The sequence below is a fragment of the Rosa chinensis genome, chromosome 6, assembly GCF_002994745.2.
Source record: "Rosa chinensis cultivar Old Blush chromosome 6, RchiOBHm-V2, whole genome shotgun sequence".
Lineage (NCBI taxonomy): Eukaryota > Viridiplantae > Streptophyta > Magnoliopsida > Rosales > Rosaceae > Rosa > Rosa chinensis.
This window is the reverse complement of record NC_037093.1, coordinates 8693025-8763453: the sequence shown is the minus strand read 5'-3', so window position 1 is coordinate 8763453 and position 70429 is coordinate 8693025. Positions and strand designations below refer to the sequence as shown.

Genomic DNA, 70429 nt, shown 5'->3' with positions numbered 1-70429 from the left:
TGTTTATAGCTTTTTCCGGCCAATTAAATACTTTCTTTACCATTCTTTCTTCTGATATCTGTTGATTAGGAGGTACCCTTTGTCTGGTTTTCAGCAGTTTGATTGTAGTATGAGTATTGAGGTTCAATTTGTAGATTTTAGATTCTTTGGGGGCCACCCATTTATAGTTTTGAGTATTTATTGGCTACTATGAGTTTTCAAAGTTTGTTGTCTGTTATGGTTATTTCAGGTAGCCTTTTTAGTTCTGAGTAGTGTTGAATGCTTTTGTTGAGGATGAATTAATGTGTTTAGTTCATTTTGGGGATAATTTTTTTTAGTTCTGGGATTTTTGCTTTTCTGTATTTTGAGCTTCAATTTTGTTCATTGTGGCCTGATTATGGAGACATTAGGTTAATATGCCTACTTTAGGTCTTCTTTGGCTGATTGTACAGACAGTCAATGCATTAAATAAGTCTGGTTCTTGTTAGGATATTGAAGCTTACATAGTATCTTCGTCCACTGTGGAGATGCACTTCTGATATATATTTTTAGCTTTTTCGAGCTAATTAAAAACTTTCTCTACCAAAGCAAGACTAGAATTTCTTCAGATCGTCTATCTTTTCATCCGTTCTTTTGTTTACAGAAATAGAAAGTTCTATTTCTCTTTCCAAACCTGTCTACTTTTGTCGCAAAAATAAAATTGGGCTAGGAGGAAAGGTTTTCAGAGGCAAAAAATAAAATTATTTGTCTTCGGTTTCCAGTTTTTATTAACAGGAAAGGTTTTCAGAGGTGCTCTCCATCTCATCCTATTCCCCCTTATTTTTTTAATTCAAACATTCTGTAAATGCTAGTCTGTTAGTGTTCTCAATAGGTTTGGTATTAAGTTTTCTTAGTTTGGTACAAATAAGACATTTTAAAAGAAATGGTACAAATAAGACATTTAAAAGAAATGGCATGAAGCGCTATGCTTGTCTTATATAATATTACTTTCTAACACATACTAAAGATTGAAGGGGTGAATATCAGCATTTGTAAATTGTAGTTTTGACAATTGCTTTATCTTTGTTTGTTAATCTTATTTGGTGATAACTGATTTGCATTCTTACTAGTTGCCCTTAATTTGGTGCATGTTTTTATTTATTTATTTTATATTTTATTTAATTTAAATTTTTCCTGCTTTTTAGTGGCGTATGTGCTTTCATAGTTTGATTCAAAGTTTTTAGGTTTAATGAGCATTACCTTTTCTTAACAGATTCCTAGAATATAAGTTTTAGTAATGCTTATTTGTCTTTGTTTTGACCAATGCTTATGTTGAAACTGCTATTGGTGTTCCAGATTGCTTCTTTGCCTTGAAGGTTTGGAATGCCCAGAAGGCTGGAGCTTCTGCAGTCCTTGTCGCTGATGATATTGAGGAGGCGTTAATAACTATGGACACACCAGAAGAAGATATTTCAACTGCCAAATACATTGAAAACATAACTATACCATCTGCACTCATTGAAAAAAGTTTTGGTCAAACATTGAAGAAGGCCATCAGTTCTGGTGATATGGTGAATGTGTACCTTGACTGGAGAGAATCTGTTCCTCACCCAGATGATCGTGTGGAATATGAACTATGGACCAACAGTAATGATGAATGTGGGGTTAAGTGTGACATGTTGATGGAATTTACAAAGGAGTTTAGGGGTGCAGCCCAGATACTTGAAAAAGGGGGTTACACTCAGTTCACACCGCATTATATAACTTGGTACTGTCCCAAGGCATTCACCTTGAGCAAACAGTGCAAATCTCAGTGTATCAATCATGGAAGATATTGTGCTCCTGACCCTGAACAAGACTTCAGCACTGGTTACGAAGGGAAAGATGTGGTTCTTGAAAATTTAAGGCAGCTGTGTGTTTTTAAAGTAGCTAATGAGACTCGAAAGCCTTGGGTATGGTGGGACTATGTGACTGATTTTCAAATCAGATGTCCAATGAAAGAGAAAAAATACAACAAGGAATGTGCTGAGGCTGTCATTAAGTCTCTTGGTAAATGATTAACTTTTCATCTACCGTTCATTAGATCTACATGAATGCAATCAAATTTTAAATATGCATGGGTCTTATTGTCAGGGCTTGATAGTAAGAAGATCGACAAGTGTATGGGAAACTCAGATGCAGACTCTGAAAATCCTGTTCTGAAAGAGGAGCAAGATGCTCAGGTATCTTTCTCTGATGAATGACATTTTCTTTCTTAGCTTTTATCTGCTTCATTTACAATGGTTTCCTTGTATTTTAGCAGTAGCTGCATCTAATGCAATTCTTTGAATTTTTTTATATTAGGTAGTTATGCATACTTTCTTAACAAATTTCATGTTTTTGTAGGTTGGGAAGGGAACAAGAGGTGATGTGACCATATTGCCTACACTTGTTGTCAATAATCGACAATACCGAGGTTTGTTTCTATGCTTATATTTCTTGGATAACAATCTGGAAGCTTTCCTCACATACATACTTTCGTTTGCAGGAAAGTTGGCAAAAAGTGCAGTTCTGAAGGCCATCTGTTCTGGTTTTGAAGAAACTACTGAGCCAGCTGTTTGCTTGAGTACTGGTATGTCCTTTTTACTTGCTAGCGTGGTGTGTTGTTGTGCCTATCTGATTTGTTGGTTCTGAACTTGAGTGTTGGTTCAATGTTTGATGGTAGATGTTGAGACAAATGAGTGTTTGGACAATAATGGTGGTTGCTGGCAAAATAAAGCTGCCAACATTACAGCCTGCAAGGTATAAATTGAACTTACTGGCCGATCAGATGTCCTTTGATAAATGAGAAGATTCAGTATCTTAACCCCACCTTTTCTTTTCCTTTTACTTTCGTTGGAATACTCAGGATACCTTTCGTGGGAGGGTATGTGAGTGCCCTCTTGTTGATGGTGTGCAGTTCAAAGGAGATGGTTACACTACCTGTGAAGGTAAAAATACTTCGGCCTTTTGTTGACTTCAAACCTTGTTAGGGAAACTAAAGTAAGGGAATAAATTATGGATGCTGATTTTCGAGTCGCTCAAAAAGTTCCATCAACATTTAGTTCGAATTGATCCTGATTATGTACATATTTACTCATTACTGACTAAAATTTTGCTCAAGATAAATGCATCTGTTATGGTTTACCAATGAATGAAAAGCTGCACTCAAGTTTAATATGTGTGTGTGTGTGTGTGTGTTAATAAGAGGATAGCTGGGTTTCTTCCTTTTGTGCAAAATTTTTCTCTGTATGCATTATACTTTTATTGAGGAATATTACCTTTGGCTGCCAGCAAGTGGGCCTGGGAGGTGCAAGGTAAACAATGGAGGTTGTTGGCATGAAGCTCGAGATGGGCATGCATTCTCTGCTTGTACAGTAAGTGATCTTTTTGTATACTTCTTTGTTTGAAGGAAAGTTCTTTTATTATTTTTTTATTGTTATTTTTGTTTATCAGAAAATAAACTAATTTCAAGTCATGTTTCTCTGAATAGGATGATGGAGGGGTGCAATGCAAGTGTCCTCCTGGATTTAAAGGTGACGGTGTGAAAACTTGCGAAGGTAAGAGAAGCTAAACATCCTGGAATGCACTCTTTAGTTAATTTTTAAGTTTCATTGTGATACAACGAAACATACAAATGGACTGATGTCTAGAGTCCAATTTCAGACAGGTTTTATCACAGTGGTGCATCAAGACATAGACCACAATGAATGCTTGACCTTGCATATGTCATACGTAGAGTGCATGTAATTAATAGGTTCTGCTGTAGCTTCGTCTGTAACTGGAAAATATGGCATTTGCATGAATAGAAAGGAATGGAATTCAGTACTTACTCAAACTGCGCCTCTCTTTAGAAGCAAAATTTTTGTTAATCACAGTAGTTCAGCTCCCTAGCATGTGTGTACATACCTCTCTGCCGATGCATTTGTTAAAATTGTTAATTATCAAGTCATGAAGATCAAACACTACAAGTCTGCAAGCTTTGTTCAGAACCTCTCATAGTTACCAATTGTACCCAGACCTGGTGCAAATGCTTATTTGCTTCAGAACTTTATAGCTTTTGTCAAGGTAGTCAGTACTTTATCCAGATTATTGTAGATACGGCAGTTGTTGGTACAATATCCCACTCATATGTGAATGATCCTTGCTTTCATTAAATCACCCAATGTGAAGTTTCTAGCAGACGATCACTTTACCTTCATGACTGCCTGACTTTGTTTGTTTGCTTGCTTGATATTTCTATTTTTTATTTTTTCAATTGTTTTAGATTGGTTTGGCACTTAAAATGACTTCTCAGAACTATAATTAACAAAAAGTAACTCATTCAAATAGAATTAGACAAGCATCTTTGAAGTGAAGTACCTTGGACAAGTATAGCTAACATAAATTTTTCTTCAGATATTGATGAATGCAAAGAGAAGAAAGTCTGTCAGTGCCCTGAATGCTCCTGTAAAGATACCTGGGGAAGTTATGACTGCTCATGTAGTGGAAATCTTTTGTATATCAAAGATCATGACACCTGCATAAGTGAGTCCAGCAATTCAAGCTTTTAATTCATGCATGTGTTCTAAATATGTATACTGCAAGTACTTGTTTTGATGTGCTGTACATCGTATCTGCAGGCAAGACTTCTGGAGGATCAAAATCATCTGCATGGGCTGCTGTGTGGGTTATTTTAATTGGCTTGGCTATGGCTTCTGGTGGGGCATATCTTGTGTACAAATATCGATTACGGGTAAGTTCTTTCTATTTCATTTCTGTTTATAAACTTGGACATAATTCTTAATCATGGAGTTTCCAATATAAGGTGGTAGTATCTGATTATCTTTGGCCTGCATTTATTTGCAATTTAGTGTAACAAATATGATAACTCTTTCAATAATGGTGAGCAAAGAGATGATGTGCTACAATTAGTAAATAGGAGTAGCAGTACTTTTTGAAAAGATATCTGAACTCATAACAGGGTGTTTGGTTGGAAGTTTATAAAGTCAATAGGGTCTTGTCAAATATTTCCATTTGTAGAGGCTTTATGAAAACGAGATTTGATAACATCTTCATCATGATAAGAAGAATAGTGTATAGGCAAGTTTCTTGTATCTGGGAACCTTTGATGTCAGATTGACAAAGTATTTGCCGTATGAGTTTACTTTTGGTATTTTGTTTGGGTGAGATCCATATGTGCGAGATTCATGTATTAGAACTGTAGTTATTTGTTTGGTCGGAGGACAGGAGCAGTTATTTAAGTCCAACAGAACCTGGGTCATGCTGTTTACCAGGGGTACTTTTCTATGAATTTATGAGTCTTTGAAATCAGCACTTTGCTTTTAACTTATGGCAAACTGCTAGTGTTACAGGATGATTACTAAGATTGTGTAGTTAAATTTATCTTTTCGACGTCTTTGTTTTAATATTCCAGAAATTAGAGCTATAGTGACACTTTCTATGTTGCTTTTGCAGTCATACATGGATTCAGAAATTAGAGCTATAATGGCACAGTATATGCCTCTGGACAGCCAAGCCGAAGTTCCCAATCATGTGAATGATGAGCATGCGTGAGACAGTAAAACCCATCATTAGGCCTTTCTTTGGACCTCATGAGGTGCAGCTTGAATATGATTGTGATACGTCTTTCTTATTGAAGTTCTGGAATTTTGACCTAATCATATTCCCCTACGGTCATGTTCCCCTACGTCATGTTGGATTGTAAATGCATGCAGAATAGAAATTATCATGTTTTTTTTAGGACTGTAACATGCCAATCCCTTGAGAGTAAGGAGGATTGCAAGGAGTTTAGCTGTAGTATCATACAATTCTCTTCACATCCTTGAATACTGAAATCTTTCCCCTAATTAAATTGTGATTCTGTATTTTACTATTGTCTTGTAATATGGAACTGACTTGATGTCATAGTTTAATCTTATGAATCAAATATTTGCACAAAACAATTTTGTTTTAAGTAGCCGAGTTTGAGAGTGCCTCTTTTGTGGTCATTGCTTGCGGGATGTGAAGTTCACTTGGATAAATAAACTGTTTGTTGAAGACAAGTTTTCATTGTGAGATTGTCACTATGAAACTATGCAATAGCAGCATAGCTATACACGGTCAAGGAAGATGATATAGAAAACATTTATATTTCAATCATCTCACTCCAGGTTAATCTTGTATGGATCTTACATTCTCATGGTTCTATGCCACATGTGAGAGACAGTGGAGAAAAAGACTTCGGAAAAAAAAAAATATATAGTTCGGTTCTAAAGACGGGGATTGATCTCTGGTTCGATTTCTTGCTCCTCAACAACGTTCTTTAGTAGTAGAGGTTCAAGCTCCAAGTTTCGCGACTTCTCTGGTTCAAGTTCTTCCTACTGGTCCCATAATTATGAATCAGAATCTTTCCCTCTAATATACGCCTTCGCTTAGCCCTCTTTTTAGCTGGTTTGGACCAGCAGGCTTGCTCACCAAGCTGCAAGTAGCTTGGTTAGCTAGTTGGAGGATGTCCCCGGCTACTTGGATTCAGCTGCCCTCTTCCTCCCTGTAATAATGCGTCGCCTCCTCTTGATTAGTTTTCTCTGCTTCTGATCTGTTTACCTTTATTTGGTTCTTGTTTCTTAATAATGTTTATTGCCAAGTAAAAAAAAAGAAAAAAAAAGAATTGGAGTCTCGGTTTGTCTTTCTAAGGTTGGCTTGGTGTAGGGAGTTTCCGATCAAGTCCGAGGTCCATTCCATTGTAACAGATGGGAGCATACATCCACATGTCATCAGAACTTAACAGCTACACAAGCACAAACAAGTAAACAAAGATGTCAGTATATCTGAAACACATAGGCTTATCAGATGGGAACAACTAACAAACGTCATGGCATTCGATTCATTCTAACGAACAAATTAGTTCTGTATGTAGCTGAAAAGATTCGACGGGTAGGAAGAATTTATTACCTTAATTTGGAGTTGTAAGAACTTCACATAATGGACAGCTTCCTCAAGCATGGTGCTAATATCAACCTGCAATTCCACACAGATAGAGATTTAGTTTGAGAATATTGAATGAAAAACTTGCCCAAAATTTGGCCGTCTCAAGAGCATATTGCCTACCTTTGTTCCATTGGGGACAAGGTTCTGCAGAACTCTCAGCCTCTCATTTATTTTCTCTCTTCTTTTCTGCAAGATACAAAGAAAGGACACAAACTTTCTTTATTAAAAAAAAAAGAAAAAAAAGACACAAAACTTTAATTGATAACACAGGCAACAAATTTTTCTTGAGATCAGATATAAGCTTATACCCTTGCATAGAGGCTTTGTGGATCACTGGCTGACCCCCTTCGTGCTCTCGATTTTCCATTCAAGTCAGGAACTGCAGCATCCTTTGGACTCAAGCTTGAAGTTGGACTAAACCCTCCACTCACCTCACAAACAATGGAGTCATCTTCTGAGCAGCAACTACTCGAACTCTGTCTATTGGGGCCTGCATTACCATCTTCATTGTTGCTAGTTGTAATCCGCAGGCTCTTCTTTGCCTTCATGCTCCGCTTATTCATTTGAACCTGCAACATTGAATTCATGATAAGAGAGTGCTCACACTACCAAGTAAAATAACTTGATCTGATGGAAAGACAACTATGCTTATATTTATTTATTTATTTTTATGTACTCACATTGCCTGAACTTTGAGATCTTTTCATGGAGTTAATCTTGGAGAGGCTACTTTGAGATCTCCTCTTCTCAAGATTGACAGCTTCAGGCCTGCTCCCACCGGACTCTTCGATGTTGCCTTTACTTGTTTCTCGGTTTGAGCATTGATCACGTTCATCTCTTTCAATGAGATAGGTATTGATGGTTTTCACATCCCCGATACCAAAATCAATCGACATAGAGCTAGTGCTATTGTTGTTTATTGCCAACATTTGGTTAGAATCACTCAAGTAGTAGCTTTCGTTGCTTGAAGCGATGAAATTAGAATTAGTCGTTTCTAAAGAACAATGTGAACCTTCATAGTAGCCTGACATGTGCAATGTTGATTCTTCATTGCCTTGCCAGAAAGCATCTGGGACTTCCATGCCTGGCATGCTTGAAAGTGGAGAGTTTTCAAGCAACTGGGCCATGAAATCCGCTTCCTCAGCAGCGTACATCCCACTCAATGAGCTCCATTCTCCTTCCGAAACAGCTCCAACATACTCCATATTGATTCTTTTTATCCTATGGATGGATCGACAAAAGGGTTTATTTTCTTTGAAACTAATCAATTAATAGATCAATGCTCGATGTGCTCGATGCATGGAGGGGTATGAAATGAAGTGACATATTTATACCCAAGTATATATGAAGAATGTCACCAGAAACTTAACATTTTTTTAATAAGATATTTCTAGCTAATCATTTCTAAATACCAGTTGCATCGTAAATCCTAACAAGTCTCTCAGTTCTCTGTAACCAAATTCCAGGAGTACCCTTGCTGATATCAGGGACAGCTCAGATTGGACCGAGTTTAAGCAATTATGGACTAAACTAGCACAACCCTATAATCCAGAAAATAAATAAAAAAAGTTCAGAAGTGAAGGAGTACTAGTACTAGATGATTAATCATTTGTACCAAAACAAGGTCAAAGAAAGATGCTTGAGAAGTTGGAGGGGAATCACATCTGGCAACCGCATCAAAAAAAAAATCACATCTGGCAACCAAGACAACGTGAGGGTGTGAAACTATGAGCATACATAATTTAAACAGATCGATGAAGAAATAGGCTGCGAGATCCTCGATCTAAATGGAAAATGAGAATATTCGTGGAACCAGACAGTGTTATGTGCAGATTGGATTACTGTCCCCTCTCTCAACATGATCTTATTATCCAATTACAATGATCCACATAATGTTAGAGACATTCCATACGATCCATCTCTTTGGCGAAGAATACAAAAGTCCAATAGAGTAGTTGAGAAACAAAGTAAACCCCCTATTGGTTCACAACTGTAGAACCTCATTTGACTACATTCCTTTTAGGGGTTGGATCTCAATTCTGATTTGACTAATTGACTGCTTCTACATTCCCTTCAGGGGTTGGATCACATTGGGGCTAATCAGTGGAATCTGTCATATACAGTCTACTAACTATAATTGGCTAAGAGTGCACTTTTGACTCTTTACATTACTAGAATGGTCATCAATTTGAATATGTCAAGTAGCTATTGCGACTCTTTTTGTGGTTGAAGGACAACACAATCAGTGGTATTAAAATATGGTAACATGGTTTCTTTAGCTAGTGGTTGTTTTTCCAAGGATCTTGGTCTTGATCTTGCATCACATTAGTGATGTTCGGTCCGGTTCATATATATATATATATATATATATATATGTATGTATGTATGTATTCAAGTTGAGACTTGAGACATTTCGCTGCAACTTGAGTCCCCCAAGTAATAGCATCAAACTGATCAGAGTCGATGATATAATCAAGGCGAATGGCACATGCATGATATCATTCTAGGACTGTTCCAAGGTTAGGCTATAGAGAATTTTAGCTATAAACTATGAAAAGGGAATATTGGGTCGGAGAGGGGAGTGTTCAAACTAACTAGAACTCAAATTAAGTACAATGGATCAACATCTGGCCTAAACACAATTATATATAAACACAAATCATGAGCATATATATAATTGTATACACTTATAGACGAGTAAGTGAAGATGGAGAACCAGTCATGCATGTATATGAAGTATAGCCAATTCTCAACTCCCACGTCAAGTCCCAGCTCATTTTACGCGTAAAAGTGAGCTTTATTATTGCATGCTCTGCCGCCCATTGCACGATCGACTTGCTAGCTACCTAATTAAGCTTGACACTGATCGATCAGACACTATTGAAATTTAAGGAACAAAATCTTCGATATATTTAAAACCTTCTTGATATTGATAGATCTTCTTTCTATTGTTATTGATACCCTAATTCTGAAATCTGATTTTCTTCTTTGCATGAAGAAACATCTCCCTCTTATTTTTAGCATCAGACTCTGGCCGGCTACACAATTAATGGAGTCATTTTTCTTTTACTGAAATAGCTGGAAATTTGGTAAAGCCAGGCATGCATGCCCATGTCCATTCACACTTCGAAGAGGCCAAGAGTACTACACTTGTGCACTTGTTTACGTCTTTTGAAACTCAATAATATTATTGAATAATTAGTATCATACTACAATCTAATTATATGTTTAGATTAAGGAAGCTCAGTAGCTCGCCACCTAGTTATTCGTCTAAAGTTGTAGTGATATTTCTTCTGTGGATGGATTTCCAGTTGTTCCAGTCTCTTCTCGATCTCTAAGGTAATCGAAAAGACAACTAAAAGAATGAGAAACTAAGCTCATTTTTTCCGCGTAGTCCTCATATCGTGCACTCATACGTAAGGCCGTAAGGGCGTTCATTTAATTTTCCTTTTCAAAAGGAAAATCTACCACTTGATCATAATCTGATATAAGATCCCTATTTGGAAACAGAATATTTTTTAAGACCATTCATAAGGGAAAGGCATGATAGATGGTAAGATTGTCTTGCATTCAGGATACTGATGAATACTAATTATACTATCGAGCTTAATTAAAAATATGTATGGTATGTAAAGCCTAGGTTTTTTACGATTTTGTTAGGGTTTCGATTTTAGCACCATATTTGGATCTTTCACAGATCTAATTGAAGATATGACTGTCAGCCTAGCTTTTAAGTTGTGGTTAATTGGTTGACGACTAATTGCACCAAGGCGTTACGGATAAAACTCACAATATGGATGTAGTGTAAGTTAGTAGTAACAAGGCCTTGTGATTCCAGGTGAATATTTGTTTTCTGAGGCAAGGCATCAGTTTTGATGATGATTATATTGGTATATATCGATGAGGCATATTTGACGTTCAATCGTCAACTAGTCAAGGCTTGCGTTTTCATGAAGACTGAGGGGCATCTATGAGGCTCCACTGGTGGTGGATAGATCGAGAAGGCGTGCCTGGGGCGGTTTTCTATTGTTTCTGTTGTAAAAAATGTGATAGAATTTCTTAGAAAACATGATACATGAAAATAAGAGTAATAATAGAGATAGGAAAAGAAAGAACTGTAAGAAAAATAATATGATATATAGGTTTTTGTATAGAAAAAACTTATCAAGTCGATGCATGCAAATCATTGTCTATAGAGGAGATTCGTCCCCTATTGCATAAGATTGAATAACAAACTTCTCCCAAGATACAATATTTCTGCTTTGAGCTCCATCATACCGTTAAAGTCCCAATGAACTCACCTTGCACTCAAAATGGAGTGCGTATACTTAAGATAGATATATTGTATAACTTGTAATTAAGTAGAATGAATAGGTAATACGTTTGGCTGTTCTTCATGATTTAAGACTCATCTCTGCAATGAAGGACTCACGCCTGTGGAAGTGGAAAAGACTTGGCTAATGACCGATATATCGGCTTTGAGTAAGACTCAGTTGGATCTAAGTGTGGAAAGAGGCATTTTTTGATGAATGCTGCAGCTCAGGCAGGCTTTTATTGCCAGAGTCCAAGTTTTGGAAGGAGACAGATCTACCTTGGCTCGAAGAGAACTTGTTAGCTGATTGTATTGCGTGATGTAGGGGATGGCTAATACTCTTTTTTACTTGCTTTGATTAAGTAAGATTTTTACAGAGGCCTTAACCCCTACACGGTTGTATTGACCAATTAAGGTTTATAATTTTCCATTTGATCAAACAAAAAATTATGTTTAATCTCCACTATTAATAGTTATATTATTTAATGGGCTAAATTTAGAGTATAATTTAGATTTATTGATCCGTAACCTTCTGTCTTAAAAGATAGAAAGAAGTACAAAGTCTTTTTGTTCTTGTTGCATGGGGCCTAATGCCCTGGAAACAAGTTTAGGGCTTACAGTGTTGGTAATTTGTTGCATACATAGCCTTTTGCCACTGGGCTTATACAAATAGCCTTTTTAAAGATAGCTGTATAACTCAGAAAACAAGCATATTAGCCAAATCAATTGTACGTGAATGTTGAGCGAGCTTAATATAGGACTGAGTACATAATATTTGATTTCACCATGTACCAAGTATCTTAAAAAAAAGAACTATACAAAATATAGGAAATTGAATCTTGGTCCTTGGCCTAAATGGACTCTGGATGCTTTCTACAAAGTTTAGGTATATGCTTCTTTCCTTAGTTGCTAATACTAATCAACATTTTCCTTGGTCTTTATTTCCAACAACTGGCCTCTGTTATCTGCAATTTTAATATTCACTAATTCTCTTATAGTCTTATAGGTGCTAGCTAGCAGCTTAACTCCAAGTACACTCTAATGTCTCCTCCAGAACGATTAGCCTCAAGAGTTGAGCAAGTCATGAATTCCAATGCCTATTCCGTTGTTAACGACAGGAGCGTACATCCACAGCTCATCAGAGCTTAAAAGCTGTAGATCAATCCAAAACCAAATATTATCATTAGATTTTAACATTAAGCTAGTAGTAGTGTTATGCTGACTATGAAATGTCAGACAATTTTTTCCTCTCTTTTGTCTGTTATTACCTTGATCTGAAGCTCTAAGAACTTCACATACTCAACAGCATCCTCGAGCATTGTGCTGATATCAACCTGCAGTATCCAAAATACCAATTAGTATGAGAACTTGGAATCAGCCCTTCGAATTAAAAGTTACCTCATCATATATCCTCTGCAATTTACCTTTGTTCCATTAGGTACAAGATTCTGCAGAATTCTCAGCCTTGCGTTTATTTTATCTCTTCTTTTCTGTAAGATTCATATCGTAACTTAGATCAGTTTTGTATTGCTGGAAAGCATATAGTTCTGAAATACGAAAGAATTGGTAAAATATATGTGCCAGCACTTTTATGGACTTACCTTTGCATATGTGCTTTGTGCATCAGTTGCTAATCCCCTACTGATTCTTGCTTTTGGACTCAAATCCTGGTTAGAATTAGCATTCATGGGTTCATCATCCCCTGAGCTGCAACTATCTGCAATGTTTCTAGTTAAGACTGGCTTTTGATCAGTCTGCTTTGACTTCACATTCCTCTTGTTCTTCTGGACCTATATATACAGCATTAAGTGAGATAATTAGAAATGCTCGATTACTTAAAAACAAAAGCCATCACCATTATATTCAACATATGCTTGCTTATTATTCTGTAATCTGTACTTACATGATCTACAGAAGTACTGCAAGACCTTTTCTTAGAATTCTCAGACACGACTTCATGATCTTCCACGTTGCAATTTCTCATCACTTGGTCCATGCCTACATTTTCTTCAATTTGACTGAAAAAAAAGTTGGTGCTACTGCTGGCATCCCAGGGATGAAAAGGTTCAGGGTTATGGCAATTTGTTGCCATAATTCTGCGAGAATAAAGATTAGCAATGCCTTCCATGTTCTTCGCTGCTGAACATTCATGGCTGCTGGGACAATTTGCAAATGGGATTTGAGAGATTGAAGCCTGATGATTCAGGTCATTTGTGACAGAACAGTAATTAGCAAGCAAATGGGAAATGATCAAATCTTCGTCCTCGAACTCTGGAATAAATGCTAGAGCTTCCATTTATGATCAAATCTTCTACTTTGGTGCTGAAAGGCTAAGATTTGCTTGATGCTATGGAGCAAAGGAGGTTAGCTAGGACATATTTATAGCCAGCGGGGATTCCATATAGTATATATTTTTCTTATGATCTCAATCATTCTGAAGTCTAAACAATACCAGTACTCCATATGAAATGGTCACAAATCTTTAAACAATCTGCAGAGACCTTGATGGGGTCTAGTACAGCTAAGTTCATTGACAATTTTGGATTAAAATAGTACCGTTCAGCTAATCAAGGCATTTAGGCAGCTCTGATTTTCTGCAGGGTATTGGGTAATTCGGTAATCACGTTGACATTAGTTATACATGAGAACTGAGAACATTTCCAATAATGCTCAAACTCGAATAAGCTAGTGACCCTGAATTCCTTGATCATTAAAAGAACACTATCCATCCTTATCCAAAAAAGAAAAAGAAAAAAACAAACACTAACCGTAACTACAATTTTTTTTTTCTTTTTTTTTGTGTGTGGTCTGATCTGTAATTACACCTTATGAATCAATGATCCAACAAATAAGCTCATGTTCTAGGGTAAAAGATAGACAATTTATATCTATTTGATCTCAAGAAATTCTTAAGTGCGGCGGCCTTATCACTATGCCAAAAAATGTATCAGACGACAGACCGAAACTGTTGTCTGATTTGGAGTGCCACCGTTGTAGAGCGAGCCGTTGTCTGTTGAAAATTCAGACAACGGTGGAACACAGTTGTCTGATAAACAAACAGGCAACGGGTATGTGGTATAACTGTTGTGTGATTGCTCGACAGATGGCTCGGCAGGTGTCATGCGCAGCTGCGCAGCAGTTGAAGTGCTGCCTTCAGACAACAGTGTTTGGTTTCAAGCTGTTGTATGTTAAGCATATCAGACAACATACTTTTATTTTTTGTGTTGTCTGATTGATCCTCAAACTTCAGTGCTTGGACTAGATCTGTTGTATGATCAACATTTGGGACAACGGAGTTCAATTGCAACTGTTGTATGATTTAGTTTTTGGACAACAGAGTTCAATTGCTTCTGTTGTGTGAGTATAAATTAGAACACACTACTTTGTTATAAACTGATGTGTGATATGAATGATTACAGTGTGGCTGTTCCATTTTTGGCTATTCAGACAACGTTGAGTCGTCATTATATCTATTATGTTGTCTGATCATTTGAACATCCATTCCTGAATTAAATTGGTCCATTTACCAAATGAACAGTAGTTCATCAAATGTAAACATTGCAAACCATCAAATGAGTAATCTATCCAATACTTTAAAACTTCAAAAGCAAAAATGGTGCGCATTTCCCAATCATCTAAGCCAACATTTAAACTAAAAAAGCATTCTAGTGCATGCCCATCTACTTGGGACATCAAAAGCTGATACACATTTATGTTGTTCCAAAACATCGCACATATATGGTGCATGAAAATGTACCATCTACTTGGGTCTCTTTGGGTTTTGTGGTTCTTCTTCACAATCTGCAAATGTTGCAATAAAGAAGCTTGCTTTTTGAAAATGGAGGACTTGAGTTGTTAAAGACTTGAGCTTTGAGGCGGTTTTGCTCATCTAGGGAAGTGTTCCATACCTTGCCACCACAAATGAAAAAAGAACAAAAAATTTATGTAGATAGAAAAAATAAAAATTGCAAAGCACTATAGTCTCCAATGTAACAGAAAAGCAAAAACAAAAATTGAAACAAAAAAATAAAGTTACATTTGCTGGAAAAATAGCATACCTTGCCACCATAAACCCATTCCATGAATTATATGTTCTTTCAAGTCCAGTAGAGCAACTGATATCAAAGACTTACGAACATATATACCTGTGGACCGGGGGTATTGTGAGAATTCCAACATATATGAGTTGGAATACCTGCGTTGAAGAAGATATGGCTCCAGTAGGCCTTTGAAATCTGCAACCATTGAAAATCTAAGTTTCTTCTTCATTAGTGTCGATCATGAAAGTGAAATGGCTACTGATAAAAATTGAGAGAGAGAAAATTAATAAAAATGAAGATGCAAAAGGCTGTTTTCCTGCAGCTAATATTAAGAAACTTGGTAACTTTGTGCAAGCTGCCTAGATGGATGTTCACAAAAATCTAATATTTTGAATACAAGACGTTACTCTAGTCAGACTCATTCCATATTTCCATTCAATCAGGATGTGGTACACATGGTGTGGCAAACAAGTCAGCCGCCCCATTAATATGGCTTAATTGGGTTGTTATTACAAGAGTACTTGATAGTTTTATTTTGTTCTGGAGAGAATAGCTCACATATCACACAAAATTGTTAGAATCAGTCAATTGTAGAGACACCCCATAAATCTACATTTATGTCTGCAACTCTATGCTAAATTAAAATAACATCAAGCTATTGCAGCCTAGCATAGGTATAAACCTAGCAAGGTACCAGAGGCATATGTTCAAAAACTTCAATAAGAGAACTCACCAAATCAGTAACCAAATTATAAGTCATTAAATATAAGTATTATTACCAAACACAAAAATCACTTGAGTTGCATATGGCTCCAAAAGACTTTTTCTTCACTTTATTCTCCTAAAAACGTATAAACTAAATTTTATGTTTTCTTCAAATTCCATTCAACCAATTTATGTACAAAGTATTTACAACACACACAGATCAGAGGTCTTCCATTCCAAGTAAGAAACCAAAATATTTATATGTTTCTGCATTATTAATCATATATGATCTCACAAGTATATTCGATCAACAGTACCGCTAAACCCGAATTAGTACCTCTGGAAAATATCCCAAAGCCAACAGTGCCTGGCATCCACAGTCAGACTTGCAAATCAAAAGAAAAGTCATTAAGACCATTAATATTGCATTGAGTCGTCATATGTTCACAATCAGCAAAATGCATTCAGTTCCACCTTGCAAGAGCACATAGTTCCCACAACACCCATAAAAATTCTTCAGTGTTTGGAGAATCAAAGAAAGTCAAAATTACCATTTTACAAGGGTGATCATTGCTTTGACTTTAGCATCCATATCTGTATATATAACACCAGAGGCAGCAGAGAGTCCAACGAATTGCCAAAGACCAGAAGAGGCTTCCACAGCTTTGGCTATAGACCAAATATAGACATCACCTTCGGCAGATCCAAAATCAACCTAATTGTCATTTGATTAGACATTGTTTGGTTACACGGTTACAACCTTAATTCTGAAGTAATTTCTTGGCTGAAATCAGTGCCAACCTGATAGGCAGGAATCAAGGCCTAAGATGAAGGCATTTCGAAGCACTCCTAGCTTCCAATCCGAATGTTAAATGCCAAAAAGATACAAGAAACTGTAGTTACAATTTGCAATTACATGACAATTTAATTCAAGATAAACCTGCACATCTCAGACTCTAACTACAACAGAAATTGCATTTACATAACAGTTAGTACTACTTTATGACCGTGATTTCAACCTACTTAAAATTTCAAATCATGCCTACGGATGAATGTAACTCATAAATTAGAAATATATTAACAGAACTTATCATCACAACACTGATCATGACTTTTCCAAAAGAAAAAATAAAGAGTAAAACTTCATAGTTCACATAGCAATTAGAAGGCCAATAATCATATGCACCTGGAATCAGATTCATTAAACTAATGCAGAATGGAGTGCTTACTTCAAATTCTATGTATCCAAATAGTTGGAACAGAGAGTACAATCCCACCTGCAATGTGCAAATAAATAACATGAGCCCATTTTCGTTACACAAACAAATATATAACATGGAGGAAATTAAGAATATCTGCAAAAGATGAAGAGTATGGTCATTTTTAGCCAAAGAGCTTCCTTTAAGCACATTGGCATATGAAAACAGAATAAAAGACTAGAATAGATAAACATAGAGATACAAAAAGGACATAAGCTAAAGTATCAGATTTCCAACAATTAAATGAATGTTAAATTCATCCACCTGCCATTCTAATGGATCAACTGATATACCAATTATGAATCAAATACGTATCAACAGTGCAAATTATTAAACTTACAAACTATTACTCCAAAACACTACATTCAAAATCCACCAGGATTTCGAATCCAAATCAACCTCCTTTAGATCGTCTAATTCACAGCCACAAACCTTGGTGGCTAGCTACTTCCTTGAATCCTTTCCTCAAGTTTACTTACAACCAGTTTGCTTAGTACAGGCCATCTGAAACACATAATCAAAATTGTTTTAACATAGATCATCAACAAATTACAAGTCCAAGCCATATCAAGAACAGATCCGAATCATACCACAATAAACAATTACCTAAACGCACAATTACCAAAATTTGAAAACATTATTTTGAAGTCCTAGCATCCAGGCGGTTCTAAAATCATGAGAAATTCATAACATAAATTAAAACCGAAAACGAACTTACTTGGCTCTGATTGAATCCATAGTACAGATGAATGGCTTGTCTTAATCTCCCAATCCAACAATCACAGGTTGAATGAAGCATGGACCAAACCTAAATCACAAAAACGAAAACACGATTGGGATTCATATGCTATTAACATTCAACACTAGCAAAAAATTACACCAATCAAAATCAACACTAACAAACCCTAACCCTAAGAGAAGAACAAGAAGTTCTAACTTACAAAATCTAAGCATCAGTGGCAAGCCCGGAGAGGCCGAGGAAGAGCCTATTGCTGACTCTATAAATCTTCTTGAAGTAGGTGGCAATTGACTGGAGCTGAACGGGAAGGCGGCGATCGGAGGCGACGGCTAAATCGGACTACCCATCGTCATCGCTTCTTCCTAGTCTTGGCTGGTGTGAAATCGGAATCTGAAGTCGGGAAATTTTGGAGCCGGCAATGTCGATTCAAGCTGCGACTGAGCCGTCATCATTGAGACTCTGTTCGGTTCCTCCGTGAAAAGAGACAGTCGAGGGAGTGAGCGGAAGAGAAGGAGGTGGTGGTGACCGTGTAAAGAGAGCGGGAGAGGAAGGAGGAGAGGGATAGGGTTTCGAGGAAGAGCGAGAGAGAAAATGGGTCGCCAGTTTGCTATGTATTGTCGAAGAGTCGAAGACAACGTGAACAAGACAAAAGTGAGAAATCTGACTAAGTGACCGCGTATGTGAAAATTTTCAACTTTGTGTTTTCCGCGTTTTTTAAAATTTTGTATTCAAACTATAGACAGTAAAAACTGATGTTTTGACTTTGTATAATCAATTCAGACAACAGATAAATGAATTTTCGTTGTCTGATAGTCTACACTGAAACTTCATTTTAGGGTCCCAACAAGCAAATCTCCCGCTTGGTGCAAATCACAAATTCATTTCTTCCGCCTAAGATTACTATCGAACATTTACACAACAAAAATAAGCAATTCCGTTGTAGGAGCTTACAATCGTGTACCATCATTTCACCCAAAAATTGGCCTTCTTGGGGCTACTCACTCTCATTTTGGGGTACATATGATTTTCTTCCAAACTTGCACGACGGAAACAAAAAAATGTGTTGTATGTTATTTTGCAACTTACTCTCATACAACATATACAACTATACTGTTGTGTAAGGTGAGTCAAAATTTCGACCCAAATTTGAGCAAGGTGAGGAGGAAATTTTTTTACATTCAGACAACAGACAAATCCTTAAAACTGTTGTACAATAATCTTGGACCCAAAAAATTTGATGTATGACCTCCTTATACAACGCCAATCTCATTAAACCTGTTGTGTGAAGCAGTTTCAGTGATCACACAACGAAAATTTTTTTTTCGTTGTCTAAAAAGTGTAGTGTGATGCATTTTTTGGCATAGTGTATCACATGACATTTACGCTTCACTAATCACAATTTGTAGTTAAAAGTTCTATATCTAAACAATGTGGCATGACAAATGAACTGATGGGGTCTAATTACAATAAGCTTACTTTTTTAAATTTGGACATGTGATTAGAAATGATTAGATGGTTGGACGAATGATGTAGCATCGCGGCCATACGGAATGGCTTCTCCTATTTTTCCACTGTGGCATGACATGTTTATGCGATATGGGAGATGCCGGGTTGTTTGGATTTGCTCTAAGAAAAGAAATAAAATAAGTATTGAAGAATTCTATAAAGTCAACACCTATCTATTTAAAATGTGAAGAACAATGGATGTCGACTGTTCTGCCTAAAAAGAAATGGAAGTCAACAATTTTTTAATTTTTATCATCGGAAAAATCAAAGTTAAGATCATAAGTCAGCTAATTTAATAGCATTAGACCAAAAATACAATAGAAAAATTGTTTGAAACAAAACTAAAATGAGCAGCAATGAAGTCAACTAGTTCAATAATATAGCATGCCTATTAAAATTAGCATATAAAAAAAATAAAAAACAAAAAACAGAGTTGAAAAACATCATAGTCAGCTTCAAATTCTATTAGCAAAAAACTTGGGAAGTTAGAATCATATATGGCACAGAATAAGATACTTAAACATGTGTATATGCTGCAGTTGTAGGTGCATGCCAAGTTTTTATTCCTTCCATTGTGCTCTCTCAAACTTTAGTATCAAACAGGATACTTATACCTACACAGCAAATACCCTCCAAGGTTGTCGGCAGTACGTACTATAATCAATCTTTTCATTTTCTTTGGGTGAGTGATGGGAAGCATCCACAAATAGCACATATTCCAGCTGCGCACCAAGTCCCATTTGCACCCTTTGTGTTCATCTTCTTCTAATTCCTATGTAATGATGATCGAGTAAGATAGTATTTCGAGATAACCCCTAGAATTGCAGATACGATTGAATAAGGATCAAATTAACAAATTAGAAAACAATTGAACAGCACTAGGAAAAGAATTTCTTACTTGAGTTGACTATAGGTTTTCTAGGATTCGCATCTCAATAGCAGTGTTGAAGTAGTCATTTTGTGGGAAAAACTTATGGTTTGCAAATGCTCAGAGCTCTAGTCCTGGCCTGAAGCCACTTTGCTCAGCTCAACAGTAAGGGCTGTTATCGGCAATAGGTGGCTTTGGCGACGTCTTTTCACTTTGATGGTTTGGGACTTGTGGTAAGGTTTCTAACTGCTAGGCAACAATTCAGTCAGGTGGAGGTGGTTTGATGCTCAAATGATGGCATTGAAAGGCATTCTAATGTTTCAGACATGCACAAATTGAGATTGTCACCAAGCCCCCATTGAACCGGTACTTTCAATTGAACTTTATTCAGTAATTTCATGTTTTAAAAGATTATTAGTATTTATAAATTGCAATTGTAAATTGTGCACAATATGCCCATGAAGGTCCAAATCAAGAACCTAATTACCCCAACCGCCACATTTTGACAAAATTTTTGTGGTATCTTTATATTTAGAACTTTGACTTTGATCTTATGAAACTTGTTTGGGTCTCCAGCGTACCAAAGCATGCATGGTTTCCTACCTATACGACTTTCTTACTATTTTCAAATTAAATTTGTGTCATTCTTTTAGCAAGCCAGCAAAGTTGGTTCGTAGTGTTACTGTGTTATAAGTATGTGGTTTCGCTCCCAAGTATTTATCTGTCAACAATAGGGCTTGCCTGGAGAACCGTAAAACTGAAGGAACCGCACCGAACCGCATCGAAAAACCCGGTTCGGTTCGGTTTTGAAGCATATGTATTTACAGTTTTTACGGTTCGGTTCCAGATGAAGTATGTTCGGTTCGGTTCCGGTTCTTATTTTTGAAACTCCCTTGGAACCGAAATACAGATGTCAGTGTATAAGTGGATATTAGGGCCGAGCTTATTTCTGTAAAATAGACCCCTTCCCATGTGATCAGACGCCAAATCCGATCAGAATAACTCCTATCCATTCGATCAAAACCCTAAAAACATCGCGTTAGTCTTCTGACTCTTCTCCAGTTCTCTCTAACGCAGAAACGCTCACTCTCTGTGCCTCCATTCTCCAACCCCAATTCTTATGATCAAAACCCAGACGAGCAAGACGATCGCCCTCAAAGTTTGGAACCCAGAAACATCGCATCCTTTGATTTGTGTTGGGCTGTTAGCCATCTGCGATTTGGTTGATGCAGCCCCGTCTTCGACCTCCGTCAATGTAAGCTTTATGCGGTTTGGTTAGCCATCTGCGATTTGGTTGCTTCATTTCAACTGATTGATTGCAAAATTCAGTTTTGGAGATCCAACATATTTCTTTCGGTACTGTAATGCAATATATTGATCTATTGCGGTTTGGTTAGCCATCTGCTGAAATATATTGATCTATTGCACCCTGTGATCTATTGTGTCCTCAAATCCTTTGCCTTTTTTGGTGTTTTTCAAAAATGGACCGATGTGAAATTGACCTCTCCTCAGCTCTCTAGAGAAAGCATCTACAAATTGTCACTCAAAGATTTAACTCTTGAAAACGTTTCTTCAGGGTAAATTCTTTGCTGTTAAATTTTTGATCTTGATTAAAGGGTAATAATTGGCTTTTGAACTATTTTATGGGTGTTCTGTTTTTGCTTTCCTATTAATTGAGTGAGTGCAAGTAATGATGTTGCTAAATGAGTCATTAAGGTGTTGTTGCTTACCGTTTTGAGTGGTTTCGAGTTTCAGTGACTCGAGGAACCCTTTTGTGGAGCAAGCAGTACAGTACTGTGTGGCTGCTGCTAGAGCAACACTTGACAAAGACAAGAATGATTCGTTAGAGAAATTACTATTGCAAGGAAACGCAACACCCTGTAACAAAATAAAGGTAGTCGATCTGCAGATTATATAACCTTTTTCTTCCTTTTTCTTCCTTTTACCTGTCCAGTTGTCCTTTCATGTTAGCATGGCTAGGTTAACTTGCATTGATATATCTTCAAATTAATGTAAAGCAACTTTGGGGATAATTGGTCTGAGAATGTGCATTACAGATGGATGACATAGAGACACATCATTGGAAAATATAAAACGTCAAAAGGAGGGAAGAATAGGTTATATATGAACGCATTAGTTCCATTTTACTTCAGTTTTTCATTACTTGTCTTCCTTTTTATTTCATAAAGTAAATAGGAGAAATGCCAGTTTTAACAACAGGTAAGCATATACAAGTAATTATTTCTTTAACTGAAAAATTTAACTTCTTCCTTGCCATTTTTCTTAGGATCCTGCATATTATCTGCTTAAAGAAGATGATTCCCCTTGCATCTTTGGGTCTATTGAGAAGCAGAGATGGTCATATGCATGTGCAAAGCAATTGATCGAGAGGCTGATGTATGGTTAGTCATCCCTTTGTTTTCTTTTACCTCTATTTCTAATTTTCTATGTGGTCTCTGTTATATAGGGTTGTTATAGAAGACCTAATCTTTTTTTTTTTAGATTCTGTGCAGCCAAAACTCTGAGACACTTGACTTTCATTCTTCCGCCATGGCTTCAACAAGGAGAAGCCTGTACCTAGAGCAGTAAACCTATATGTTTTTTAAAGGTAGTTTTCTGATTTTCTCTCTATTGAAGTCAGCTGGTTGTGTTTCATCACTGCTTTCTTTCTAAATGTTCTGATTTTGTTCAGTGCATTGCAAATTTGCAATATCATTCTATTCTTCTTTATGTACTGTATTGCTGTAGTGCAAATTTGCATTTTATTTACCACAATAGAATTTGATATTCATTTTGTGTGGGATTGATTGGACTGTGTGGGAATGATGGTTTGAGAATTAGGAACTGGGCATTTTTGTATTTACTATGCATTTGAGGTGAACTGGTAAATGGGTTTTCTTTTTCTGTGTCTGTTTTGCTCAGTTTTGTTGTTTGTTAACTGTTAACGAAAAAAAGATATTGCATATGTTTTGAGGCCAGGAAATATTGCTTAACAAAATTGCTTGGTGTCTGCATATTTGTTATTTTGTATTGAATCTGCATATATTTTTTTTTGTATGGAAGGCTGGTATTGAATCTGCATATTTGTTATTTTGTATTGAATCTGCATTTTTTTTTTTGTATGGAAGGCTGGTATTGAATCTGCATATTTGTTATTTTGTATGCAGATTTGGTATTGAATCTATTGATGGAAGGCTGGAAGCCTTACTGCATTGATGAAGAGGAACTGAGGAAGCCATGTTGGAAATGTTTGATTGTTTGCAGTAATGCACTTTGATGAAATATTGATCATTCATGAACTAATTCAATTTTAGTTGGTTTGTTTTAGTTTGAGACTTTGAAAGTTTGAATTGCTCAGTTTCAGACTTTGAAAGTTTGAATTGCTGCAAATTGATGCAGTTTCAATATTTTGTGTGTTTGATGGTTTAATGCTTACATCAGTTTCATACTTTGAGAGTTTGGGAGTTTGCTGGAAATTTCTAATTTGTTATGTTGATGTTGATTGTTGAATATGTAGATTGTAGATAATGTTGAGTTTTATGAGTGAATGGTATTTGCAATATTGAATCATTGAATGTATGTATGGAAATCAGGAAAACTAGAAGCTGGAGACTAGAAAAGGCTGAAAAACAGTTTGTCCATATGGAAAAACTGAGGAACCGATAGTGGAACCGAACTGATCTTGGAACCAAAAAACCGAAAAACCAAGTGTGAAACCGAACTGAGGTTGGAACCGAAAAACCGAGGAACCGACCCGAGAATGGTCGGTTCGGTTCTATATCGATTCTTGATTCAAAAATCAACATGCCCGAACCGATTATCTCTTCTCGGTTCCAGTTCCGGATTCTGGATTTAAAACCGTAGAACCGACTCAGGCCAACCCTAGTCAACAATACCTAAAAGGAGTAGACCTTCCCCGAACTTTTTGTAGTCTCATTTTTTACTTTTTTTAATTTCAATCACTCATAAAATTCCAGCTAGCTTTAAAGTCACAATGCCTAGGGAACTTTGCACATTCTTGACAATCCAAGCCTGATAATGTACTTAGTACTGGTATATGACAATCGAACCAATTAACAAGAAGCATTGCAAAACTTGGCCTCGTGTAGAAAACTTTAACACAAGAAAGGAAGAATACTTACTTGTAGGATTGATAGATCATTGCCCTAGCTAATAGGTTAAGGCTAAAACTCCTGGGATCAGGCTCATCTAGGCTGCGGACATAATGCCTCCATTAATTTCCTTCTCAATAGGTTCAAGCTCAGGGTGGTCCTCCTCAAACCACCAACCTGACCAACCTGTAAGACAACAGGCATTCACAAATCACAAGGTCTTTCGGGCCAGCAAGCAAACCACCATATGAAGCAAATAATATATGAACTTATAAAAGGCATAAAATTAACATGAGAATTTTTTTAATCTGTTCACCATTTCACCACCAGAACAAAGGAAAGGTTATTGTATGTGCATTGTTACATGCATACAAACCTAGCCCAGCACGAGGGTTTGGTCGATCTATTCGTTGTCTAAATGATTCCATGCGCCATTCGTGAGAATTGGCCTAAAAAACCTCCATAACACTCGCAATAGGATCTCGTAAAGCAATCGTTTTACTCATGATTAAAACGAGGCTTATAACCTGATACCACGCCTCAAGATCTACAGTTCCATTCGAGTTTGATTTGAATGCCTCAGATCAAGTGGAAATTGTGTGCAAGGTTCTTCCTTGCGAAGGTTTTAAGGTAACGGCTTTCATGGGATTTGGTAACCACGGTGCTAGGGCAAAGGTCCTATAGCGGTGAACGATGGTCTCAGATTTGTCTTTTGGTCTCCTTATCGAGGATTAGTGTTTGGGTGCAGTAATGACAAGTTCATCTGTCCATGCTTGCGGTCATAGAGAGTACTCTTACAGCATGTAGCGTGGGTGGTATGCTAGCTTTTTATGGGTGGATAGGCTAGTGTCTTCCCAATGTCTTAAGTTCGGTGGAATAAGAATCAATTGCGACTCAGCAGAACTTAAGCTAAATATAAGTTCTCTATGTTCTTTTCGGTTGTTTATTTATTTTGCAAAAAGGGTATTTGCCACGGGGAGGCAGCCCACCAGTCTAAGAACATTATAACCCAAATAACATCTGGTTCCAGCGCCTATCACTGAGAGCAATTAGACTCCGTAGGCCCAAGATTTTCCACCTTGAAAGCCTGCAAGCATTTGACAGTCGGGCCTCGTGATGACCCATACTCTCAGGAAGCTGACACTTTCACTATCGTCACATGAGTCCTGCAGGACCCCGGTATTGAGCAACCTACCATAAGGGACTTGTGAATGTTGGAAGTCGACCTTGAGTGGGAGTTCCATTCAAGCCAGTGCCTTGCCATCTCTGCCAACCCTCGTTAGCTTTTGGTTTTTAACATCTAAATGGATCAAATTTTGTCAACTTTTGGGATTTTGCGACAGTTTGGTTTTTTTTGTTTTTTTTTTCCTAGTGTGGTTCGGTTTTCCCAACCCCTATTTTTGTCTCGATTTTGTACTTTTGTAGTTGCAAGCTCTATTTCTATTTTCTTCTATTTTTTTTTTTTGAAGTAAAGATGAAATTTTATTAATGGATCAGACGATTACAATCGCATTGCGATTGAAGAGCATAGGCAACATTTGGATCATCTATTGTTTTGTTCCAGACTAAACTAAGCTAGACTAAACTAAGCTGTTTTATATATTAATGTTCTTTCTGTGACTTAAACCTTTGAAGGTTTCAAGGAACGGAAGAAGGTATGTTGTGGAAGTGGTCCATACAGAGCCGTTAACTGTGGAGGTAAGGGGCCAGAAATCGAAAGAGTATGAACTATGTGGCAATCATATTGACTATGTGTTCTTCGATGGCGGTCTTTCTACAGAAAGAACTAACCAACAATTTTCCAAGCTAATGTGGAGTGGAAATCCCAATGTCACATGGCCTTCCAATGTTCAAGAACTATTTGCGACTCTTTAGGCAAAATATGTGTGCTCGACACTAAGTTCTTGAGCTGAGGAAAACTTGTAGGACTCGATTAGTCATTATCTATGTTTCCTGAATCAACGAGTTTGTTAAACCTTAGCTTTCGGAAATAAGTTGAATTCAAATAAGCATGCATTCTTAGTGTTTTAAGCATGAATAAAACTGAAGAGAGGCAACATTACGTATGTACATATCCACATTGCCAGTGAATAAATTTCATTTTTGCGTATGTAAGTTCAGTTATGGTATCCAAAAAAGTGATTCACGTAACATTTTTATATGCACAAATAGGCATATCCATATTGTCAGTGAATCAGTTTCATAGTTGTGTGTAAGTTCAGTTATGAACGAATCCTTTTTGTAATTCCATATAACACCCTCAGTTGCACAAGATATAGAAATAACAAAAGAAATTCACTGCATTCCAGGTAGCTTCTGCTAGGTTTATTGATCAAATAAAATGAATAGATTACAAAATAACCCCAGTCAAACAATTCAACCTGCTTCTCCAATTCAACTGCATATAGATGCAAAAAACTATGGAAAAGGAGAGAAAAGGGTCAATGAAGATATATTTATAACATTCCACTGTGATCATCAACACTGAAATGTAAATTTCTACTCTGCTGTCCATTTGTATGTTTCACTAACAACATGAAGCAGGTCCAGACAAAAAAAAGAGGGGGAACATTTACCAGCAGAAGCACTAGAACAAGGGCCAGAAGGTCTAAATTAAGAGGGTGATACAACATCGCCTGAATTCCACCATACATCATATACGATTATTACTGCTGCTCGCAATTAGGAGTCTCCTCGCCAAGACCCTGTTGCACTAATCTATAATACAAAATACCATAGTTGCCATGCATGCCCTGCAAAAGAATGTAATACAGTTGCATTAGCAAAATCAATTTATTGTAGATGCTGTATTTCAGACAACGCCTAGGTTAAGAATTAAGTAAGCACAATGCAGACAAAGATATACATACAAAAAGTATTTTAACTTAGATCAATACCCCAAGAAGATGGCAGATTATACTAATTATAGTAACCACAGATAGAGATGGAAGTTGTACCATCCACATCTAGTTATACTCACTGGGAGGAGGTCTTTTCCGGTTAAGCATAATAGGTTCTAGGTAACTCACCATATGGCCTGAGCATTGAACCATTCATTAGCAGCATTAGAGATGAATGAATTAGAAGGGAGTTGGCCAGAATCAAAAACATGTGATAAACCAGCGTCTTCAGAGTATTCCAATGGAAGCCAAGTTCACAGTTTGCTGAGCAATGCAGATGAGCCATGAGCCATCCTCCCCAGTCCATGTTGAAAGTTATCCTGACATAACCAGGTATAGTGAAGGAGTTCCAGATACATTGAATGGCAGTGCAGTCTTTGAACAAGTGAGAGAGTCTCTCTTCCTTAAGGACAATCTGGACAAGAATCATTAGTAAAATGACTCAGAGATCTCTGAACTCTGGCAAGTAGTTTCACATGACTCATGACCTAGAGAAAGGTGTTCAGCGTGGGAGGCAAACAGAGCTTCCAGATGAATCTCCAAGAAAAGTTGTTATGGAAATAAGAAGTAAAAAAGCTGCAAAAAGCAGACTTTACACTAAATATCCTCTCCTAAATCTATTGCAACACGGGGGACTTGAGCAGAATCCATCTACATGTATAGGAATTGATAATCAACACATGAAAACATTCAGAGAACATGTCAAAGCAAAGTAACAAAACAAATTGTAAAATGTTAAAATTTAGGTTACATGGCATCGAAAGAGTGGTTCTTCTTTTATGGTTTGCATCTGTGATCAAATCAAACCTTTTAAATTTCAGTCCAGATGCAAGAAGATAGACATCTATGAATATGACACGTTCTTCATTGGTGAGAGTGACCTCTAAATGAGAACTAACTCAACAAACAAACTATTTTGCTCACCTATCGAATTGAGAATAACATACAATTCACGTAATCATATCAAAGAGACTCAGTTCTTGCTCAATTAGAAAAGTACAGCTTGTGCTCTATATATATAACCCAGGGAAACAACCCAAGCACCTCATCAAGACAAGCACTGAAAGAACACATAAATAAGGACACACGACCAAATTAGCAGAGATAGTCCATAGCCCTAAGCAGATCCCATTATAACCTAAAACATGACTCCAAGAAAAACCCACAATGAAAAGGTCAAATTATATAATAACAATCCTCCACCACTAGAAGAGAAGAAGAACAAAATCAGACACCATGTGATAAAATAACCAAGTTAGACCATCTTGCTGCTGCATACTTCTTCTTTTATGGTTTGCATTATCAAATCAAGTATAGACTGGCCAAGAAAAGATCTATATACATATAGGCATGATATGTTAAAAAAACCATCGTCCAAAGCATATACATATATAGACAAGCCTCTAGAAGCAACAGATTAAAGACATAAAAGCATATCACTGAGTAAAACATCAGTTAATCTCATTCAAATCTGATTTACACCCATAATCTGATATCCCACCAACGTACTCAAGTTTCAAGAAATTGCAGTGATTCTAGATATATGATTAATCAAACAAGTTTCATGCTTACCGAACAAAAAACAAGAATAGCCCCAAATCCCTTTTTCAGGGTTTATGAATTTCACCACAAATTTCCGTCGCCCAAACCAAAAAGTTTTGAAATCGAAGAACACCAAGGAGAAAGAAAGGCAAGAGAAGAGGAAGACGATTACCTAGAGGTTTGAATTTGAACAAATTTTCCCGTTCGAGGAGATAGCGAGCGTCTCGAATTTCTCTCTCCTCTCCTAGATTTGGCGAGCGTAGTAGCGAAAACCATTTTGGCGAACAATATAGCGAGTCCGCTGGAGGCCTGATTTTGCTATTTTCAGCTTCTCACGCTAGCTAAAATAGCGTAGAATGAATTTTGGCGAGGCTGGTAAAGTTGCTCTTATAACTGACTTCAACGGAATATAAATGTGCTATTCTGGAAAACATAATCATATAAGTAAAGATCGTAATGGTACTATTTATGCTGCAATGATGCATAAAAGTTAGATATACTTTTCTTACAGGACGTGAGGATATAAATGTCATCACATTCATTCGATTGCTGGGTAAAATAAACTGTCCATTCGGCTTGTTTATATCTGAGCAAACCTGAGGAATGAAATATGAAGAGGTTTTCTCAACAAATCGTCTCAATCAAATTTTGTACAGATAATGATATCCCCTCCTTCAACTAACAAATGGGGTTTTAGGACGATCCTAATGTTTTGTATTGAGCAGGATATGATTGTTGATTATGGCCTATGAAATCTTGTGATTATCCTAGAAGTTGCAGGAGTATAGTTGTGGTGGAAAACAGAGAGCAGTTTTGTAGAATGGAAACATGTTGTTGCATGAACTCCAGTAAAGAGGTAAACATGGAGTGAAGGAGGAAATGCCTGTGTAAATAGTTAATTTGGCATCCCATCAAGTTGTTTCATCAGTACACAAATCAATTCTATCGAAAGGGCATATCTAAATTATCTTTTGTCACCTCAAGGAAGAGCAAAAACAATCAAAGCACTCATCTTCAAATCAAAATCAATACATGTGAATCTATCTATGAGTGTGCATTGACCACCCCTTGACTGCCTCTATAGAACTAAGTCAAAGGAAAATTAAGTATTAGAAAAAAGGCAGTCAGATAAAATAAGCCTTCAATGAAACTACATGATCATATTTTTAGGATTACATCTCAGACCAAGACACACCAACATATACCACTTGCAGAATCCATTCAATTCTCACTATTCAGTCAAAAGTGGAAATGAGTAATTCTCCCAACTCAAGAAATCAAAAATACACTAAAACGCAGAAAACTCAAAACACCCAATGATCTAAAAAGCAGTACTAATCTGCACAGTGCCCAACACAAATCACCAGTCTTTATCACTATCAAGAACTAAACGTTCAGAAAAGAACCAATCTTTAACTCCACAGACAAAAGTTTTTACCTCAAACAAAATCTAAGATAACAAACATGCCAATAAGAGTTCTCATTTTGCAACTTTAAAAGTTCACTTACCTCTGACACACATGAGACCAAGTTATTGTTTGCTTCTTTGTCGTTGCTAACTGACTTGGACTTTTGAGATAGAGGTGAAGCTGCACAAAGTATCCTTCAAAATGAAATTGCTTGTATCACTATGTATGTATGTGTGTGTGTGTGTGTGTATTTTTTCTTTTTGTTTTCATATGAAACAAAGCATCAGAAGTGTTCTTTGGAATAACTCAAATAAGGCAAAACCTTCATTCCAAGTGAATAATTCAATAGCAGATGCGTATTAATAGAGTAGATTGAAAAGAGATCCTGGACATATACCATGTGTGAGCGAGTGAATTCTCATCAATGATAAAAGCCAATGCTTCGGAGTTCTTATCTGGTGAAGCAAGCAATGGCTTTGCCTCACTTATTTGATGGAGAACACTTTCCTTCTATGCCTAAATAATCATCAAATAACCTTTTTAGCACTACAATATGAATCACATACTATTCAGAAGATACCACTGAAAAATTAATCTTGCATAGGAAATTTAGTATACCCTGACAACTTCGGACTTATCCTCCAGCTTCTCTAATGTTTTTGCACATGTTTAAAAGAATAATCCTCGCTTCCAGAAGTAACAGACACCCAATGATCATTAGTACTTCAGAACCAACATCTGTTCTTTGGCTAGTAGAAGGTATTGGATACTGCATGACAATTACAATTATCAGTGAAACACCAAACAGTCCTTAATATAGAGATAAGTAAAAAAAAAAAAAAACACCATGTACATTCTTTGGCAGAAGACGATAGCTTGGAGTTCAACGCTCACAATTAGAAAGGTCATGCTCTTTTTTTTCCATAAAGGCTCCATTTCTATCAGGTCTATCCCTTTTTCAGTTTTCACGCTCTCTCTCTAACCACATCATCCATGTGTAGAACTAACCAAATTAGTTAAAACACTGAACAAAAGTTTTAATTATAAACTATAGTGAAGTTAGGAGTTTGTGAATACCATATGTCTTGGTCCAGAAGTGAATACGAGGTAGGAAATTTTGATTTGCCAAAAGCAGAATCAATAAGACTGTGCATGTTTTAAAGAGCTGGAAAATTTCAGTATTTAATGCAGAGTTCAATGATCATAAGCCAATAAACCAAACACCACAAACACATTAGCTCAATATCAAAAACAGGTAAATAATAATAAGGACTCTTATCTGTTTCCCTCCTAGACCTCTTGGGACTAAAACCAAGCAATGACAGTAATTAGCTATTGCATCATACTTGAAAATCATCCATTCTTATCTGATCACAACCAGGCTTATCTACCTAAATGGAGAGCGCTGCTAACATGGAAAATGACCTTTCACCACTTTCTTAACTCGAAGAAAGCTCCAATCTTTCTATCAAATAACCCTTAATTAATTTGATTGATTACCCAATAAAGTTCACATTCTTGTTTGTGAAATTGAACAAGAAAAAACACATTCACATGCCCGAGTTCACATCTTTGTCATTGGAAACCAACAAAAGATAATAGCGAATGTTCCATATAGGACTGATATTCAAGATAACTCTACAGCTTTTGAAGTACTCACTCACTCTCCTCAATGCATCAAGTCCCATAATTTGATTCTCACATAATATAACAGAAAGAGAGGGTGAGAGGGAGAGAGAAAACCCACGAATTAATCCCAATCAGCGCAAACTCAAACTTACACGTACCTCCAAGTCTAAGTCACCGCCACAATTTTCAACGTTGCCAATCAGGCCACTATTGCAGCCCGCACCGTCGCCCGACATTGTGTCATCATTTGCCTCTGTAACTTCTTATGGCGGCCAACCCCCACAGTAAGAGGAAGAACCATCTGCATGTACCGCCACCTCCGACCTGGCATTTGGAGGTCGACTTATCCGGAAAGCTGTCCAAACCATCGAGACTTAATCGGGTCACCCCTGGTTTCACCAGATTATTTGAAGACCCACTGCTAGAACCACCACCAACCAACGCTGAATGAATTGAACTGCCGCTGTTCACCAGAGTCGAAAAAGCCAACAGAATGTCCTCCTGCTACCGACGCAATGAATTGGACCCAAACAGAATAGATCACGATCAGAACAATCTTATCTTACCCATCGATTATGCAATCCTCACTGCATTATGAGTCCTTTCAAACAAAAAAAAAAAATTGGATTATCGATCGTTATGTGCTGGCGGACTAGATGAAAACTCATAAGTAACACCCAGTCAAAAAACATCTTCCGAAGCTCAATGGAAACTTTATATGTCTAACTGTAGCTAAACCATGATAATATCAGTAACACGTGTCGAATTTTTCACAGAGTGGTGGCATATAAGGGGTCCGGGACCATGTTGTGGTTTCCCGTTGTGCACGGTAGCAGGCGCTGGATCGTCTACATATATCACAGGACCTTCTCCATGAAAACAACATCTTTGACCCAGTATACTCTTCTCGGATGTCGGCTAGATGCGTTGATTTTCCTTATTTTTTGGCGGATTTTGATCCATTAATACCCAAGAAGGAAGGGCCAGAAACTTCACAGACGCCTAGCCAGCCAGCCATGTTTGGCAAAATTTCTGTTCTACTAGTACTACTTGTCAGTCTCGTACCAGCAGAAGCCCAAGACCTCAATTTCATCTACAATTCTGGTTTCAATGGCCGTTCTGGTCTTAATCTCAGTCTAGACGGCATGGCAGAGATCACACCAAAAGGTCTCTTGAAGGTTACAAACGACACCAAACAGAAAAGTGGCCATGCCTTCTACCCTAACCCAGTGACCTTCAAGAACTCAGAGAGCGACACCGCCTTCTCCTTCTCCACCAACTTTATCTTTGCCATCCGATCAGAGTACCCTCCTATCAGCAGCCATGGAATCGCCTTTGTCATCGCTCCGACGAGAGGCCTCCCCGGAGCTCTGGCGTTCCAGTACCTGGGCCTGTTCAACGTCTCCAACAATGGGAATTTCACCAATCATGTTTTTGCTGTGGAGCTTGACACGGTCCAGAACGCGGAATTGAGTGACATCAATGAAAACCATGTTGGGATAGACATCAATGGCTTGCGCTCTGTCAAAGCTGCTCCAGCTGGTTATTTTGATGGTCAGTACTTCAAGAACCTGACTCTTACCAGTGGTAAAGAAATGAGAGTGTGGGTTGAATATGATGGTACCAAGAAGCAAATTGAAGTTACTATGGCTCCAATTGCTGTTGCAACTAAACCCCCAACTCCACTTTTGTCTTTGAAATATGACCTTTCCCCAATTCTCAACAAAGCCATGTATATTGGCTTTTCCTCTTCAACTGCTATAGCCCCCACATCCCATTATGTAGTGGGTTGGAGCTTTAGGATGAATGGCCAAGCTCAAGACCTTACGGCTTCCAAACTTCCCAAGTTGCCTAGCATTGCAGGTAAAAAGAGGTCCATGCTTTTCACCCTGGATGTGCCTCTGATTTCAGTAAGTTTGGTTTTGCTAGTGGTTTCTGGGGTGGTTTACGTCATAAGAAGGAAGAAGAAGTTTGCAGAAGTGCTTGAAGATTGGGAGCTAGAGTATGGTCCTCACAGGTTTAAGTACAAAGAATTGTATATAGCCACTAATGGGTTTAGGGAAAATGAGCTTTTGGGAACTGGGGGATTTGGTAAAGTATACAGAGGTTCATTACCCTCCTCTAAAATTGAGATCGCAGTGAAGAGGGTATCACATGAATCAAGACAGGGGATGAAGGAATTTGTAGCAGAAATCGTTAGTATTGGCCGGTTTCGTCACCGGAATTTAGTACAACTGTTGGGATATTGCAGGTATGGTCTTCAAATTTTGATAATATATTCACCGGATTTCTCTAGTTCTTCAGTACATTTTTGTAATTTTTTTTTTCAATACAACCTTGATATTTATATTTCTGATGTTAAACTCCAATGTTAAATAGCAATGATATATATATATACACGGGCGGGTTCTAGAGAGGACGTCTGCACTTCGCTAAAGTGCGGATGGCGACGCTGCAGCTCTGCCCGGGGCGCGATGGAGCGGTGGGGGTTGCCGAACGGACGCCAGGGGTCGGGCGGAGCCGTCTGCAGTAGGTGGAGTCGCCGGCGACGGGGTTGCAGCTTGCTGCCTCGAAAACCTGCAGTTGCAGGTCGGGTTGCTGCCCAGAACCTGCAACCCCGACCTCGAACGCTGCCCAGAACCATCCGAGATGTCTCCGGCCTCCCTCCTGCAAGCCGCGCGCCTCCGTCGCCACCTGGAATGCCTCCGTTGCTTCGCCGTCCACACTTTAGCGAAGTGCGGACGTCCTCTCTAGAACCCACTCGTGTGTGTATATATATATATATAATATTGTCTACTTATTCTCTAAAATCTTCAAGTTTTGAAGTACAAAGATTGCTTAACTTGTTATCACAATATTATTTGCATAAAGTCTAGAGAATGGGCAATCTTTGTTAAGGTACTTCAAAACTTGAAAATTTTAGAGAATAAGTAAAAATATATATCATTGTGTTTTAGAGAAACGAGAATTGAGAGAAAATCGCTGTGTGTTCTCATTGATAATAGGAGCCTCTTTATATAGAGGATTATAATGCATAGAATCTGAATCATACAAGGAAAGGTAATCATACATTGAATAGGAATCTCTAGATTCTTCTAATTAAACCATATTACCACTAGGTTAAGTAACTTAGAGTTTGGGTCAGACACATATTCTGGATTTACTTGAACACTCCCCTTTGTGTCGCCCAAACGTGGTGCTCCTCTCGTTGCCTCATTAAAAACCTTGCCGAGGAATAAAAACCATATGGGACAAAAATAACCTCGATCGAAGGGGAAAGACCATACATGTAGACATCTCCCCCTGATGTCTGCATCTCCCCCTGATGACTACGGTCATGGGAGTTCGGATAACTTTCGCAAACGATGCTACCAACATGTTTCTCGAAAGTGGAATTTAGGCAATGACTTAGTGAGCAGGCTTGCCGAACTGTCCTCAAATAGAACCTAGTTCACTTTAATCTTGAGGAGAGTCTGTTGTTGTTGATTATACTTGGTGTGGTCACTTTTGATATAGCCTTATTTCAAAACAAGTAGCATTATCCTATATGCTCGTAGGCTCATCTGTGGTAGACTTCAAACCACAATTGTTCGAACATGCTGAACTATGGATCCAATCCATATACATTCACGAACCACTTTGTGAAGAGCAATAATCTTTGCATTGTTCGAAGATATAGCGACTAGGGTCTGTTATGTAGACCTCCAAGATATCATGGTCTTTATCCATGGTGAACACTTAACCAGTTTGGGAATGACCTTTGTGTGGGTCAGAGAGATACCCAACATCAGCAAAACCTTCCAAAACTCTTATCGTTTTGGGATGGAGATAGTGGAAGCAGGCCAGTGTTGGCGGTGTTCCTGGTGTGTGATAGGTTCGAATCCATCGTCTCTTTGTAGGGATAGAACAAGCTCATATCGATCGTACATCTCAAGTAACGAAAGATATCTTTTATACCAATTCAATGGCGTCGCGTTGGCGCACAGCTATACCTAGCTAACAAGTTCACAACATATGAGATGTCCGGTCTTGTGCATTGGGGTAAGTACAATAATGTGCCTATTGTACTTAAGTAAGACACTTCTGCTTCTAGCACATCTTCGTCACCATCCTTCGAACGAAGATGATCCTTTCCAGGATCAAGACTACGGACGATCATGAAGGTGCTTGCAGGCTTGACTTTGTCAAAATGCCTAAGCATCTATCAACACGATACTTAAGTTCCAAACTGAGACATAATCGTTCATCTCAAAATCGGATTTCAAGTGTTCAACGGTTTCCCTTAACTCTTTAAGGGCTTCCAATGAAGATCATGTACAACATGAACCGTGATGGAATCCGAAACTTGTTATAGAAACGCGCGGGCATATCCCTTCCCAATCAAGTAGTCACTTTAGTGAGCGTTTCAACCTTATTGTAAACGCGCTCCGTGATCTAGAGCCACTTGACTTGAGTAAATGAAGTTCACCATGAATCTTCATGTATATTCCGTATCTAGATCCCCATAGAGTTACATAGTGACCACATTTGTAAGCCGCATGTTCAGTTATTTGGAAACTACCAAACTGACAGGGTAGTGGAGTGCAATGACATCCAATACGAGAGAATATGTCTCATTGTAGTCGATTCCAGGGCGTTTTCTGAGAAGCCTTGCGCCATAAGGCAAGATTGTCATCTCTTTTCTCACCACGCTTTCTAACGAAGACCCATTAGTCAATAGATTTTACGTTAGGAGGTGTTGGCATCACTGGCTCAAAAACCTTCCTCTTCGTTAGAGAATCCAACTTAACCTGGATCGCATTTTTCCATTTAGGCCAAATTTCTCTACGTTGACATTCATTCATCAACGGAGCGTGGTTCGATATCATCGGACTCAACAAACTCATGTGTAACGAAATGCGCAACTACATCATCAATTATGGTGGAGTTTCTATCCCACGTCTCATGTACACTAGTGTAATTTTCATAGAGCTCTATATTCTGAGGAATAGGTTCCGACGTTGAGGCGTCCCCCGACGATAACCATAATTCGGAAGATTCTCATGAGATAGATTTTGAGTCTTGATGATCAAAGGATTGGAATGTGCCAAAGTATCCTTCGAACTCACGGGCCTCCCTCGCATCCTAGCTGAGACCATGGCCTGTAACACCAGAGTGCCACTCTCTTTGGCATTGGCACCATGCCTACCTCCGTGTAGGGCGGCGCTACGTCCTTTGTAGGGACATCCTTCCTTGCAGGCATATTTGCAGCAGATGTGTGATCTCGTCACTTTAATATGGATCGAGATGAGACATAGTGGGGACAGACCACGACAATTTCTGTCGTTCCTGCTGAACATTCGTGTTCTTATCTCCCTCTAACGATGGGAAGATTGTCTCATCAAAGTAACCCGAAAATCTAGGGGTAAGGAGATCACCTTGCAAGGGCATTAAGTGGCGGACGATTGTTGGAATCTCAAATCCAACATAGTTGCCCATTCGTCTGTAAGGACTCATCATAGAGCGTTGTGGCAGCGCAGTTGGCACATAAATGGCTCACTCAAATATGCATAAATGTGCATAAGTACGATACTTGTACCCAGTCACTAGTTGTAATGCAGAGGTAGATTGAGTGGCGTAGGGTCGTAGACTAATTAGTATAGCTGCATGCGATATTGCATCACCCCAAGCGGATATAAGGAGATTGGTGCGCATTGCCAATGTCTGGACTACCATGGACATTTCCGCAAGACCATTTGGGTATATTCATGGGAATGTGATGTCCAACATCAGTCCCAATGCAATAACCATCGAAAGTCTTCGACGTAAACTCTATAGCATCGTGAAGTCCAATTGACAGAATATGATGATACGGGGAGTGAGCCAGTTGTTATATGATATGTGCTAGGAGTGTAGTATAAGCAGCATTTACAGGTGGACAATAGCACAACACGTGACCAGCATGTTTGCGTATCAACCAACATCATGAGATATTTAAAAATCCACAAGTTGATTGAACTAGTCCACAGAATCCCCACGGATTCTATGCAAGAACAAAATGAGTATTTTCATATCCTTTGCATAGAACGGTCTCAGTCCTAACTTCCCTAAGGAATAGGCTTTGTAAATTGAGCGATAGGCCTTAGAGGCAACGAATGAGGATTGTGGTTGGGCCTGAGCGTCTAAAACGCTATTTGAAGCAAAGTTGGTGATTGCAGCAGCACCTGGGGCGCCATTACCATGATAGACGCCATCCATGGCGTCATGGATAGGGACTGTTCTAGCCCTAGGCTGGTGGTGGACGGTGGCGGTGCGAGAGGCAGCGGCGGCAGTCACACTTAGTCCAAGAATCAACTTTTGATTCATGCTTTGTTTCGCTCAAAATAATAGATGTCCGTGTGAAGTCTTTAGTAGATGGATCATCATGACTAGGATGACCTATTCTGTCGTGATAAAGCCATTATGTGTCTAAATCTAAGAGATCTTCTCTCATAACTTTATTGGATTTAATAGCTCAAATAGTGACATAAAGTCCACTAGAGAGACACATAAACTTCTCTAAGTTGCGCCTTTATTCGCAATCATTAGAGATGCGCCTTTGTTTGCAATCATTAGAGGTATTGCAAAGGAACTCATCTCCGTTCTCTACATTCGTTTACGCATGGAATCCGTTAGCTAATCATAGGTGCGATTTGCCCTAGGAGCGTAAAGAGTTTCTGTGACAGTAATCAAGGTGCCATTTGGCAAGGGGAACTTGGGCTATTCCATGTCCTTAAATTAATACTGATGGCCCAGCCATCGTAGTCACAAAGTCATATGCTCAGAATTAAAATAGAGTCATAATGAAAAAAACTCGAAATTTTATTCATAAGCCAACGGAGTTATATCATTGTCTCTTTGACCAAATAAAATCTAATCCAAAATGCTAGCTAATGCAAAACAATGGTAGTCATCTAACTTCTTTCGGTAATTCCAAAATAAATGTGACCAGGTGAGTAGAGAGATGTCGGTGGAGCAAGGCTCGCTTAAGTACCACTAATCTCAGAATCTTCCTAGACATCACACTTACTTTAGGTGAGCCTACTTTGAAGAAAGACTAAACCATTGGCATTTACTACAAAAATATATGGCAATTGTCTATTACATCTCTTGGAAAAATAAAGACTTAAATAGAATTGACGATCTATTGATCCCAGTCAGATTTGTAGTCTTCAACCCTTCACTCTAGATCATCTTCTTGATCTTCTTGTTCCACATAGTGAGCTTCTCTTGCTTCACAATATGCTTTGTATGTGGTGACAATTTCTTCACGACCTCTACAAATGTGTGCCCAATGACCGGATACTCCACATCGAGAACATACATCTCTTCGCTCAGACTCTATTGATTGAGGCATTTTGAAAGCGTCATTTAGATGGCTCCTAGTGTTGGTGGCGCCACCAACATGGCCAGAGGTGTTGCCTCCCTCTCTCTTTCCACGTTGACCTTTTCGGTTTCGTGTTCGCCTATTTTGGCGGTTATCTTCCCAAGTAGAGCGATTATATGGACCATTAGGGTTTCACTCTTAGCGCCCTCTCTTAGGGGCGCGACTATAATTGGATTCCGGAATATGCTCTATTTCCACAGATCTCGAATTATAGTTCTTCACAAGGATGTTGTCATGTTTTTCAGCGACATTCATAGCTCCAATGAGCTCATGAAACCTTGTGATCCGTCCTGCAGTAACATCAATTTGATAGTTCTTAGCAACCATCAATGCAGAGACGGGGAAGGTAGAGAGAGTCATCTCAATCAACATCACATCTGTGATCATACCACAGAATTCCATTAAGGATTTAATGGGAAGTGCTTCCGAGTTGTAGTCAAGAACTGACTTGAAATCACAAAAGTGGAGGCTATGCCATCTCACTTCTGGGTTAGGAAGCAGGGAGTCACAGACGTTGCCAGATCTTTCTTTGAGTGAGACCTACAGCCTTCTAGGGTCTTCTTCATTCATACACTCGTACTAGAGCAAATCATCCATATGACGAGTCATTATGATGATGGTTTTCGCCTTATTTGCCTCTAAGGCTGCTCTATTTGCTTCCAAAGTTTGAGCTTGCTCAATAGTTAGCACGTCCTGGCTAAGCTCGAGAATCGTATCCAAGATTCCATCGGCCTTGAGATGCTAGCAGACATCACGAACCCACCTGTGATATCCAGAGCTAGTTGTTCCCAATGGAGCAAAGTTCAATTTGTTCAGGTTACTCATTCTGAAAGAGATTAAGAAATAGGGTTAGTTTCGGAGCAGAAAAAGCTACCACGAAAACTTAAAAAATTTCTGAGCGTAGTCGCTTCTAAGAAAATCTGATTCCAAGAGGGGTTTTGGATTAGATCGAAACAACGATGTATGCAGTCGATCGTTTTCTTCTCAACAAACTCTAAGTTTGGAGGACTCTACAAGCTCCAAGCTTAGAGTGAGCACGAACCCCCACAGTTCGGCTTTTGGTCTCCCTTATGAAGAAGAAAGGGGGGTAGAAGAAGGGAGGTTGCAAGTCCCCGAGAAAAAGAAGAAAAACTCAAAAACGAGAACTTTTAGTAAAACATACCTCTTAGGATTGCAGAGCGTATTCGATCCTTGTTGTAAGATTGCAGATGAGCTTTAGTCCTAGGTGAACAGACTTGTAGGATTGCAGACGAACTTCAGTCCTAGTGCAGGTGAACTGATTTGTAGGATTGTAGACTGCTATCAATCCTAGTTGTTGAAACTGGCAAATGAGAGGCGTGCGGGGCTGCTACTAATAGGATGCGCGTTGGGCAGGCGTTGTGGGCGTACGTGGCAAGTGTTGTGTGCTGTTTGCGGCGTATGCTGCGCGCTGGCTTGCGACGTTGGGTTGCAGAGATATGTTATCGATCCTAAGCTAGGATTGCAACAGGTTTGCAATCCTGGTCTGGGCTGATGGTGAAGTAGGTGCTCCGTGGATGCGATGCTTCAAGGGCAAGCGACTAAACTTGTGCATAGGCTAGTAGTGGCAGAGGCTTATAGCAGGAATAGGCGCATGGGCGAGCAAGAGAGGTGCACGGTGAATGGCAGTGAACTGGAAAAAGGATTTTTGGGTTTTTGGCTTCTTGAAACTAGGGTTAGGGCTCGTGCTGATAACGTGTTTTAGAGAAACGGGAATTGAGAGAAAATCGCTCTGTGTTCTCATTGATAATAGGAGCCTCTTTATATAGAGGATTACAATGCATAGAATCTGAATCATACAAGGAAAGGTAATCATACATTGAAAATGCAACTTTGTTTGGACTATGTAGGTTTATAAGACTCTGGGAGAAACCTATATTCTATTTGGATTAGTGACCAGTTTTTGCTTCTCATTACAATACTGTCGTTACATCCTGACCAATAGAACCAATTCATAAAATAAACATTGAAACAACAACCCAGCAACTGTTCAAGGTCAAAAACAACAAAGTATGAGGGGAAAAAAAATACTGCATTAGTGGGAAATATCTATTAGCAATCTGGAAAACTTCCTTCAAATCCTAGCCAACAAAAAGAAATCCAATCACTAATTGATCAGAAGCTCAAAAAATATACAGATACATAAGAAAAACATAAGATAAGGACTTGCCTGAGAGAGGCATAATACTGTTAGGATTGCGGCTCAATATCTAATTCCTTTTCTGTTTTGGATTCTTGACTTCTGAAGGCTTTGGGTAAGCTATTCTAGTGTATCTAGGATTTATGGAGTTTTTCCTTAGAAGTAAAGATTTAGGATTACCTTCTATGATTCTGAATCCTATTATAAGTCTGCCTGATTGTGAACCTATAAATAGGACCTTAGAGGCATAGTTTTAGGTGTGGATCAATTGAGAGTTCTGAAAATTTGAGAGATTTTAGAGAATTGCAAGTTTTGAGAGATTGGGTGTATTTGGGAATTCTCTATTGAGAATTTGGGTTATGAGGAGAGAGGTTATTTGAGTGGAAGAACCAAAACATTCTTCAAAAGTTTGTAATCTTGTTCTCGTTTAGTGGATCCACCATCATCACCACCTGGGGACGTAGGTCAACTATTTGACCGAACCTCGTCAACAATCTTGTGTTTGCTTGCATAGTTTGTGATTATTGTCTTGATTCGGTTTCGGTCTTGGGCTAGGAAATTCGGAAGGTGACCCGAATTTCCTAACAAATACGATTTTACAACCGAGTCAATGAAATGCCAAGTCTGAAATCAAGAATCCCCATCTCCTCGAATAAGATCTAATGAGAAGAGCAAAAATAAATTGATGATGGTGTAACAGATGCAAGGTGAAATGACTGAAGCTGTAGATGCAATACACAAATTACAATAAAGTAATACATGTCAAATTGCAACAATTCATATCTGATTATAAAACCAAATATGAAATTGTAAGCTGCATTATTGACAATGAATACTAACATCACCTCTCCCTTTAAGGGATAGTGAGAACTACATGAGAGGTGGTGTACAAAGTTCAGATCATACGGTGATGGTAGTAGAGACCAGGAAGACAATAAGGGAGAACTAGGTTTCACTCTGATTGTATGTACAATATTGCATTGTGCAGTTGGCATCATATTGGCTTCAACCCCTTTCTTTGACCGCATGGTGACAGGACCCGCCCCGGATTTCACCCTGAAATCCGAAAAGGCCCTGCGGGGCCCACCTTAGAAGAAATTCTACCAAAAATTTGACAGAACTTCCCCTAAAAATGGACAACCCAAAACCTGTAGAAAAACAATTACACTTCTAAATCATCCATCCTTATTCTCCTGGAGCCACCCTGCTCCCTATATCACAACATCTCTCATATCACAAAACAATTCTGAAACTTAAGAATATTAATCTCAAGAGTTATCAGAGCAATCTATTTCTCAGGCGTACAAGAAGGTAGAATACAAGATAAACGACCAATACTTTTATAATGCGGAAGCTATGACAGCTATGCCTCAACCCCAAGTACGCTCGACCTCAAGCTAAACTGGCCTGCAAACTGGGCATTTAAAACCGAAGGGCCCAGGGAAAAACATTTAAAATCCGTTAGAGTGAGTGGACGAAAAATAAGTAATTTCAAATGAATAAGTAAAACTTAATGCTTTCCCAAGTTATTCTCTAAAATCTCGCATGCAGTAACAATCTTGAAAACACTTTTAATCATCCTCTTTACTGAAATCTCAATCATGTAACAAGAACATCTTGAAACCTCTTAAAATCTCATCCTCAATCCTTATAAAAACATCCTTTTCATGAGGCTCGTTTGATGACTAGAAAGGACTGCTGTCTAGTCATCTCATGCCATCTAGGAGGGACTGCCACCCAGATGACGCATCGGAAGGGACTGCCAACCGGAATAGGAGGCGGTGGATAGATGGGACTGCCAACTAGCCACATGTGGTAGACGAGACTGCCGACTAACCACAGGTAGTAGACGGGACTGCCGACCAACTACCTCATGTCATCTGGAAGGGACTGCCAACCAGGTGACGCATCGGATGGGACTGCCAACCGAGCTGTAGTCTGGAAGGGACTGCCAACCAGACCATTACCTAGAAGGGACTGCCAACTAGGTAAGATACGCATGCGCCAAAACTGGCCTCCTTAATAAACTGAATAGCCTCCTCAAGAACTGAAAATAACCTCTTTCACTCACTTGCTTTCGGAAAGAAACTCGATATTACCTCAATAAATCAATAATAATTCACCGAAAGCATAACTCCGTAATAACTTGCTAACTCAATCCTCGATATCTCAATAAATCCTCGAAAGCATAATCACATACTCTATAATTCAATAATTGCTTTCGGAAAGAAAGTTCCATCTAACCCAAGTCTGATAAGTGCGGAATTCAAAACCCAATAAATCTCGATAAATCAATCACACTCAAATATTTGCTAAATCCATCGCACTCGTATATCTTCATAAAAACTGATATTCGAAAACAATAATTCTCATAATATTTTTCCGAATCAGTCACTTCCCGAAAATCATTTCCCAACTCAATAACTCATGAATGACTCTCAAAAATCTACTAAAAGCCCTCGGAAGGAATTTCAATACTAATCTCGTAATCCATAAATAAATCTCGATAAACTAAATCTCAAATATTCAAAACATAATTAAATCTCAATTGGAAGAAAATAATAATAATACTGCATGCGGAATTAATTTAAAAACAAATGTCCACTCACAGTACTATTGGCAACCACGCAAACGAGTTCCTTCATCTAACCGTAGCTCGCGACATTGCCCTGTACACAATTATATTTCCGTAAACGGCAATCCGATAAAATAATTACGAACTTAAACGAAATCCGAAAATCCCTATCTCCAATACTTCTCAAATTCAACCCAAATCTCTTCCACAATTCTAATTCCTCAATTTACATATTCCATAATGAAAACGAGGGAAATCCGACGGCCGGATTTCCCATAATTCCACCACAAAACTCCAAACTTCGAAAATTCACAAACAATTCCAAACTCCTCCAAAATTCACCAAACTTCATATATAAGCTCTATGATAATTATAGAATTTAACTAGCTAAAAATTGAAATTTATAAACTACCCTAGCCGCCGCTACCGCCGCCCACAGTGGCGGCGCCGCCGCCACCATCTCCGATGGCCACCAAAATTTGGCAGTAGCACCTTCTCAACACACTGATTCAACTTCTCAACTACAACATTCCCAAATAACAATTAAAAATGGCCGAAATCGATTCAATGAACAAAAACCCAGAAATCCTCAAGAACCCTAGAATTTCAATTCGTCGATTCGGCATCTACACAACAAATCGTGATACAAGGCCATAGGGGAAATGATCAGTGATGAAAACCGAACCTTCGACGGCGAGATGGGGACCGGAGGTGGTCGGAATCGCCGGAAATCGGCAAAAGCTTCAAACTGCAGCCGGGGGAGTTTTTCCTTCGATCCGTGGTTTTCCGGCCAAATCGTGGAAAACCAAGGTTGCTAGGGTGCTCGGAGGGAGGAGGCGCTCCTCTGGTGACCGGTGGCACGCCGGTTGGTGGCCGGAATCGCCGGAAATCGGAGGGAGAGGGAAAATGGTCGAACCGGAGAAGAGAGAGGTCGGGGGAGAGGAGAGAGAAAGAGCTGGGGTGGGTTTCCGGAAATGGAAACCTACCCGGGGTAAATTTCTATTTTAATCAAAAATTACCATGAACAGTAACTTCACATTTTTGGCCATAACTCTCGCATACGAAGCCCGATTTTTACGTACCACATATGCACGCGCTCGGTTTAACGTCCTCTACAACCTTCATGAAGGAAAATTTCTCAAATTTTGACCCAAACAAAAAGTCAACTTTTAGGGCCCCCTAAAAGCATTGAAACGACAGTAAAAGTGAAAGTAAAAGTTGTTTACTGTCCAAATGACTAGTAAACCGGTGAATCCGGGTTCGGGACGTCACACATGGTTTATGAGCTCAAAGTAAAGGTAAGACGTGTGATGAACCTTGTTGATGGCTAGCCTTGAGACCTTAAACTCGACGTATATAAGCTAATTTGTTCAAATATTTGTACTAGAACTTCCAATTACGAACTATACAGATATTTTGATATCCTGTGTGAATTCATCTGATAAGTATTGATCTCTTGTAGTACTTATATCCAAATTCATGTTATTTAGTTGTATATTTTGCCTTCTTCTTTTTTCATTTCAAAATAATAAACCCTAAAACTTAAAAGGCAGGTCATATTCTAACAACAGCAATACAAACAGAACATGCTTCAGATTAATGGCAAGAGTACACTAAAAAATATATTACAGTTTTTTCTATCACTGAGTACTGTCTTATACTTTTTTTCTCTAACATACATGACAAATTCCAATTAGATACCTTATTGAGATTGACGACAATGTATCTAGCCTCCCATAACAATTAGGGCTAGCTAGCTAGAGTTAGGTAGTTGATGTCTTCCCTGCTTCCATATTTGGGCATCAACAAACTAGGCATAGATTATAATCTTCAGCCACTCGATAATGCAATCCAAATGATAATAGTGTGAGCAAGGGATAATATCCACGTACACATACCAAAAGGCATAAAAAGAAAATATTCATATCATTATTGATAGGATACCTCCAAACTGATGAAGGACAATAGAAGATGCAACAGTAACATTCAAGGAAGCAGTGTCATCCCCATTCTGTGGGATATACACAAAACAATCACATATCTCACACTCCTTGGCAGATTGGCATGTTCCTTACAAACAAGAAGGAGACAAGGGCAATTCAGTCTCTTCAAGTTTGATTGAAAAAAAAAATGGTATGTAACACTAGCAATTGCTATGGACACCCAAGACTTCTCTCTACACCCATATCTCTCTCTCCTCATCATCTTCCTTTAGTACATCCCAGCACGAAATCAACAATTGCTATGGTTTTTCCATGGTGATGTCAGATTCACCACAACGAGTGTGAGGCCGAGTCGGATCTCCCGCAGAGGCCGATCGCAAGAGGTGACACGGATTCCAAGGACAATAATTTGGTCAGGAGGAGACCTCCAGTGAGGACTCAATGTAGAGGAACATCACCAGGGATGATAATAAGGCTAAGAAAAGAATGAAGCTTCTATAGAGTCAGTTCATGGTGGCGGGGAGGAGAAGAAGCAAAGTTGTGAGGATCAAGGCGGTTCTAGTTCGAAATTTGCTTACCGGCCTTCGGAAATTCCGACTCACAGGAGAATTAAGGAGAATCCTCTTAGCTTCGATGCCATTCTAGAAACATTTGGGACGACAGTGCGTTTTCGGTCTCCATTGGATGTCGGAGTAATTTTCCGGATTTCTTTAGAGAGCAAAGATTGAGAGAGAAGAAATGGGTTCTTTGGATGATTGGAGGGAGGGAGGGAGGGAGAGAGAGAGAGAGATAGAGAGAGAGAGAGAGAGAGAGAGAGAGAGAGAGTCTTCATCATCTTCAATATTCTTCATCTTGTTGTTGTTGGAATCTCCAACAGTGAAATGAATAAGAGAAAGAGAAGGAGTAAAATCAATTAAAGACAGTGAATGATCTGATGAGAGAAATGGTGATGATGAAGTATTGGGCTTTCAATTTGAAAGTGAGAGAGAGAGAGAGAGAGAGAGAGAGAGAGAGCAAAAATAGTAAAATATCCTTTAACGAATGAACAAAAATATAGAGTTAACCGAGTTAATGACGGCATGTACGAAAAGTGGGTCGGGTTTAAAAGTCCATGTATTTATGTTGGGTTTTAGAAACGTTGGCCACCTTAATTCGAAGTGACCTTAAGTTCATATACTGTTCTTAAAAATTTCTCTTAAGATAAACCCTTTTATCTATGCTGAAATTTGCAAAAGAATTACTTGAAAAGCATAGCAGAATTAAATCACTATGTGTTTAGGTAAAAATGTCTGAAATCCTCTCTTTCCAAGTCCCCTACCCTTCCTACAGAAGCAAAAGAAATTGATCAAAAACATATCAAAAAAGTGAACTCACACTTTATATATTATAATATTAAAATGAGGGCAAAATCGTCATTCTAATTAAGCGAAACAGTGGAACTCACACTTTATATATAGTATAATTTTGATATGTTTGTCTCTCCATGTGCGAATTTTGGCCGTGTATGATAAAATGTTAATTTGATATTCATGTTTTTATATTTTTTATTTTAACATTGTTATTTATAACTTTTCTTGCAGGCGAAAGGGTGAACTACTTTTGGTGTATGACTACATGCCTAATGGTAGTTTGGATAAGTACCTCTACAACCAACCGAATGTGACTCTTAACTGGAGTCAGAGGTTTAGAGTCATCAAAGGTGTGGCTTCAGGGTTGTTCTATCTTCATGAAGAATGGGAACATGTAGTGATTCACAGAGATGTGAAGGCCAGTAATGTGCTACTAGACAAGGATTTCAATGGAAGATTAGGAGATTTTGGACTTGCAAGATTATGTGACCGTGGAATAGACCCTCAAACTACTCATGTAGCTGGCACACTTGGGTATATAGCCCCAGAGCATGCAAGAACCGGCCGTGCCACCGCGAGCACAGATGTGTTTTCTTTCGGGGCATTTTTGCTCGAAGTTACCTGTGGAAGAAGGCCAATAGAGAGACAAGGACCAAAGGACGATATCGTTTTGGTTGATCGGGTTTTTGTGTGTTGGAATAGAGGTAATATTCTAGAGGCAAGAGATCAAAAATTGAGTAACGATTTTGTAGTTGGGGAAGTGGAATTGGTGTTGAAGCTTGCATTATTGTGCTCTTGTTCGGAGCCTGCAGCCAGGCCAAGCATGCGACAAGTGATGCAGTATTTGGAGGGTGATATTGCTCTCCCGGAGTTGTCACTCCTTCGGCTCTCTCCGAGTGGTTTAGTATTTGTGCATGATGAAGGTCCTGATGATGTTCAAATGGTGTATCAGTGTTCATATGTTCCCGAGTCGACTCTCCTCTCAGGTGGTCGCTGAATCCAAATCAAGTATATTAACATTCACAACCGAACATAACTCGGGCTTTTTGCTTGTGCACCTTTGAATCATTGAATGTATGTACTGTTCAATTTTCATATTTGTTTTTTGGAAAGTACTGATGAGCGTGCACCACTCAAACACGTTATTTTAATGGTTTTGTACAAAAGCAACCTATGTCCAGTTCCTATAAAACCTGTCATTAAAATATAGGGCTAAAAGGAGCGAAATCTTTTGTCTTGGTCGAAATTTGACTATATTTTGTATTATTTATCTGATTATAAGAGCATCATTGAAGATGCTCTATATTTATTTTTTATCTACAATTTATTGAAAAAAAATATCAAAATATTAGGAGCCTTTTAAGGTGCTTAAAAATTGTTATTAGGAATTTTGGATCATACCTAACACTTTAGGGAGCCATAAATTATTATTTTGCTCTAAAATTATGTAAACACAACAATTAGATAGATTTCGGAACTCCTAGCAAGTTTTCTATTTTAGGAGTGTAGTAGGAAACATGGTTGGAGCGTTTTCTTTTTAACTTTTCAGGGAAGAGTTTAAATAGGAAACCCATTAGAGATACTCTAACACTCGTTTTTGTTTAAGGACATCTAGATTATGTGTCTGACCCAAACTCTAGTTACTTGTCTGAGTTGTAATAGAATTAGTCTTACAGATATCTTCGTAGATATCCTAATCATTATACGATCCTTAAAAGAAAGAAGAAAAAAAATCATTGCATGATTATGTTTCCTTGTAAGGCTCCGATTCTTTGCTTGTAATCCTCTATATAAAGAGTCCCCTATAATCAATGAAAGTGCAGATCATTCTCCCAAACTCTCTTTGCTGTTCTCTGCATCCCTTTTTTCTAAAACACATTATCAGCATGAAGCCCTAATTCTAAAACAAATAGCCAAACCCTAAATCCAAATACTAGACCTTGAAACCCTAACTGCCTCCGCTGCACACCATGTATTCATCAATTCCAAGAGCCCCAAAACCGACAGCCAAACCACCAAGATCGGTAGGAAAAGTACCAAACTGGCCCTCGGAATTAGAATGAAATCTTTGCTTGGTTCACTGCCTTCCAAACCACTAAACTTGGTCACCAAGAGTGCCTCGACTCCATGATCCTGGAACCGGAAGCAGAACCTCCAGACTCGAACGAAAAAGCATCGAACCGGCCACCTAAATGACTGAACCACATGCTGGAAACTGCTTTGGCCAGTTTCAGCCAGCAACGGCCAACCACCGGCCATACGTACTTTTTTTTTTTACCAACTTCCGGCTAAAAGGTCTGGCAACCACTGTTTACCCTTTTCAAGGTAAATCTTTTTAAAAGTTCCCCCTTTTGAGTACTTTTCATTCTTTTCTTTTTCTCGAGGACTTTTAACCTCCCTTCTTCTACCTCTCACTTCTTCTTTTGTGGGAAGATTAAGCCGAACTGTGGGAGTTCGTCCTATCTCTAAACTTAGAGTTTGTTGAGATCTCCAAACTTAGAGTTTGTTGAGATCTCCAAACTTAGAGTTTGTTGATATCTCTAAACTTAGAGTTTGTTGAGATTTTATGGTCGACCACTTACATTACTGTTTCGATTGAATCCAAGATCTCTTGGAATCAAATTTCTTAGGAGCAATTAAGCTCAGAAATTCATTTTGTTTTCATGGTAGCCTTTTGCTCCGAAACTAACCAATTTTCTTGTTCTTTTTCAGGATGAGTAACCTAAAAAAATGGGGATTTTACTCCATTGGGGACAACTGCACTGGATACCACAAGTGGGTGCATGATGTCTGCCAGCATCTCAAGGCTCAAGGTATTCTATCAACGATTCTTGAGCCCACCCAGGACGTGCTTATTGTAGCCTAAACCGAAGCCTTGGAGGCTAATAAGGCAAAAGCGGTCATCTTATTGACTTATCATATGGATGATTCTCTTCAATAGGAGTACCTGAATGAAGATGACCCAAGAAGGCTGTAGGTCTCACTCGAAGAGCGCTTCTGGAACTTCCATGACTCCTTGCTTCCTAACCTAACTTCCATGACTCCCTGCTTTCTTACCTAGAAGTGAGATGGCATAACCTCCGCTTCTGTGACTTCAAGACTGTTCTTGACTATAATTCAAAAGCATCTCGTATCAAATCCTTGATGAAATTCTGTGGAAAAGATATGACAGATGCGATGACGATTGAGAGGGTTCTCTCTATCTCCCCCGTATCTGCATTGATGGTTGCTAAGAACTATCGCATTGATGTTACTGCAGGATGTATCACAAGGTTTCATAAGCTAATTGGAGCATGAATGTCACTGAAAAGGATGACAACATCCTTGTGAAAAAACTATAATTAGAGACCCTTGGGAACAAAGTCTATTCCGAAGTCCAATTATAATCGTGCCTCTAAGGGAGGCTGCCAAGAGTGAAATCCTAAATCTATGGACACTTCTGGACGTTCTGGTCCATATAATCGCTCTAATGAGAAAGGTAACTGCCAAAACAGTTGGGCACAGGACCGTGGTGGTCCATATGTGAAGAGAGAGGGAGGAAATACTTCTGGCCATGGTAGTGGCGCCACCAAGAATAGAGGCCATCCTAATTGAGTCCTAAAAGCACCTTGATCAAGGGAGCCTGACCGTAAAGATGCTTGTCTTCGATGTGGAGTGTCTGGACATTGGGCAAAGGCATGCAACGCATCCCAGAATGTTGCAAATGCATAAAAGATGTATCGTGAAGTAAGGGAAGCAAACTACATGGATCAAAAAGATTAAGAAGGTGATCTTAAGCTAAGGGTGGAAGACTTCAAATCAGGCTAAGATCAAGAGATTTACGATTTTTTATAAGTCTTTATTTTTTTCCAAGAGATGTAATAATTAAGGCAATTGCCATAGTATCTTTAGTAGATGCCATTGGTTTAGTTTTTCTTCAACTAGGCTCATCCAATGTGGGTATGATGTCTAGAAAATTTTTGGGATAAGTAGTACTTAAGTGAGCATTACTCTACCGACATCTCTTCACTTTCCTAGTCATATTTACTTTGAAGTTACTGAAAGAAGTAAACCACTACCTTTGTTTTGCATTAGCTAGTTTCGGATTAGATTTTCTTTATAGTTGAAGAAATAATGATATACATCATTGACTTATGAAAAAATATTTGAGTTTTTTTTTCATTATGACTCCATTTAAATTCTGAGCTTTTCTTTCAAGAAATGGACACTGGAGAACTTTAATGTCTTGCTGATAGTGCTACTACGCACACCATTCTCCGCCGTAGGCAATTATTCTTAGAGGTGTTGCCTACATATTTTATCTGTGACTACGATGGCTAGGCCATCAGGTTTAGTTCAAGGACATAGAATGGCCTAATTCCTTTTGCCTAATGGCACATTGATTATAGTAGCAGAAGCTCTCTATGCTCTCAAGGAAAATCAAAAAGTACTGAGCTTTAAAGATATTCGAGCCAACGGATTCCATACCGAAACCCATACTGAGAACGAAAAAGAATTCCTTTGCATCATCTCTAATGATTGCAGACAAAAGCGCATCTTAGAGAAATTTATGTGTCTCTCTAGTGAACTTTATGTCACCACTATTCAAGCTATTGAATCCAATAAAGTTATGAGAGAAGATCTCTTGGATTCAGACACATATTAGATTTGGCACAACATGTTATGTCATCCTAGTCGTGATATGATGGTCCGTCTATTAAAGACTTCACACGGACATCCATTCTTTCTAGCGAAATGAAGCGACAATCAGAAATTGATTTTCGGAACAAATGAGACTACCGACGCCATTCCTGGTGCCACCGCGATCCACTGCCGGCCTTGGGCTGGCGCCGTCCCTAGTGATGATGCCATGAATGGTATAGTTATCATTAATTTTGCTTCCAATAGCGTTTCTACCGCACATGCCCAACCAAATTCCTCTTCTAAGACCCTCGCTCATTCTGCAAAGCTTGTTCCTTAAGGAAATTAGGACTGAAATAGTCCTATGCAAAGGATATAAAAGTTCTCATTTTGTTCTTACATAGAATCTGAGGGGATTAAGTGGACCGATTCAACCAACTTGCAAACCGTTTAAATACTTCGTGATGTTGGTTGAAGCAAACACGTTGGTCACTTATCTCGCCATTGTCCACACATAATGTTGCTTATTCTAAATTTCTAACACAGATCATATTGCTATAGGCTCACTAACCGGATCATCTCATCCAGTCAATTCGACTTAACAATGTTTGAGAGTTTACATCGAACACTTTCGATGATTATTGCATGTCATTGGAGATTGATGTTGGACATCATATTCCCATATATACACCCAAATGGTCTCGAGGAAGCTGCCATTTAAATGACTACGATGGCAGTCCAGATATTGGTAATGTGCAACAATCTCCCTATTTTTGCTTGGGGTTATGCAATACTGTATGCAGCTATGCTAATTCATCTACGACCCACCGCCACATACTCAATCTACCTCTGCATTACAACTAGTGACTAGGTACAAGTATCTCGTACTTACGCATACTTGAGTGAGCGATTTATGTGCCAATTGCGCCACCACAACGCACCAAGATGGGTCCTTACAGACAAATAGGCATATACATTGGCTTTGAAGCTCCAACCTCTTGTTGGGCAATCTCTTTACCGCTTGTTTTTCAGAATTATCATTTTGATGAGACAGTCTTCTCGTCGTTAGGGGGAGATAAGAATGTCAATGTTCAATAGAAATAACAGGAATTGCAGTGTTCTGTCCCCACTATGTCTCATCTCGATTCCCGCTATAGTGACGAGATCACACATATTTGCTGCAAACGTGTCTGCAAGGATAGACGTCCATAGGTTAGGAAATAGCGCCACCCTACACAGAGGTATGCATGGCACCAACGCTATAGACAGTGACACTATGGCGTCACAGGACATGGCCCTAGCTAGGAAGCGTGGGAGGCCTGTGGGTTCGAATGATACTTTGGTACAATCCGATTCTTTGATTATCGACACTTAAAATCCATCTAATGAGAATGTTCGGAATTATGATTATCACTGGGGGATGCCTCGATGTCGAAACTTTAAAAATAAACAAAGTTGATGAATAAAGGGAAACGGCGACCTGTTAAGTCAATTAGCCCACCATGACTTTTACCAACTCTAAATTCTGTCAACAGGTTTTTTATTTATACGAGCAACTCGAACTATATACACCTTCTTATTCTTTTGCTAAAATAGGGCCATTTATTCAATCCTCAACTCATTTCTCTGTCGTTCTCTCTCTCTCTCTCTCTCTCTCTCTCTCTCTCTCTCTCTCTCTCTCCTCTGACCTAATCGTGCAACATAGCCGCATTGACCCAATCTCCCTCTCCCACTTTGCAACAACAACATCAAAATATCCTATGAACATCATCAAACTTTTGTTCATCTCTCTGTTTTTCGAGATAGCCAAACGTTTGTTGTAGAGAATTGGATAATTGTATTATATTCATCTCACCATGAGGTTTATATAGGGTTATATCATGTATACAAAAGGCAATACATAATAACTATACTAATCAATCGCACATTACAAGTATGTCAATCGCATACATTACGAGTCTGTCAATCGCATACATTAAGCAATACCTATTGCATGAATAGTCATTATCATTTACAACACTCCCCCTTGGATATTCCATATCAATAGTGTTGCCTCTGCTATGCACTTCTAAGTTGCCTCGTCAAAAACCTTGCCAAGTAATAAAAACCCTGTGGGAAAAAACAACCTTGGTCGAAGGAGAAAAAGAGCACAACGCGCGTGAATATGGAGTAGTCGACATCCTTCCACACTCCCCCTTGTGCCTCTCAAACTCGGTGATGACGTTTTGATCGTTACCTCACTAAAAACCTTGCCAGGTAACAAAAACCCTGTGGAACAAAAATAATCATGGTCGAAGGGCAAAAAGAGCACAACACGTCATTCACTCTTCGAGATCGAACATGTAGACATCATACCTCCCCCTGATGTCAAGGTCTCCCCCTGATTTCTACAATTATGGGAGTTCGGATAACTTTCTTAATCCGATGCTCTTCACATGTTTCTCGAAGGTGGATTTAGGTAACGACTTAGTAAACAAGTCCGCTACATTATCCTCTGAACGGATTTGATTCACTTCAATATTTAGAAGTGTTTGTTGTTGCTGATTGTAAAAAAACTTAGGTGATATATGCTTGGTGTTGTCGCCCTTGATGAAACCTAACTTCATTTGCTAAATACAAGCTGCATTATCTTCATAAATGCATGTAGGTTCATCTGTGGTAGACTTCAAACGACAAGTTGCTCGAATGTGTCTATCTACAGACCTTAGCCATATGCATTCTCGCACGGCTTCATGTAGAGCGATAATCTCTGCATGATTTGAGGAAGTAGCAACATGGGTCTGCTTTGTAGACCTCCAAGATATCGCAGTGCTTCCCATGGTAAAAACATAACCCATTTGGGAGCGACCTTTGTGATGGTCAGAGAGATACCCTGCATCAGCAAAACCCATCAAGACATCGTTGTCATTTTGATGGAAGGGAGGAGGAGCACAGAAGGTGGCGTTTTGCCTTGTGGAGTTCGATCCCACACTTCCATTATTTGTTTTCTCTCTGTAGGGATAGAACAAGCCCATATCAATCGTACCTCTCAAGTATCGAAAGATTGTCTTTATGTTAATCCAATGGCGGCGTGTTGGCGCAAAACTGTGTCGAGCTAACAAGTTCACTGCGAATGAGATGTCCGGTCTTGCATTGAGCTAAGTACAATAATGCGCCTATTGCACTTAGATAGGGCACTTCAGCCTCTAATAAGTCTTCGCCCTCATCCCTTGGATGAAACGGATCTTTTTCAGGCTCAAGACTACGACTGATCATGGGAGTACTCACAGGCTTTGCTTTATCTTCATTAAAGCGCCTTAATAATTTTTGAGTATATGCTAACTGATGGATCATAATCCCATCACTACAGTGCTCAAGTTCTAGTCCGAGGCAAAACCGTGTTTTCCCAAGATCTTTCATCTCAAATTCAAATTTCAAGTACTTAGCAATTTCCTTTAACTCATCTAGAGTTCCAATTAGGTTCATGTCATCGACATAAACTGCTACAATTGCAAATCCGGAACTTGTCCTCTTTATAAACACGCATGGGCATATTTCATTGTTGACATATCCCTTTCCAATCAAGTAGTCACTTAGACGGTTATACCACATCCGTCCGGATTGTTTCAATCCATATAGTGAGCGTCTCAATCTTATTGAAAACGCGCTCCGTGGTTTAGAGCCACTTGACTTGGGTAATTGAAGTCTATCTGGAATCTTTATATATATCTCTGAATCTAGATCCCCATAGAGATATGTTGTAACTACATCCATAAGCTGCATGTCAAGTTTTTTGGAAACTACCAAACTGACAAGGTAGCGGAACGTTATAACGTCCATTACTGGAGAATATGTCTCCTCATAGTCGATTCCAGGGCGTTGTGAGAAACCTTGAGCCACAAGGCGGGCTTTGTATCTAACAACCTCATTTTTCTCATTACGCTTTCTAACAAAGACCCATTTATGGCCAACAGGCTTTATACTTGGGGGTGTCAGCGTTATAGGCCCAAATACCAGTCTCTTTGTTAGTGAATCCAATTCAACCTGGATCGCATCTTTCCATTTAGGCCAGTCTGCTCTTCGTTGACTTTCCTCAACGAAGCGAGGTTCGATATCATCGTGTTTTATAATTCCTTGAGTAATAGAATATGCAAACACATCATCAAGGATAATAGAATATCGATTTAACGTCTCATGTACGCTAGTGTAATTCATGGAGATCTCCCTATTCCTTGGAATTGGTTCTAACATTGGAGTGTCCCCCAATGATGTCTCTTAGACATAACCATAATCCGGAATATCTTCATGAGACGGGTTATTTATGTCGATGATTAATGGATCTTTCTGTGCCAAACTCGCTTTCTTTCTTGGGAGATAATCCATCGAACATTTGGGCCTCCCACATTTCCTTGCTGGGAGCCCGGCCTGAGCCACATTGCCATCACTATTAGTGGTGGAGGCGCCATGCCCAATACCCCTAGGGGTGGCTCCATGTCCATGATTTTTAGGAACATCAATCCTTACAGGCACGTTTGCAGCAGGTATATGTGATCTTGTCACTTTAGCGATATCAGAAAACGCATCAGGCATAAAGTCTGCTATGTTCTGAAGATCGAGAATTTTCCGCACTTCAATTTCAGACTGTGCGGTTCGGGATCAAGATGAGACAAAGTGGGGACAGACCACGACAATTCCTGTCATTCCTGTTGAACATTATTGTTCCTATCTCCCCTAACGACGGGAAGACTGTCTCATCAAAGTGACAATCCGCAAATCTAGCGGTAAATCACTATGCCAAAATCCTTATCAGACGACAGACAGAAACTGTTGTCTGATTTGGAGTGCCACCGTTGTAGAGCGAGCCGTTGTCTGTTGAAAATTCAGACAACGGTGGAACACAGTTGTCTGATAAGCAAACAGGCAACGGGTATGTGTTATAACTGTTGTGTGATGGCTCGACAGATGGCTCGGCAGATGCCATGCGCAGCTGCGCAGCAGTTGAAGCGCTGTCTTCAGACAACAGTGCTTGGTTTCAAGCTGTTGTATGTTAAGCATATCAGACAACATACTTTTATTTTTTGTGTTGTCTGATTGATCCTCAAACTTCAGTGCTTAGACTATATCTGTTGTATGATCAACATTTGGGACAACGGAGTTCAATTGCAACTGTTGTCTGATTTAGTTTTTGGACAACAGAGTTCAATTGCTTCTGTTGTGTGAGTATAAATTAGAAGAGACTGATTTGTTAAAAACTGATGTGTGATATGAACGATTGCAGTGTGTTTGTCCCAATTTTGGCCATTCAGACAACGGGCAGTTGTCATTATATCTCTATTCTGTTGTCTGATTATTTGAACATCCCATTCCTGAATTAAATTGTACATTCATTTGGTCCATTTACCAAATGAACAGTAGTTCATCAAATATAAACATTGCCAACCATCAAATATAAACTTTGCAAACCACTAATCATTGAAGCCAACATTGCAAATAAGAAAAGCATTCTAGTGCATGCCCATCTACTTGGGACATCAAAAAGCTGATACATATATATGTATTATTCCAAAACATGCCACATGGTGCATGATAATGTACCAGCAGAGAAGCACAAAAAAGATGCTTTCCATATCAAAATTGTACCAGCAACAAGCGCGCTACTTCAAGGTTCATGCACATATGTGTTGACAACAAACTTCCCCCACTCATTTCGCACTTGATCAATATCTACTTGGGTTGGCTGCTGCCTCTCCTCTCCCACTGAAATTGATTTAATATATCAAAGGGTTTACTTAATCATTTTGATGAATGAGGCATGAACATAATAACAAAGTTATGAGAAGTTGAGTCAAGTGACTATATTTTCTCTGCCAGATTTTTGTACCTGCCAGATTTTCATACCAAACTAACTAACTGCCAGATTTTTGTACCTAAACATGAGAAGCGAATGCATGCCACTGAGAATCATATGAATGGTTAAATAAAATTACCATGCTTAGGACTCAAAAACTTACAGTTAACACAAAAGATCCTCTATAAATTAAAATCACTGAACTAGATACGGAGTCAACATTAGTAGTTTTGAACATAAAATTCTGAACAAAGCATGTTACGTGTATCCCATAAAAGCTAAGTCAACCAACAATATATTCTGACAAGGAAATTTACAGATCCGGTTCCTCTTTTACTAAGAAGAAACCCCATGCTATTAGTTATTTCAAAGTAGCAAATAGTAATGGCAGTACACACCTGATTTTGCTCAAAAAAGTTTGTTAGGACATTATGCTCCCCAAGCAGAACTTCACTTGCTATTGGCTTTTGTAAACCCATTATTAGTTTAAGCAAAGTACTCTTGCCACATCCATTTGGGCCAATAATGGCCAGTTTCTCTCCTTTTTCAATTGTGAGATTTGCTCTGCTAAACAACACCTGGTAGACCACAGATATGGTTGCAATTAATACACACAATTTGCAGATGAATAGATCTTTTTAAGGTGAAAAAAAAATGGCTTGTAGCACTTTTACTTGTGAACAAAATATGTAAACCCACCTTACCTCCAAATGGAGCAAATCTCCCACTTCTTCCCCATTCAGGAAACCTGATCTTGATCTGTTTCTTCTTGAACGGCCTTTCAACAAGATCCTCTTCCTGAAGTTTCTCCAACTTCTATTCTTGCAAAGAAAAAAATAAAAAAAGTTAGATAAAGAATTAGAGGTGGCCAGTTAGATGATCTATGTAAATACCTGGTGAATAGATAATCAATCTTATTAATGCATACAGATGATCTATGTAATGCATACAAACATTACAAGGTATACATTAGAAAATGAACTGCAATTTCAGCTCATAATAAAAGAATAATCCTTGACCCAACAAAACACACCTGAAGTTCAACAAAACAGTAACGATATCCTATAGCATTGACATCAATTTTCTTCAAGACCCACTTTTAGAATCCCTTGTAGATTTCGACCAAGATTGGTTATTATTAGAACTTGGATTCCTCCCTGCAACTCAAAAACCAAAATCAGCTTCAGAACAACAACAAAAAATCAAAACTTTATCTCAATCTAAAACCTCAAATTGAATCAATGTTTACCCAGTTCTATAAACATTCTTTAAGCTGTTTATTTATCCTAGGAAACCAAATAGAGACGTAGCAGAAATTAATGATGAATTATAGGAATAAGGAAAAGACCTCAACAAACAGACCAACTCGAGCAGAGGAGCAGAGGATTTGGACGATGATCTTCTTCTGCTGCTGTTCCTAGTAACCTCCTTGTTGTTGTGGTTATTGTTGCTGCTGGGTCTTCTTCTCCACCTCTTCTTCTTCCAGATTTATAGATCAATGTACCCAGAAACCCCCTCCTTTTTTCCTCCTCATTCAATGTATCCTTCTGGAAATCCCTCTACGAAAACTATCTTCATCATCTCGATGGTTTCTCTTCCTAGAACGAGCTCCCCCCATGGTGAAAATCTGGTAATCAATGACTCAATATATACCTAGAAACTGCAACAGAACAATACTCTATCCATTCAATTACCAAACTTGAAAATACACAAGTAGAGAGTACAGAAAATAAGTAAGTATCCAGTACAATCAATTCACCCAAAACTCTATTATAATCATATTCATTATGATTAGCACACACTAGAATTAGATTGTGAATTCGATGAAGTACACACACCAGACCTGCTGCCAAAACTTATCAGGCAACATTTCTGAAGAAAGAAAATCTTCATTATAAAATAATTTAGCAGCATACTACATAGTAACTATCTTGATCCTTTGACAGAAACTGATACCTTTTCCACAGTGACTAGTCGACCTTCAAGCACAGAGCGATTCAAGTACTTAATGCATCGCTCTGCATCCTCTACAGTTTCCATTGTGACAAATGCAAATCCACGAGATTCTCTGGAGCGAGGGTCAGTTACAAGATGGCACTCCAACACCTGAAACCAAAGCTTAGTTGTAATTTATCAACATAAGATCTCCAATAAGGTACTCTCAGGTTATCACTTTCTAGGTGAACATCAAGGACGAGCGACTACTCTTGCCTCAGCAAGTTTAGTTAAAGCCCGGTAGTAGAAAGGAAACTAGATATCTTAGTGCATAGAGAGAAATGACAAGCACTACATTACCAACTGATAAAAATTATTTATCATAGGATAGAAAATGAAGCTTCTCTTTAATCTCAAGAACAGAAACTAAATGGAAAGGAAAGCTGTTAAGTTACCAAGGAAGTTACTCCCTTCTTCCGAACTTACAATTTTCCTTCCTGTTCTAGGGAGATTCAAGTATAATAGCTAAATGAAATACAATTGACCTATCTAGTGATAAGCTGATGGCAGACATAACACACCTGCTGCCTACTGTGTCCAAAGTACACTTAATAACATGCTTTTCAAGTTGTTACTTCCTTTTTTGGTCAAAAAAGAGTTGGTTTGTCTGTCCATTGTTTAAGATAACTATTTTGGTCATGCATAAGATATTTGTGTTTAAAATGTTGCAGTCAATTAAAAGCACTATAGCACAACAAATTCAATCTACATGAAGCTGTCTCAGGGTAAGTTCCATATATTATTCAGAAAATAAAGTTATAATAGCTCATACCTTGCATTCTTTGTTAAAGAATTTCTCAACATCAGCAGAGGTAACCCTTGTGGATAAGCCTGTTACATACAAGTTGTTTCCAGGATTGGTTGCATCCACAGATGGGCTCCTGGAGTAAGAAAAACAAGATTCATATTCAACTAATACAACAAAGCTTGAACCCAAATATTTTGGTTGGAATAAACCCAAAACTTACAAAAAAAAAACCATGAATTTCCACAATGTAACATAACATATATACATGCAGTTATACTAGCCAATAACCCAGATTTTATTGACACTGAACAGTTAGAAAATTGAGATTTCCAGTGTACCTAGAACGACTCCTTCTAGACCTCGACAATGATCTCGATCGGCGGCCTTTGACAGGTGAGACAGAGGTTTGTGGTGAAGCAGACCTGAGGAGTAATCACCAAACGTCACAAGAGAATTATGATACTATACAACTCATATCATTATTAAGCAAAAAGAAAAAAGAAAAAAAAAGACTATAATTCTGAATCAACATCGAATGGGAACTGTACCTTTTTGCTCTCGTGTATGACCATATAGGCCAAGTGAAAGTTCTGTTTTTGGTAACCATATACATCTCTGCTCATGCAGGTATGATAACTACCCAAAACGTAATTACCTTCAACAGTTGTAGGACAAACTCAACAGCCTCTCTTGGGCTTTTCTTGTCAGCAGCTCTAACCATAGCTACAACATGTGGAATTGCCTGCAAGTTATAAAACAACTATTATATCTAGAAGGTCCTTGACAGCTTCACATGCATAATTTAACATTTCTTAGATATGATGATAGCGATGTATATCTCACAAGTTGAACTGTCAGATACATGAGTAAGACACATTTTTGAAATGATTCTTCAGCGCACTTAATCCATATTTTTAGCCTTTTAGGGTTGTGGACTTGTGTTAGGTCCATATCAGTTGAGAACTGAGCATGGGTAATGAAATGCTATGGTATTTCTAATAACAGAAGAATGTCCAAGTATTTTACGGCAATTAAACTGTTCAAATAGGTGATATACAAGTACAAATGGTATGTTCCTGCTTGCTCTTTGTTTCTCTGATATAGACTCTAGTTCACTTGTATAATACTTCTTGAGTTTTTGATGAATATAAGTTGTATAACAAGAGACATTTCAATATTTCATATACACTGTGCAAATCATACAAACCAGCCAACCATGGCACATGACGAACAACTTATTACATATCCTACCTCGTTGCATTACCTCAAGAAAGTATTTGGGAATATCATGGAAGTCATTTGGCCTGGCAACAGTAACAAGAAACAAAATTGTTAATTGTTATTTTCTGGAGTAAGATCACCACAACAAAAATAATTTAATAAAAGAATACTGAAAAATGAAAAGCTATTTAGAATAAGCCAATAAGGACCACTACAAAAAAGGAACATGTATTAAAAAACTATAACATGAGAGAAACTATTAACTTGAGTTCAGCAGATCTTTTATCCACCAGCAGCTTGCATAATTCAACCTTCAACCACACCACCTGCAGGTAGAACTTACATAAATCTCAATATCTAGTAGTGCATTTACAATATTAAACAAAAATTCAGAGCTTGGACCCAATTATTATGTGGCGAAAACCATTAAACAAATCTAATTTTGTTCAGAAACATACGAACAGCAAAGCTGAAACCAACAAATGCAACTAAATTTCAAATTTTCAAGTCAAAAGTCAAAACAGAAAGGCAAAAAGTGACAAATGCAATTCGAACCCAGAAATCTAGAAGGACAAAACAGATCACATATCCAATTTTAATCTCATATCAGTCATATGTATAGAGTATAGCAAAAGTAACAGATGCAATTCGAACCCAGAAATCGAAGCAAGAAAGATGGCAGCAACTTACCAAGCTTGAAGTTTCCGAAATTGAGTCGAAAACTGAAATCGAAGCTGCTTCACCTAGTAGAGTTCGAGCCAAACCCAGACTTGAAGACTGAAAATTGAATACCCAGAAGAAGAAATTAAGAGGAAGCCATAAATCGATTGAAGAGTGAAGACCCAGAAGTAGAAATTAAGAGAAACAAAAACCCAGAATCAACGCGCACCGTCAGTCCATCACGGCGTCACCGTAGAAGAAAGAAAAGGCGTCGTGCCGCAGTTCCGGAGAGAGACACAGAGAGAGAGAGAGAGAGGAGAGTGGGGCTGCAGGAGAGAGAGAGAGGCGAGCTTTAGTCGAACTTTTAGGTCAGATCGAGTTTCAGGCGTTTTAGCCTAATCAGGAAATTAAAACATAGTAGAATGGGGCGAAGAGACCAAATCTAGAGAAGGAGAAGAGGGAGTTACCTTCGTGGTGATGTTGCTTAGAATCAAAACTTTGGGTTTCTTCCTTTTTGGTTTGCAGGTGAGGAGAGATGAGAGAGGAAATGGTTGGCTTCTAAAGAGATAGACACGAACAAGAAGAAGGGCCTGAAGGCAGAGTTACTTTGTGCAAGCCGAGTGGGGAGACAAAGTCACTAAGGCCCTAACTAAAGGCGGGGTTTTTTTTTTTTTTTTTTTTAACTTTTTCACACAACGCATGTATGAAATTGAGTTGTCTGATCATGTACATGTTAAATTTGAGTTAAGGGAGCAAGGAGGGAAAATTCCCGCCTATGTGCAATCAAAGAAGCAGTTTTGACGTTAGGGACATACATTTCTCATTCAGACAACACAAATAAGTCATTCCGTTGTAGGAGCTTAAATCGTGTACCAGCATTTCACTCAAATATTGGCCTTTTTGGGGCTACTCACTCACATTTTGGGGTACATGTGATTTTCTTCCAAACTTGCACAACGGAAACAAAAAAATGCGTTGTATGTTGTTTTGCAACTTACTCTCATACAACATATACAACAATACTGTTGTGCAAGGTGAGTCAAAATTTCGACCCAAATTTGAGCAAGGTGAGGGGGAATTTTTTTTACATTCAGACAACAGAGAAATCCTTAAAACTGTTGTACAATAATCTTGGATCCAAAAAAATTGATGTACGACCTCCTTATACAACGCAAATCTCATTAAACCTGTTGTGTGAAGCAGTTTCAGTGATCACACAACGGAAATTTTTTTTTCGTTGTCTAAAAAGTGTAGTGTGATGCAGTTTTTGGCATAGTGAATAGATCGCCTATCAAGGGTTCTAAGTAGCGGATAATGGTTAGAGAGTCATATCCAACATAAATGCCTAATCGTCTTTGAGGACCCATTTTGGTGCGCTGTGGCGGCGCAATTGGCACATAAACTGTACACCCAAATATGCGTAAGTGTGAGACATCAGGCTCATATCGAGTAACCATCTGGGACGCAGAAAAGGGTTGAGTGGTAGTAGACCTCAGATGAATGAGCACAGCTGCATGCAATATTGCATAGCCCCAAGCAGAAACAGGGAGATTGGTGCGCATAACCAATGCTCTAGCGACCATTTGAAATCTTTTAATGGCAGCTTCTGCGAGACCATTTTGGGTGTGAACATGAGGAACAGGGTGTTCAACCTCAATCCCAATGGACATGTAATAGTCATCAAACGTTTTTTGATGTAAACTCTCCAGCATTGTCAAGACGAATTGACTTAATGGGATGATCAGGGTGGTGAGCCCTTAATTTAATGATTTGTGCTAGGAGTTTAGCACATGCAGCATTTCTTGTGGACAATAGCATGACATGTGACTATCATGTCGATGCATCAACCAACACCATAAAATATCTAAATGGTCCGCAAGTTGGTTGAATAGGTCCACAAATATCACCTTGGATTTTTTTGTAAGAATGGAATATTTTCGTTAGTGTCCTTTGCATAGGATGGTCTCGGTCCTAATTTTGCTAAAAAGCAGGCTTGGCAAAACGAAATATGGGCTTTAGAAACAACCAGGGAAATATCCGGTTGAGCCACGAAGTCACAATTGACTTTAGAAGTAGAAAAAGGAACCAAGGAGGTATTGGTGGCTTCAATACCACTTTTGGGCCGCAGGGGGTAGGCGGCGCCAGCCCTACCTTGGATTGAATTTTGGTTCTGACTTCTTTTTGTTTTGAAAAATGGATGTCCGTGTGAGTCTTTAATATACGGATCATCATATCACTACATGGGTGTCCCAAACGGTCATGTCAAAGCCTATATGTGTCAGAATCTCATAAGTCATCTCTCATGACATGGTTGGATTCAATAATTCGAATAGTGGTTGCATACAACCCACTAGATCGACACATAAGTTTCTCTAATACTTGTTTATGTCCATAGTCATTAGAGGTGATGCAAACGAACTCTTGTCTATTCTCACAATGTGTTTCCACATGAAAACCATTGGCTCTTATATCTTTAAAACTCAATAGGGTCCTTCCAGCCCTAGGAGCATATAGAGCTTCGGTGACATTAATACTTGTGCTATTTGGCAACATAAATTGAACTGGTCCTCGACCATGAATCAATTGTGATGGTCCAGCCATCGTAGTCACAGAAGATCGACTAGGCGTCATCCATAGAAATAGCTGCCTATGTCGCAATATAGTATGTGTGGTGCCACTATCAACAAGGCATTCCAACTCTCCAGGAAACATACTGAAAAATAATAAAGTTCGGAATTAAAACATGTCCATGACATCGAATAATAATACGATACTTTATTAATAAAGATAGCCAATGATGACATCATATCAAAGGTCCCAAAAAGTCTAATCCAAAATAAAATCAAACTAAGACACATTGTAGTCATCACTCTATCCATTTGGTAACTCCAATCAAATATGACCAGGAAAGTAGAGAGATATGTTGGTGGAGCAAGGCTCTCTCAAGTACCATTAATCTCAATAACTTTCCTAGACATCATATTTCATTGGGTGCACCACATAAGAAAGAGTTCAATACAAATGTCATTTATTGACTAAGGCATATTGCCATTACAAAAATTCTTGGAAAATAAAAGGACTAATCTAAACAAAGTCTGCTGCACCCTTGTGCACTTCATTGTCAGTTTTGAAGTTCTCTATGGTGAGATGGATGTCTCCACCATTTTCTTCTTCTTCTGCAAGGTACACTTCTTGCTCCCTCAGGTCCCTGTATGCCCTGTATCTTGAAGCTAGTTGCTCGCTTGCCTTGCATTGCTTGAACCAATGCTCACTTGATCCACATCGATGACACATGTCATTGTGGTTGCCTCCCTTTAACTGAGGTGCACATTGTGCACGTTGTGGGCGATCCCTAGGAGGGTTGGTGCCACCACCACGACCCATGGCGCCTCCACCACGACCCATGGCGCCTCCACCACGACCCATGGTGCCACTACCACAACCAGGGATACCACGACCACCTCTCCCACGTGTGGCATTGCCACCATGTGTATCCGCACTAAACGTGCGGTTTCCTTCCTTGTTAGGGCGGTTATATAGACCCATACGTCCCTTATATCCCTTATTCTTAGGGTTCCACTCTTTGCGCCCTCTTTTGGGTGCATTATAATTCCCCTCATGAACGCTTTTAGTTCCAATGGGCCTTGAATTATAATTCCTCACGAGTATGTTATCATGTTTCTCAGCTACAGATATGAGATTGATAAGCTGATGAAACCTCGTGATCCATCCAACATTGACTTCAGTGCGGTATTGCTTTGATACCACAATAGCTGAAACGGGAAAGGTGGAGAGAGTTTTCTCAATTAGCTCTTGCTCTGTGACAGGTTGTCCACGAAACCTCAACATGGACTCTAGGCGAAGAGCTTTTGAATTATATTCAGCAACAGACTTGAAATCAGCAAAGCGCAGATTGTTCCATTGAACCTTCAAGTTAGGGAGGAGGGAATCTTGGACATTGTCAAAGCGCTCTTGTAGTGCTATCCATAGCTCTCTTGCATCCTTGATCGACATAGACTCCAATCTGAGTGCCATGTCCATATGGCGTCGCATCAAGATAACTGCTTGAGCATGCTTTTTAGGTGTTCGCACGAACACACGATCCAGGTTAGGTGCCTGGATTATGGGTAATATTCCCTTTCAAGTGAGGTGGTTCTCGACATCGGTTGCCCAACTGTGGTCATCCGAGCCTGTTGTGTCAAGCATGGGAAAGTCGAGTCTAAGTTCATTCGACATCCTGAAAATAAGAAGAGAAGATATATTAGTTTCAGAGCTAAACTTTCATGAAAACTAAAATAACAAGATTTTCGAGCTATGCTACCAAGAAAACAATTTCCAATAATCTCTTTTGGATTAGACCAAATAATAATGTTTTAATATGGTCACAATTTGATGCTTACGGACGCTCTTAGTCCGAGCATTATGAACACTCTTAGTTCGTTAAGCGTGAATCCCCACAATTCCGCTTTATTAAATAATCGAACCCATGTTCGTATATTGAAAATCCTGCAGAAAATAAAGGAATTTAAAAGACAAGAAAGCAGGAACTTTAATCTTTAAAACTTACTTGTTGAAATTTGGAGCAAATTCGCTTCTGAACAGCTCCCACTTCGAATGATGTACAGATCTCAAAACGACTCCAATAGGGCTGAAATTTGGAGGTCAGATAGAAGAGGCAGAGACGAACAACTTTGATGAAGGAATGATTTTTATCTGAGGTCCCGATAAAGACCTTTCAGGGAGTGCAAACAAGATGATCTGCACAGGAACGAGCGTGCTGCACACGGGTGCTCAAGGGCTGCAGGAGCAGCGTACGGTATGGCTAGCAAGGGCTAGGAGCTTGCGGCAGTTTTTGGTGAAAGAAATTTCAGGTGTTAGAGTTTTTTTTTGCTAGGGCTTAGGTTAGAGTATCGTGCTGATAACGTGTTGTAGAGAATTGGATAATTGTATTGTATTCATCTCATCATGAGGTTTATATAGGGTTACATCATGTATACAAAAGGCAATACATAATAGCTATACTAATCAATCACATATTACAAGTATGTCAATCGCATACATTATAATTCTGTCAATCACATACATTAAGCAATACCTATTGCATGAATAGTCATTATCATGTACAACAATGTTTTGATTTATGGAGCCTTGATTCTTAACTATGGAGTTGAATTCAAATGGTTTGTCCATCTCTCTGTTATGTGGTTTCCTTCTTTTACTTTCCCCTGTTTTTTTTTTTTTTTTTTTAAGATTTTGTTTTCTTGGCCTAAATCTGAATTTGGGTCTTCTTCCCTTGAATTCAAGAATTTTCAAAATTTGAATCTTTTCTGTCATGCTCTGACTTTTGTAGAAAAATGTTTTGTGTCTACTTGCAGAATTGATTTGGATTTCCTTTTTTTTGTTGGCCTAGATTTGTCATATATGATTGGTTTGGAGTTGATTTAAGATGAAGAGCAATCTAATTTGGTATTCTGTCTTTGTTTTCAGTCACAAAAATCAAATCAGAGGTTTAGTCCCTATTCTTTCCCCTGTTGTCTCTTTCTCTATTTATATTGATCATTGCTATTCTAAAATCCGAGAAATTGCAGAATTAGACGAAACTCCAATTTGGGTCACGGCATGCTATTGTATGCCAAGACATTGGCTGATTTTGATACTTTTTCTTCAACATGTTTTGACGCTTAGTCTTGTTGAAGTAGCAAAATTTGTGAACTTGAAAAGATAAATCTCATGTTTTGGTCAATTTGATTTTATAAAATTAAATGTTACCATACTTGGTGTTATAACATGCATAGACAAGGAGTTACAAGTTATAACATAGACTTGGATGTAATGTATGGTTTAATTGTATTTTTTTTTAGAAAATTACACACAAGTGTCAGTTTGAAACTTAAATTAGTTATAAGGTCACCAAAGTTTTCTTGTACACATAAGACCACTTGTATCTTCAAATTATTTCCACCCTGACGATTTTACCCTTCGTGGAAGAAAACTAACTCCATGATTAGTCTCTGGCCAAAACGAAAAGAAATTCATTCTCTCTCTCTCTCTCTCTCTCTCTCTCTCTCTCTCTCTCTCTCTCTCTCTCTCTCTCTCTCTCCGATCTCTCTTCTTCTTCTCTTTCCTCTACAATCACCGAAAAACATCAATTCCGGCCACCATCTCTCATCACGGTCATCATCAATTGAACCATAACACAAACCTGACCAAAGCCCAGCCACCCTATCGCCAATTAAGGCTCCAGCCACCACACACAATCCAAGGTTACGGCATCATTGTTCCTCAACTCTAATCGATCTTCGACCATCCTTTCAATGCACCACCACCACCAATGAGTTCAGAGGAAGCCGGACATTAAAATTCGAAAATCTTATGGCCCGCCGAGGCCGGAAAACCATCGTATGCACCGTCGCCGAAGTCGTCAAGTCTGTGGTTTTTCTTTCTTTTATCTCCGGCCACGTCTGAGCTTAAGGATCACCATGATTGAAATAAGCGCCTCAATATCTTGCATAGCCCCGTAACTCAAATCTCCAATTCTGGCTCGAGATGCCACACGCAACTCACTCGCCTCGGCTCCGGCAGCACCCTTCCTCAACGCCATCGCCGATTCTGTTGCCGATTCCATCCCCATTACCTTTCTCAGTCGAAACCGACCCGAACAGAGACAAGTTGGAGTAGATTCTCCCCATCTCCGCACACGAGGACAATGTTGCAGGAATATAACTCACCAGAATTGATTGTTCTATGGTTCGTTGTGCTAAGTTTTTATTTTCTTATAGATTTATGGTTTGAATCATGTATTGCTATTGTTTTTGGAAATGGCAGAAACTCCTGTATTGTTATTTGTCATTCAATTTGATAGCTTTGGTTTGATTTGGGTAATTGCTATGAATTTTACAATTGTTTTGATTTCTAAGTAGCTTTTGTATTGTTTTGAGTTACGGTAATGAAATTAGATCTTAATTTTATGCCTCATTGTTCAATTTTGATGTTATGGTATCTATGTTTCTAATGGTGTTTTATTATGGTTTGTGATTTTGTTTTTGTGGTTGAATTTTGGCAATACTTGTCTTGCACTTGCATCATTTCAAAAAGAGAGCAAGTGAAGCGGTTTTCAATATTGGTGAGAGTAGCTCTCAGAGTTAGTGAGAGTAGCTTTCGGTTTTGGTGAAAGTAGCTTTTTGTTGTTGGTGAGAAGAGTTTTTGATGTTGATGAGAGTATCTTTTGTTGTTGGTGAGAGTAACTTTTGGTGGTGGTGATTGTAGCTTTTCAGGGTGGTGATAGTAGTTTTTTATGTTGGTGAGAGTATTTTTTGTTGGTCGTAAAAGTAGTTTTTTGTGGCGGTGATAGTAGCTTTTTGCATTGGTGAGAGTAACTTTTGTTGTTGGTGAGAAAGATAAAGTTACTTAAACTCCACAGCTAAACTTACTTCAACTTCACTAAACAACATGTATTTGATCTTTTCTTTGTTGTTGAATCTCTGTTAATCAATTAGTAGGTCCTTTTGCACCTCATAGATAGGATTCATACTAATTGTAATTTTTTGGTGATTGTTTAGCTGATCAAGATGGAGGCTGATATCCTCCTATCTCTGAAATTTGAAACGGGAAATCTCAATGTTGGTACATCCTTGAGGTAATGATGGTCTGCACTCATTTCTGGTTGGTTATTATAGTTGCTCAACAAGCCTAAAACAGTGACTAATTGTTGCTCATTTGACATTATTTTTGGCAGAAAATTCATTGATCTTGCTCAAGAGAGTTACTACAAAGTAAGTTTCCTTTGTAACCTTTCTCTTACATGCATATTTGGATTTGCCAAGTTGATAATATCTGATATTGACTGCTTGCTCTTTTGTGTTTTCTGCAGACTCCTAATATGCAGTTTGAGGCTTTGACATTGTATCAATTATCTAAATATCAGTTTATTGGCTTGCTTATTTAGGTTCTTATTTTGCCAAG

At 38.6% G+C, this 70429-nt stretch overlaps 6 protein-coding genes across 18 annotated transcripts in view; 2 read left to right on the top strand and 4 right to left on the bottom strand.

The window, feature by feature from the left end:
* Nucleotides 1–5921, top strand: part of LOC112170177 (vacuolar-sorting receptor 3) — a 7166-nt gene extending 1245 nt beyond the window's left edge. The window contains exons 2-12 of the mRNA XM_024307362.2: nt 1315–2007; nt 2092–2180; nt 2344–2413; nt 2486–2569; nt 2663–2739; nt 2846–2927; nt 3271–3353; nt 3470–3536; nt 4375–4503; nt 4599–4711; nt 5434–5921. Coding sequence (XP_024163130.1) covers nt 1315–2007; nt 2092–2180; nt 2344–2413; nt 2486–2569; nt 2663–2739; nt 2846–2927; nt 3271–3353; nt 3470–3536; nt 4375–4503; nt 4599–4711; nt 5434–5532 — 1586 coding nt within the window. The 3' untranslated portion in view covers nt 5533–5921. The remainder of the gene's footprint in view (nt 1–1314; nt 2008–2091; nt 2181–2343; nt 2414–2485; nt 2570–2662; nt 2740–2845; nt 2928–3270; nt 3354–3469; nt 3537–4374; nt 4504–4598; nt 4712–5433) is intronic.
* Nucleotides 5922–6447: 526 nt separating this feature from the next.
* Nucleotides 6448–8209, bottom strand: LOC112170755 (transcription factor RSL2). The gene is made up of 5 exons (XM_040507731.1): nt 7626–8209; nt 7254–7514; nt 7066–7131; nt 6910–6975; nt 6448–6745 (listed from the first exon to the last, which is right to left on the bottom strand). Exons 1-5 carry the CDS (start codon nt 8148–8150, stop codon nt 6647–6649), a joined length of 1017 nt encoding a protein of 338 aa, XP_040363665.1. The 5' UTR covers nt 8151–8209; the 3' UTR covers nt 6448–6646.
* A 3847-nt stretch (nt 8210–12056) lies between these two features.
* LOC121049680 (transcription factor bHLH139-like) lies at nt 12057–13885 on the bottom strand. Its single transcript, XM_040507593.1, has 5 exons — nt 13161–13885; nt 12859–13047; nt 12682–12747; nt 12526–12591; nt 12057–12409 (listed from the first exon to the last, which is right to left on the bottom strand). The coding sequence occupies exons 1-5, from the start codon at nt 13551–13553 to the stop codon at nt 12323–12325; spliced, it is 801 nt and encodes a 266-aa protein (XP_040363527.1). The 5' UTR covers nt 13554–13885; the 3' UTR covers nt 12057–12322.
* A 13030-nt stretch (nt 13886–26915) lies between these two features.
* On the bottom strand, nt 26916–32637 carry LOC112169600. 12 transcript variants are annotated; one of them, XR_005801988.1, is made up of 8 exons: nt 32125–32487; nt 30956–31106; nt 30735–30853; nt 30438–30531; nt 29438–29524; nt 29101–29351; nt 27516–27801; nt 26916–27239 (listed from the first exon to the last, which is right to left on the bottom strand). XR_005801988.1 is itself a non-coding variant. In XM_040509124.1 (6 exons), the coding sequence occupies exons 3-6, from the start codon at nt 30757–30759 to the stop codon at nt 27205–27207; spliced, it is 426 nt and encodes a 141-aa protein (XP_040365058.1). In that variant the 5' UTR covers nt 30760–30853; nt 30956–31106; nt 32125–32487; the 3' UTR covers nt 26916–27204. The 12 variants fall into 12 exon arrangements, 2 of the variants coding, with proteins under 2 accessions (XP_040365058.1, XP_040365057.1); XR_005801982.1 differs by having other exon boundaries at nt 27444–27801; nt 30438–30517; nt 30735–31106; nt 32125–32637; XR_005801981.1 differs by having other exon boundaries at nt 30735–31106; nt 32125–32635.
* A 127-nt stretch (nt 32638–32764) lies between these two features.
* On the top strand, nt 32765–48672 carry LOC112169599 (L-type lectin-domain containing receptor kinase IV.1). The gene is made up of 2 exons (XM_024306653.2): nt 32765–34217; nt 47628–48672. The coding sequence occupies exons 1-2, from the start codon at nt 32878–32880 to the stop codon at nt 48391–48393; spliced, it is 2106 nt and encodes a 701-aa protein (XP_024162421.2). The 5' UTR covers nt 32765–32877; the 3' UTR covers nt 48394–48672.
* Nucleotides 48673–57532: 8860 nt separating this feature from the next.
* On the bottom strand, nt 57533–61274 carry LOC121050187 (serine/arginine-rich splicing factor SR45a-like). 2 transcript variants are annotated; one of them, XM_040509553.1, is made up of 9 exons: nt 61135–61274; nt 60925–61008; nt 60611–60719; nt 59800–59949; nt 59192–59503; nt 58877–59000; nt 58543–58659; nt 58242–58421; nt 57533–57752 (listed from the first exon to the last, which is right to left on the bottom strand). In XM_040509553.1, the coding sequence occupies exons 1-5, from the start codon at nt 61197–61199 to the stop codon at nt 59486–59488; spliced, it is 426 nt and encodes a 141-aa protein (XP_040365487.1). In that variant the 5' UTR covers nt 61200–61274; the 3' UTR covers nt 57533–57752; nt 58242–58421; nt 58543–58659; nt 58877–59000; nt 59192–59485. The 2 variants fall into 2 exon arrangements, with proteins under 2 accessions (XP_040365487.1, XP_040365486.1); XM_040509552.1 differs by lacking the exons at nt 57533–57752; nt 58242–58421; nt 58543–58659; nt 58877–59000; nt 59192–59503 and adding an exon at nt 59646–59686 and having other exon boundaries at nt 61135–61272.
* Between the last annotated feature and the right edge of the window lie 9155 nt (nt 61275–70429).

Bases quoted from the DNA above. Each gene is read 5' to 3' on its own strand.
- LOC112169600 (XM_040509124.1), bottom strand. From the start codon at position 30,759: ATGAGAATTCACTCGCTCACACATG. The intron at 27,802-30,437 runs GTAAGTGAACTT...ATTCTTGTCCAG, and splicing joins TGGTCTCATGTGTGTCAGAG to ATTGTCCTTAAGGAAGAGAG. The intron at 27,240-27,515 runs GTGAGTTACCTA...ATTCTTTTGCAG, and splicing joins TTCAATGCTCAGGCCATATG to GGCATGCATGGCAACTATGG.
- LOC112169599 (XM_024306653.2), top strand. From the start codon at position 32,878: ATGTCGGCTAGATGCGTTGATTTTCCTTATTTTTTGGCGGATTTTGAT. The intron at 34,218-47,627 runs GTATGGTCTTCA...CTTTTCTTGCAG, and splicing joins CAACTGTTGGGATATTGCAG to GCGAAAGGGTGAACTACTTT.
- LOC121050187 (XM_040509552.1), bottom strand. From the start codon at position 61,199: ATGTATATGGTTACCAAAAACAGAACTTTCACTTGGCCTATATGGTCA. The intron at 61,009-61,134 runs GTACAGTTCCCA...ATTACTCCTCAG, and splicing joins TCATACACGAGAGCAAAAAG to GTCTGCTTCACCACAAACCT. The intron at 59,687-59,799 runs GTATCAGTTTCT...TTTTGGCAGCAG, and splicing joins GACTAGTCACTGTGGAAAAG to GTCTGGTGTGTGTACTTCAT.
- LOC112170755 (XM_040507731.1), bottom strand. From the start codon at position 8,150: ATGGAGTATGTTGGAGCTGTTTCGGAAGGAGAATGGAGCTCATTGAGT. The intron at 6,976-7,065 runs GTAGGCAATATG...GTGGAATTGCAG, and splicing joins TTGTCCCCAATGGAACAAAG to GTTGATATTAGCACCATGCT. The intron at 6,746-6,909 runs GTAATAAATTCT...GTGCTTGTGTAG, and splicing joins TCTTACAACTCCAAATTAAG to CTGTTAAGTTCTGATGACAT.
- LOC121049680 (XM_040507593.1), bottom strand. From the start codon at position 13,553: ATGGAAGCTCTAGCATTTATTCCAGAGTTCGAGGACGAAGATTTGATC. The intron at 13,048-13,160 runs GTAAGTACAGAT...CTGTATATATAG, and splicing joins GCAGTACTTCTGTAGATCAT to GTCCAGAAGAACAAGAGGAA. The intron at 12,410-12,525 runs GTAATAACAGAC...ATTGATCTACAG, and splicing joins TCTTAGAGCTTCAGATCAAG to CTTTTAAGCTCTGATGAGCT.